General features: G+C 35.8%; 1 protein-coding gene across 1 annotated transcript; it reads left to right on the top strand.

The window, feature by feature from the left end:
- The first annotated feature begins 15,440 nt into the window (after positions 1-15,440).
- lcor (ligand dependent nuclear receptor corepressor) lies at positions 15,441-71,284 on the top strand. Its single transcript, XM_051909355.1, has 7 exons — positions 15,441-15,561; positions 34,237-34,302; positions 38,754-38,833; positions 40,063-40,189; positions 54,300-54,638; positions 55,681-55,777; positions 58,462-71,284. The coding sequence occupies exons 1-7, from the start codon at positions 15,465-15,467 to the stop codon at positions 59,516-59,518; spliced, it is 1,863 nt and encodes a 620-aa protein (XP_051765315.1). The 5' UTR covers positions 15,441-15,464; the 3' UTR covers positions 59,519-71,284.
- Positions 71,285-72,089: the final 805 nt, after the last annotated feature.

Below are 72,089 nucleotides of genomic sequence, written 5' to 3'. Positions count from 1 at the left end.
GCTTTATAAATGATGAACTATTTACTAATGCTTAACTAATGCTTCATAGCGTGAGTTATTCTAAAGTGTTACCAAAATATCTATATGACAGTATATACATTGTTTTTTTTTTTTCATTGTTCAGCCCGTGGTATCGAAAATGGTATCGAATATCGGTACTTTTCAAGGTATCGTATCGAAGTTAGAAGTTCCAGTATCGTGACAATGCCACAGCCTATATATTTACTCCACGAACTAACTCTACAAACATGGAAAAGAGTAATAGACAGACCTCTCAACCTTACGCTAAAGAGAAAATCCAGTGCGACTTTGAGCAGGCCAAGCAAAACATGATTATTGCTTCAAACAATGGTATAAAGCTATTCATAACATCATTCAATGTAAATTGTGATAATCGTAATTAATAATCGCAATTACAATTTCAAGGGAATAATCAACAATTATGATTTTTGTCATAATCGTGCAGCCCTACTTGAAATGTCTACTTTTAAATGAATACTTTTACTTCAAAGATGACGAGTCAGCATCGTTGACTTAATCTCTGCATCTGAAAACACAGAAAACATTATCAATAAATTATTAAAATGTTTAGACAGTCTCTTTGCTGTTTTTTCATGACACGCTCATAATCATTACATTTGCAGGTGCGCTGTGGCAAACTTTACATGTGCGCTTGAGCACTGATTAGACTGTGTATTATCTATAGGCAATTAAAGGCTTATTATTATGATTTATGGCTTATTAATATAAACACGCTATTAGTCAACTAATGGCTTAAATCAATGACTACTAGTCGTCTAGAAAAATCACATTTATCTAGGGCTAGGCTAACATTAGAGCGAGCGGACTTGTAAAGTTGCTACTACTTACATGTTTCAAGTGATAAGCCATATTTGAGGTCGATGAATGATAGGTGAATTGTTGGATTTCCTGCTGTTAACGATCTTTCCATCATAGGCTGCATGACTTCACCACTTCCTGTGGTGTGTTTTTTTCCACAACTAACCGACTAATAAAACCTTGGTCAACCAAGCCTTTTCTAGTCCACTATTAGGGGGCAGCCCTATTATTTTGAATAAGTAATTACTTCACGACCGCTAAAAAAGTATTTTCTATATAGTATGAACATAATCTGGACGTACAGCATTCGCCATGTTAACATTATCATGTGACCTACCAGCGGCGAGTTACTTTGCTTTACTTCCAAATCCTCTCCCGTGGCCTCATGGGATAGTAATGTGTCCATCGTTTGCACACTTCAGAATGTCGTCAGAAGTAATAGGTCATCCGGGTACTTTCTGTCTACTCTTTTATGAGTACTGTGAATTCGGACATACTTCTTTTGTCACATAGCTTACTGTTTTTCTCCTACAATATAAATATGTGATTTCGGATGCAGCCAAAGCAGTCACAGCACGCGTCTGCTATTGCTGCGTAAAAGTCTGTTGTCGGATATGACAGATGAGACACTCTACCCTACTCTACTCTAAAGGGGGCAATACCACTAAACTGTTCACCCACTTCAGCCTCCGTTATCTTGCAGATCTGGAAAATGTTACATTAACCTGTTAACTACTGATGCATTTCTGTGCTTTATTATATTTACATCCCTCTGTGCTAGTCCAAATTGTGCTCATTCGGATAAAAACTTATGGGTTATCGTATGTTTACTTCAAATTTCTTTAGAGAGCAGTATTTTTTGAGCAGTATTTTTTTTTTCTAATTTTACCCAAAATAGGACGATGTGAGCATTATGATGAAATCTTTAAATAGAGATCACAATATATTGTTATCGTAAATTTTTTTGGCCACGATAACTGTGTAGTGAAAAATCTGATATTGTGACAGACCTATTATCAATGGTAAAAACATGTTGTGCTGCTTAACATTTATGTGGAAATGGTGATATTTTATTTTCTGGATTCTTTGATGAACAGAAGGTTCACCAGGCTGATATACTGGTGGTTTTTAGTAGGCATTTCTACATAACTACTGTATATAACTGTATCACTGTCTGCTCAACATTTAACACGATAGCCACAACATTTACATAAGTTAAACTCTGCTCAACTGTCACATTGTTCATACATACTCAAATCACCCACTCTTATTTAAAATGAATTGCTACATGCCTTCAGAATTATACACATTCCTCAATCCATGTTACTGTTTATGGCATATTGGAGTGAAGACCTGTATTTAAATCTGTTTTTTATATTCACTTAAAATCACATTACACATAAAGAGTTTTCTGAACAGCCTGCCACTTCTGATTAGATCTGCGCCATTCTTACCAGTTTTTATGTCATAAAAACACTCTCTCCTTTTCATTGCCTTTAGTGTTCACTAAATGTTGTAATATATCGCCAGCATTTTATGTATGACTTTTGTCTTTCTTTTTTCTTTTATGTTATTTGATCAATGTTTTATGATGTATTGTAAAGCACAATGGTCAGCTGTTGCTGTATAAATGGTGCTATATAAATAAACTTTGTAAGTTTACAAATGGCATGCCAATCCTCAGGCTTCAGTGTGTGAGGATTTGAGTGAAGTGGAGGGAGGGAGCTATTGCTTTTTTGCCAGCTAATGGTTTACTAAATTAGGCTCCCCATCTGTCGGCTCTTACAGAGCTACCTATTCCCTAATCTACGAAGACATTCTTAGCCAAGAGATTTTGTAGGGGAGTGGGGAAAAGGGCATAAGCCTTGGTTGTAGAGAATGTTCTTGTTTGCTTTTTCGTTTGAATGCTTAAGGGTGTATAGAAATTTTTGTTTGGCAAAAAGAGAAATTTAGTGTGGATTAGTGTATATAATTAAAGCAATGACATGCTTGCATATATTTTGTTGGAGTTATTGTTGTGCACAGAATCTTTGACCAATCACGAAAAAAACAATTTATGTTTTAAATTAATATTAAAGTTATTTTTAATCAAAACCTCTATTTACCTATATTCATTTTCAATTGTCTTAACATAGAGACAACAATCTGTGCCGTGCTCAACATCAAGCCAATACCAAGTGACAGTTACCAGATAATTAGCTGAATTTTTGCGGATTTTGTGTCAATCAGTATAGCTTTGATGCTCATACGTGAAGAACAAGAATTTGCAAATTACCCAATTATTTTTAAGAACGCACTTTCAGGTGTACCTTTTACTCACAGGATCTGTCATTATTGTGCACATCAGTATGTACATTTGCTTAGCATTGACAAGTACTTTTCAAGCAGTTCTTTGAAAAATGGGGTTAGTTCTACAAACTAATATCTAAAGATGGCACAATAAATACAAAAATTATATCCAGAATTGCAACTTATCCCAAATGCATTCAAAAACTTTATTATTGTTTGGTTTGGTTCGTAATTAATTATTTGTTTGTTCCGTGTAGGTTCTGTGTAGCTTTTGTAATAAATGCAGAAGCAAGTACAATTATTTCATCAAGAAAATCCAAGAAGGTTTTATTGTAGCAATTAGCAGTACAGAGTCCAAGGTCTGTTTCTTTTATTGAATTTAAGTTAATAAGGATCCTACTGTTCAGATAATTACTGTTACCCACACTTTTCCTGGAATATATTAGTTCTGCAGGTGCTTACATTAATTGTTGAAAATGTATTTTTTCAAGTTTGGAAACTGAGATTTTGTGTATGAAAAGCACTGTTTAAAATAATGTATGCAGAGCAGGGGAAATGTGTCATTCTTTGTTAAATGATTTAATTAGAATGCATCTGCAATATCATTGCCATGACAATTGAGGTTTAAGGCTACCAAGCTATTTTTGTTGAATTTCAATGAATTAATCAATGACATCCCAGGTGAAAAAAAGTACACTTCTATAATGCACTTAAAGTGCTCTATTTTCGTGCACTAATTTTGTACTTAATATACTAAAAATTCTTCTTTAGTACTTCTTAAGATAATATTAAGAACATCTAAGTGTACTCAACTGTGAGACACCATGAAATATGAACTAAAACGTGCTTTTAATATACTATCTCTGTATTTAAAAAATGTATTTAGATATCTCTTATAGTACATTTGAACCCCTAGTGTACTACAAGTGGTAACTAAATACATTTTTTTTAATACAGAGATAATATGTTAAAAGCACATTTTAGTTCATATTTCATGGTGTCTCAAAATAGCATAGTTGAGTACACTTAGATGTTCTTAAGATTATCTTACATATCTTACGGAGAAGTACTAAAGAAGATTTTTTAGTATATTAAGTACAAAATTAGTGCACGAAAATAGAGCACTTTAAGTACATTATAGAAGTGTACTTTTTTTTCACCTGGGATACTTATATATATGGGATACTTATTATTTTTTTGTGGCAAAGAATTTGTTTTTTTAATTAAAGTTCCATTTATTAAAAAAAAAAAAAAAAAAAACTTTTGTCACTAAGTGTGAGATGTTGATGTATTCAGTGAGCAATTAATTTATTAAAATTTATTCAAACTGATAGTGTTTTTAACCAATTCATTAAAAGAACCAGTTCAAAAGTCATTATAAATCGGACTACACTGAAAACTACTAAACTACTAAACACGGACTACTAAAACTCTTGTTTTTGTGTGCAACAAGTGAAGACAACTCAATCACTGGGCCACATTCATTAAACTTTCTCGTACCAAATAACATTTCGAAAATGAACCTGAAAATGAAGAATGACCTTATGAATGTTTTACACACACACACAAAAAAATCATTCTGCTTGTGTTTTATGAATGAGGCCAATTGTCTTTATATTATTTTATGCTACTGAATTCAGACTGCAAGCTCACATCGGGTGAAATATAATTGGTTTTGGCATCGCACTGTAGATTCAGTGAGTAAATAGCAGTTCAGGAAACACTAAGCAGCTTAAACGAAGCTATCAACGTTTACTGAAAATGAACGTTGCACATTCTGAAGGCTTATATTACATCAATACGTAATCTTTTGTATTGGCCCCACATACTGTGCTCCCAATCTCCAAAGAAACACTGTCCGTGAAGCCCCTCCCCCACTACACTGGTATTTGAACATCAGATTATCCCTAAACGCTTTGAGCAGTATGCATGAGACAAAGCTAAGGAACGAATTAGGCAGTGGGAGAGTTAAGAAATGCAGGCCTTGTGTGCAAGTTGAGTGGGTGGTTACAACTAGTCATTTCATGGGGCCTTAAATGTTAAATGTTCAAAAATGTCTCACCAAAGGTCATACAGTCAATGATGTTCATTCAAAAAAAAAAAAAAAATTCAGAGAAGAGAAACCAACCCAATCAACAGGTCAGTTTGGTTTCCATGAGAACATGCCACAACATATCAATTTACTGCATTGTTTCATATACATACACACAACAAAACTGTTACAGTTTACCATACCATTACCCCAAAAGCGTATTCAGATCACTTGTGAGTGACTGCTTTGTCTTTCCCTGTGGGACTGCCTTTTGTTTATACCATACTGCAAAGAAGACCTTGAGGGTATATGGAGCCCTGGTACATATAGCGCCTCTGTTTGTGTGTTTAGCTGTCTCTAAAGATGCCTGTAGAAGACTCTTTGTGATCATCAGCAGACTTTGATTTAAAATGCAACTGAGATTTTTCGTTTACCGAAAAATAAAAAATATATTAAATATATATTCTTTCCAATTACTATTTTGACCCTGACTGAGAGAATGCACATTTTTTACATATCTGCAGTTAATTATAAAGTCTGAATTCACATCTTTCACTATACAATCTCTTTTTGTCCCATGACTTATTTCCATCAGAGACATTGAGTAAAATAAATGTAGGTGTAGCAGCACATCCAAATCAGTATTTTCAGTCAATACATTTCAATGTGTTGAACACAAAGCTTCTTGCTTCAATGTGTTGCATATGTGCATGCAACCCAAGTTCAAATTATGCCTGCAGAGATCATTTTTTGTTTGATTTATTTATTTTATTTTTTATTTTTTTGCTTTTAATTGACAGGATAGTGGAGAACTGCTGCTTGGAACAAAGGTAATAAGAGCCCAGCAATGTTTTGCATGTTCAGCATGTTGTATTGATTCTAATTACAGTTGAATTTGTAGATGAGGTGCTGATACACTGTAATGCAATAAACTGCTTTTTGAGTAGATTTGTTCAGTTGAGCTAAAAGCTAGTTTTTAAGCAAGTGCAATCATAAAAATTTCCATTTATGGCAATGGCAAAACATGCATTTCGAATATTTTTTACTTATACCTGTCTGTTATTGGTTGTTTAACTTAGTACACTTCCATAATGTACTTAAACTGCTCTATTTTCGTGCACTAATTTTGTACTTAATATACTTAAAATACTTTTTTAGTACTTCTAAATAATCTTAAGAACGTCTAAGTGTACTCAACTGTGCTATTTTGAGACACCATGAATATGAACTAAAAATAGGAAATACAGATTCAATTGCAAGAGGTGAGTAAAAAGTAGTAAACTGTTTATTGACAAATAATGATGGCAGATGAAGAAACAAACACAACCAGAGCGGGAGAGAAACAGTCCAATAAAGCACCAAGCACCACACACACCTTTCATGATCACTTTAGAAGAATGTATACAATATCTCTTGTCTCTGCAGGAGGATGACGGCGAGATACGAGTGACCAGAATCCAGGAAGTGTATCAGAGGAATCGTAGTACGGAGATACAGCAAAGGTAAGTAGCAGGAAGATATTCGGGTAAAAGGCTTAAATGCAGGAATGAGATGATTGAACGAAGATCAGGTGTTCATGATTAATATTCTGGAGAGGGTGCACGGCGTGATGAAGTGAGGGTGGAGCCTGCCGATTCCATGAAAATAAGGTGACGACGTCAAGGTGGTCGCCCTCTGCTGCGCGGTGTGGGTCGACCTGGGTGCTGTGCATGAAAGTCGGTGAGTAGAGTAGGATCAAGTATATCATCTCTGTGGACCCAAGAGCGCTCTTCTGGACCGAATCCATCCCAGTCTACCAGATATTCTATCCTACCACCTCGACGTCGGGAATCCAGAATTTCTTTCACAGAAAACACTCCTCCGTCCTCCTCTACTGGCGGTAGGGGGGGCTCGTCCACAGTGCCAGGCTCTGTGGGAACAGGAGAAACAGGTGAGTGAAATGGTTTGAGTTGTGAGACATGGAACACAGGGTTTTTTACAGGGCAGTCGGAGCCGGATGTCCCTAGTCGAAAGCCACACCATCTGTCCGGGCTGGTAGGATGGAGCCGAGGTCTGCCAAACATCAGCATGGCTCTTCTGACGCCGAATTGCCCTTTGCAGGCGGTGATGTACAGAGTCCCAGACCCTCTAGCTCTCCCGGAACCAGTGATCCACAGATGGTACATTGGATGGTTCCCCGGACCACGGGAACAATGGAGGTTGGTATCCAGGAGTTTTGTGCATACTCGGCCTATGCAATGAACTGGTTCCAGGAGTCCTGGTGGCTGTGACAGAAGGTTCGGAGGTAACGGCCAATCTCCTGTATCTTTCGTTCTGTCTGCCCATTGGTCTGTGGATGGTAACCAGATGACAAGTTTACGGTCACATCTAGGAGTTTAAAAAATGCCTTCCATACCTTTGAGATGAATTGTGGTCCCCTGTCTGAGATGATATCTTCAGGTATACCAAAATATCTGAACACATGGTTGAATAACAATTCAGCAGATTGCAAAGCAGTGGGTAGACCTCGTAGTGGAATTAATCGACAGGATTTGGAAAACTTTTTCCGGCGATCTTCATCTTTAGGGATCTTACATTTATCTACAAAACGATAAAAGGAAAATTATACATATATCTTTATCATTATGACATGAAAGATTCGTAAATATATTCGTAAAAATATAGTAAGTATTTTTACGTTTTAGTGCTATAAATACGTCAATGTTGTACGTTTCAGCACCTTTCTAAACATACAAAAATGTACGTTTTGTGTCTTTGAAACTTACGTATTAATACCTACGTATTAACAATGAAACCAGGCTGGTAATAAAGGTTCTGAAAATGTATTTGAAGAATGGCTTTCACTCATTTAAGGTTCAGTAAAATCAATAAGGTTCACAAATTACATTAATGAATGCTTTGTTAATGGTAAGTCATGTTAATAAAGGGTCCACAATTGTTAGTAACACATCAGTTAATGTTGAAATAGTGTACACTTTACAATAAGGTTCACAAATTCCATTAATAAATGATTTGTTAATGGTAAGTCATGATAATAAAGGGTCTACAAATGTTAGTAACACATCAGTTAATGTTGAAATACTGTACACTTTACAATAAGATTCACAAATTCCATTAATAAATGCTTTGTTAATGGTAAGTCATATTACTAAATGGTCTACAAATGTTAGTAACACATCAGTTAATGTTGAAATAGTGTACACTTTACAATAAGGTTCACAAATTCCATTAATGAATGCTTTGTTGAATTTAAATAATGATAGTAAAGTGCATATAAACGTGAACAACATATCTGTTAATGTTCAGATGGTTTCCACTTCAGAATTATGTTTACAGCCCAAATCTATGCCTTGTTAATAAATAATGATAAGGTACACAATGGCATTTTTACCTTTAGTGTGAGTGGTGAGTTAGAAATGTGTCAACTGCTACATAAATTAATGTAAGTACAGTAAGTTAACCTTAAAACATTAAAGCTATTTAGAGGCATAGTTCATGTTATCTAATGCATTAACTAATGTTAACTACTTGCGCTGTTAACGTGAATAGATGCATTAATATATGCGTGAGTTAACGTTAACAAAGAATAACTAATGCATTAACTAATGTTAACTAATTGCGCTGTTCACAGGAACAGATGCATTAATATATGCGTGAGTTAACGTTAACAAAGATTAACTAATGCTGAACAGAGGTGTTGTTCATGGTTAGTTAATGTTAACTAATGTTAACTAATACAACCTTATTGTAAAGTGTTACCAAGTATACTTACTATTAAATTGTACATTTTAATACACATTTAACCTGCATGTTTTATTTTTCATGAAAATCCATTAAAATAGAACTTAGTGACAGTATACAGGTTTATACTCATACTTTTCTTGTTCATACTTTTCGGTTGGCCAAGATTTCTAAAAATCCTTTCTTTGTATTGGTCTTAAGTAATATTCTAATTTTCTGAGATACTGAATTTGGGATTTTCCTTAGTTGTCAGTTATAATCATCAAAATTAAAAGAAATAAACATTTGAAATATATCAGTCTGTGTGTAATGAATGAGTATAATATACAAGTTTCACTTTTTGAATGGAATTAGTGAAATAAATCAACTTTTTGATGATATTCTAATTATATGACCAGCACCTGTATATGAAAATCTACTAAAATTTTATGTAAAGCATTCATAGCACACTTTTAAGTAATGCACTTATAAATCACTTCTATATATTTGGTTTACTTTATCTGACTACACTTTTAATTTAATTAAGTGTACTTAAGTACTACAGTTGGGAAAATGTACTTATAACTAGTACATTAGTAATATATTTTTAATAAAATCAATTTAATTTAAACTTAGGATTACTATATAAAAGTTTACTAAGATTGAACTAATTTTTAAAGCATTCAGAGCACACTTTTAAGAAATACACTAATAAAACTCCTCTGTATATTTTTGCGGTAGTATACTTTATTTCAATGCACTAAAAATCAATTTAAGTATTAGTGGTATTTAGTATACTTTTTTAAGTGCACTGAAGTACTACTGAAGTAGAAATATACTTTTAATTAGTGTATTTATTGTGTATAACTTTTACATTTTCATTTAGCACAAAAAATAAGAATGTACTACAAATGTACTTGCTTGTATTTAAGTTTTTTTTTTTGTTTGTTTGTTTGGGGGGTTTTTTTTGCATCAAGTATACTTTTTTTTCACCTGGGTGGATCTTATATGTGAATTCTACTGGATTAGATGTACAGTTGTGGTCAGAATTATTGGCATCCTTGATAAATATGATCAAAGATGACTATAAAAATAAATCTGCATTGTTTATCCTTTTGATCTTTAATTCATAAAATTAACCTTTCATTGAAGGAAAAGAACTGGAAGTGTGGGGAAAATCACATTATGAAATAAATGTTTTTCTCCAAAACACGTTGGCCACAATTATTGGCACCCTTTTATTCAATACTTTTTGCAACCTCCTTTTGCCAAGATAACAGCTCTGAGTCTTCACCTATAATGCCTGATGAGTTTGGAGAACACCTGACAAGAGATCAGAGACCATTCCTTCATGCAGAATCTCTACAGATCCTTCAGATTCCCTGCTCCATGTTGGTGCTTCTTCTCTTCAGTTCACTCCACTCATTTTCTTTAGGGTTTAGGGAACTGGGATGGCCATGGCAGAAGCTTCATTTTGTGCTCAGTGGTTTTTGTGTTGGTTTTGATGTTTGTTTTGGATCACTGTCCTGATGGAAGATCCAACCACGGCCCATTATTGGATTTCTAGCAGAAGCGGTCAGGTTTTGTTTTTTTATCTGTTGGCATTTGATAAAATCCATGATACCATGTATCTGAACAAGATGTCCAGGACCTCCAGCAGAAAAATAGGCCCACAACATTAAAGATTCAGCAGCATATTTAACCGTGGGCATGGGGTACTTTTTATCCCTGTGTGCACCAAACACATCTGGTGGGTTTGCTGCCAAAAAGCTCTTTTTTTTTTAGTTTCATCTGACCATAGAAGCCGGTCCCATTTGAAGTTCCAGTCTTGTCTGACAACTGAATATGCTGGAGATTGTTTCTGGATGAGAGCAGAGAATTTTACTTGAAACCCTCCCGGACAACTTGTGGGGATGTAGGTGCTGTTTGATAATTATTTTAGGCTTTCTGAGACTCAAGACTCAACTAATCTCTGCAATTCTCCAGCTGTGATCCTTGGAGAGTCTTTGGCCACTCAAACGTTCCTCCTCACCGCGCATTAGGACGATTTAGACACACGTCCTCTTCCAGGCAGATTTGTAACATCTTTAGTTTTAGAACTTCTTAATTATTGCCGTGATAGTAGAAATGGGGATTTTCAATGCTTTAGCTATTTTCTTACAGCCACTTTCTATTTTGTGAAGCTCAACAATCTTTTGCTGCACATCAGAACTATATTCTTTGGCTTTACTCATTGTGATGAATGATTAAGGGAATTTGGTCTTTGTGTTTCCTCATGTTTATACTCCTGTGGAACAGGAAGTCATGGCTGGACAATTTCATGTTCATGATCACCCTGGTGTGCTAAAAAAAAATGTAAATATGAATGGGAATATACTTCAGAGATATTTTACTCTATTATTATTCTCTAGATATTTAAAATTCTAGGGGTGCCAATAATTGTGGCCAATATGTTTTGGAGAAAAACATTTATTTCATAATGTGATTTTCCCCACATGTTCAATTCTTTTCCTTCAGTGAAAGGTTAGATTTTTGATAATTTTATGAATCAATAAAGATCAAAAGGATTTTATTTTTATAGTCATCTTTGATCATATTTACCAAGGGTGCTAATAATTCTGACCACCACTGTACACCTTTGGGTAAGGATCATCGTCCTCCCCATCGGCTTTGCTTTTTCCTCTCTATGGACATATCATGTATGAAATGAATCTGAACAGGTCTCAGGGAGCCTAATTATACTGTATAAAAAGCTTCCTTTGCATTTTAAAAATTTAGCTTAAGCATCCTTTTATGGCATTTTTCATAGTTTGATTACCATTCTTACTATCCACTTTTGTTGTATGGAAAAGAGCAAATTTAATCATCAAATTCTACACACACACACACACAAAAAAAAAATATATGAAGTTGATTAGATTAACTGTATACTGAGATACCATTTGGAGTGAAAATGCAGCACATTATTCTCAGTTAGCAAATAACTTATAATGCATTTATATTTTATTCATTTCAGTTACCTTTCTTTTACTATGTCATATAACAATTGCTTCAATTGTTACCACAGCAACTCAGTGAAATCACATAAGGAAATCTGCAGCTCCACTGCTAGCACAATAAAAGCTGTCAGTCACTCCATTTCACTTAACAAACAGCGTACCTTTATCTGCACTGTACCTGCTATACTGCCAGCACTAATTGTGAAGGAACAGAAATTCCTGGATAACTACATGACCAAAGAATCACTGCCTTAAAAAGTTAGCTAATCAATTATATTTAGGGATGGGCGTATCGATAACAAAGTATCGATATATTGATACTGACACTTTTTTTTTAACCAATGATTTTGTTTATTTAACAAGAAATTTAATGCGTACAATATGCATTGCATTGGACAAATAATATGTTAGCAAATAACTGTGTAGGATAGAACTATTCTCCTGCTCATCTGAACACACACAAATGCTGCAAGGCAGAACTGGCATTGTGTTGCGTTTCCCAAAAATATTATAAGATAAATTGTGACCCTGGACCACAAAACCAGTCGTAAGAAGCACGGGTATATTTGTAGCAATAGCCAACAATACATTGTATAGTTCAAAATTATAGATTTTTCTTTTATGCCAAAAATCATTAGGATATTAAGTAAAGATCATGTTCCATTAAGATATTTTGTAAATTTCCTACTGTAAATATATCAAACATTTATTTTTATAAATGGATTTGCATTGCTAAGGACTTCATTTGAACATCTTTAAAGGCAATTTTTCAAATAGCTGTATCTCGACCATATTGTTCTATCCTAATATTGATGTTTTCCACCATACATCAATGGAAAACTAATTTAGCTTTCAGATGATGTATAAATCCTTGTATAGACCCTTATGACTGGTTTTGTGGTCCAGGTTCACATTTAATTAACTCTTAATTAATTTAATCATTTAATAAATGTAATCATTTAAAAGTTCAGTTTAGGGGTATTGATATCTTTGATACTGGTCTTCAAAAGTATCCGTATTGTATCAAAAACAAAATAAATGGTATCGCCCATCCCTAATTTTACTCGATCCACTCACAGGATCTCCACTCGTGGCTTCTTCAAAGTGACACCCTGATTGGCTGAGCCGTTGTCCAAGTGACACCTGATTGACAGAGGAGATACAAGCAGCCGATGCTTGATGTGACAACTTTTCTTGAACAAAGTGTCCAATTAATTATGCATGGCAAGCCATGATACTTTTTATAATGCATTAAACATTCCTCAGAGAGACTTAGTACAAATTTATTAATTCAGTATTATTTCTGTAATGCAAATCTAAAGTGTAGGCCAGTGGTATTCAAATGGTGGACCTCTCTATGAGCATTGTTTCTCTCTCCCGCTAAAGATGTAAAGCGCCACATTAATAGCTGCAGATGACGTGGTTATTTTAACAACAGTAGCAGAAACATGGTGAGCAGCAATAGAAACTTTTGCTGAAACACTGCAGAAAACGAGAATACAGCAAAATGACTCCGACCATTTAACTAAACCAGGTTTGTGAGAAGTTAAAGGGTTAGTTCACCCAAAAATTAAATTTCTGCACTTGAAAAGTATTGGCCGACACTGAACACGTGAGCAGCACGACGAATGCGTGTGATGCTGATGCAGGAGCTGGCCAATAATGAGTCAGCGTTCTGACGTAAACATGGAAACCTGCACTGCATTCACTACATCAACTGCGTATGACAATAGTTCAAATTGTTAAATAAAGTCAATTTTTTTGCACACAAAAAGTCTTCTCATTGCTTCATAACCACTGTAGTCACGCTGACTATTTTAACGATGTCTTTACTGCCTTTCTGGACCTCAAAAGGTGCAATGACGTTGCTGTCTATGGCCACGTACACACTGTAAGTTTCAGGAGTGGTATATGACTTCATGGTATATGAATCCCCTAAATTATCGTTACATGTGTGTACGGAACATGACTCACTCTCAAAAATGCGATGATTGACAGCTTGGAAACCATAGCGACGTTCTGGCGTCTTTCGTGTTTGGTATCCGTTATCGTGACCAAAGTAATATTAAAGTGACAAAACATTTAATATTTTCAGCAATTTAACTAAACACACTAACACAGTCGACGGAGGCGTCGTGTTTTGTTTATGCTTGTATAGCTAGTTTTACACAGCGCGCAGCACTCATTCTGTGTTGCCATGGTCACTCATTATAAGCTTTTTGGGCTCGTCTCATAAAGCAAACGGGTTTATGGAGTTATTAAAGTGAGCAGACATGAATCGCAATTTTCAGCATAAAGCATTTGGATAGGCTTGTGCTATCCCTGTGATTCGCCGCGCATACACGAGAGACACACGTTACACCGGTGCATGTAAACGTCATTAACAACTAGTTGTTAAGTTCGGTTCCGTACACACTGCATGGAATTTCTGTAAATGCGGTTGTCACTACCTGTATTTTTCGGGAGTTAATATGGTTGTAGAATGCGGTTGTCACTCCCTTATTTTACTGAACTGTGTGTGTACAGAACGCGATTAAGCACTAAAAGGTGAACTGACAACCGAATTTAGCTGTGTGGTTCAGAAACCCTCAGATTTCATCAAAAATACATTTAGCATTATTAATCAGCATATTAAGAGCATTTCATAAAAAAAACAATGCTATAATTTGGAAAATTATTTAGAGATGGCAAGGGAAGACAAAAAACATTGAAATTACTGGTTAACTTTGTTTTGTGCTTAAGATGAGAGTTTTGATTAATTGATTATTTATGTTGTTTTAGTTTACTTTGAGCAAAATCTAAAAATAGTCCGTACTTTTCTTGAGAGGTAAACCCTGCCCCAGTATGTTTTCTCAGTCCCAAGACCCCATATGTGCCATACACTTAGCAGTCTAAATGTAAAATAATAATAATAATAATAATAATAGCCTGATTCATATCCAGTTGGGAGAAATATTTACTTTTTTTTGGTAAATATTGGTAGCCTAAAAATTCTTAGACATCACTGCTTTGGCTCTCGGGGACCAAGATTCTCATCTTTGATGACTATTTTGAGTGTTTAGGATTTTTTCTTTTATAAAGTAGACTACAATGGCTGCCCCGATGGAAATGTATAACTGTTCCAAAAAAGTATTGTCCAGACTGGGAAGGAAATATAGAGACCGGACTGGTATATGAATACCCCTGGTATATGCTATTATTAAAATAATTACAATATATTTTTATTGTTTTATATATTAGTTATCTTCATTTGAAATATACAATATAAATGACAATGGTCATATAAGTAACAATATTATTAATATGATAATAACAGACTGTCACGTGCTTAAATCAATTAAGGCGTCTTCTTTGAATTCCTCTCTGCGAAATACGCTATAGCAAAATGTAACGCTTTGGTATCAGGCTGAATAAGATTTGGATAAGGGAGGGACATGTCAGAAGAGTGCTGCAGCAGTGAAGACCCCTTCCAGCCCTTCCCACAAAGAGAGAGAGAGCAAATAAGAGAGAGAAGTGTTCTGATGACGTCGACGCTGGGAAGCTCCCAGTAGAAGGTGCGCGCCCGCGGGAGGGGCCGATAGAAAATGGCGAGTCTGTGCAGAAGGCAGCAATGTACGATCGAGAGGCGCGGCTTTCGGCAGGAACTTGACTCGTGGCGGCATAAACTCATTCACTGTGTAGGTAAGCTCGTATAACCTAACATGCAGAATTGTTTAGCACAGCTTCATGTGTTCACTGAATGTGTATATTTGCTGTAGGTGACTAGTGAAAATCCATTGCCTGTAGCGGCAAGCGAAGCGGCTTTTTTGTTTCGCAACGATTTTTTCTTATAGCCGCTCACCACCCGCTGGACCTTATCAAAAAATCGCAGAATGAGTTTAGTTTTATGCGGCCGTTATTTCAAAAATAATATGTATGAAGTGCACATTTGTGTTTTTATTTCACTGTATAATGGTTCGTGTTATGGCCCAACTTAATTCCTTTAAGTTGTTATTTTTTAAAGAAAATTTGGGCGATGTTTATTTATTGTAAGCAGGGCGTGTTACGTGTACAGAGGGAATTGTGCATTGACCAATCAAATGCGTTCCTTTTGCCAGTGTGCGCGCTCCCTGTTTTATTGTAGGCTACTGTATTATTTGGGGTTGGGGGAGGGCTGTGCGCGTCCCCGCCCCACTGTCATGCTGCTGCGCGCGTTACCTCCCTTCCCTCAAATCATCGGCGCTGGGGGAGCGCGCATTGCTGCAATGGGGAAATGTCAGAAAATAATTTTGTATTTTAGGGGAAGGTGGGGGGTTGACAAAGAAAATGACACTGCGCATATTGCTTAGTTGTTATCGCGGCCTTGTCAAGGCCAGATTCTTGCTATACTGAGCATTTTAATATAACGTCTTGATCTTAATCTGGAGATTTTTTGCGGAATATATATGCGCTGATATTTGAGTCTGTTTTGATGGGGTTTTTTTTTTTTTTTTTTTGCTCGCTTTTAAGCAATAGGGCAGTCCGTGAACGAGACTTGCCAGTGTAGCCAGAATGTCGTGCAAATAACAACATTATTTGGTTTTAGGAACCCACGAAACATTTCCATTTGTTATTTACTCATATTTGTTTCTCATTTCCAAAAATATGACGGAAAATGGTTGGTCTTCCCGCCCCTCCCCCGTTAAATCTAATGTTTCATTAGCTATGTTTAATCCCTTTAAATCAGCGTATCTGATGTTATTGGGAGATTATTGAGTCTTAACCTCGAGGTTTCCTAGTTTTCAACCCTAGATTTGTGTTAATCTCCCTTTTAATGTCAGACAGAAAACCCTTGGCTTTTGGCATCTGTTAACTGCAGCTTTTGAGTAAATGTTGGTCACTCTTTCTATCAACCAAAACAATGTAGATATTTCAGCGATAGAGAATCGCACCGTCTGTTTGATGCTGCATTAATGTTGCTTAAGATATTACACATGCCGCAAATACATTTTAAATATGAACATTTGTGGATCACTATGAATGGTAAAGCTTTTATTATGAACTTTGCTCTTCCGTTTGTTCAACATGCTCCACATCATATCAAATATGATACACTTCTGTGTTTAAAACGATCGAAGATGGCATGTGTCAGTGAAACCTGCTTAGTTATCCTCTCATGCTATGAGAAAAAAGAAAAAAAAGAAAAAAACTCCCAATCTGTTTCAGGAAGTGTCAAACCACAGAGGTGATGTTGGTTGGATTCATTGCTCTTGTGTTCTGAAATATGAAAGATATTTGACAGTGAGCCGTTAAGGAAGGTTCCCACGATTTTTCAGGCCTGCAAAAGTCATGGAAAATATTAAAGTTAATTATTACCTTACAAATCATGGGAATTTCTATAGTGAATATGTTTGTTTTTCTGTTATATTCAGCTGTAAAATATTACATTGGATAAGAATATTTCTTTGAGAGTACAGTCTCTATAAAATTATTTTAAAATCTTTCTAGTAGTCTCAAATGACTGGAAATGTCATGGAAAAATAACTCTATTTTAAATATAATTGCTGTGTTTAAGTCTTAAAGATTTGCTGCTTCTTGTATCTTGTGCTGTGCCGATATTCTCTGCAAGTGATTAATTCTAAGTACATTTTGAGGAAATATAGGCTAAATAATTTGGGCTTAGTTTATTGAAAATTTGCAGTGAGTTCATAATGGGAGCTTAGCTTTACCATGTGTTTTAGGCATAAAAGGAACCAAAGTCATTAATCTCCCACCTTATTTCTAAAATCTGGAAGTATGTAAAAGTTGATTCACACCTTCATGACAAGAATTTACTCTTGAGCTCTGCTGATAATGCTTTAGGGAGCATCATAAATCATTTCCTCAAACTTTTTTCCAGGGTCAAAGTTCCAAAATCTAAACTCTGTTGTTGTTAACATACTCTCCCATATGCCAGCATTGCTAGAAGTTGAAATGTTTAGAAACAAGTTTTTTTTCCCTCTGCAAACAGTTAGTTTGATAGTGTATTTTTGCTGTCAGTGGTATTATATCTGTCATAAATCTCTTTTTTGTTTTCTGTTTACTAAATCACCCTCTGTAATGTAACATGGCCTATTATATAGCAATTATATAGCTATACAGCTAGTAGAGCTGCATGATTCTGGATAAATTGAGAATCACAATTTGTTTTTGTTTAAAATAGAGATCACAATTCTGAACAGACAACTAAACAAAATAACATGTAATTTACTAGAGGTTCTGACAAAATGTTAATTTGCTGCAGTCTGTTTAAAATGTTTAATGAATCTGATTGAATAATTTAAAAAAATCGGTTTGAAGGAATGATTCAATGACAAATATATTTTTTTAACAGTCACTTGTCGCCACCCACTTGTGTAACGATGTAATGATACAATCGTTATTTGAAGTGCCAAGTTACTTTCTAAAGGTGATTTACTCTATTTTCATCACTTTCATAGACATCAGTGTTTATATCCGATCTATAAACTTTTATCCCAGTACTTCTGTGATAATATGAATATTTGTAACACAGAAATAACGATACTGTGTGGTTGAAAAGACTGTTTGTGAAACCGTTTCGTAGTATACATGACAACTACTCTTTCTCAGCAGCAGCGCTGACACAGATTTGAATGTTCCACTGTGATTTTGTCAAAGGTTTAATAGATACAGACAAATCATTGTCATTTATGAATAAGATCACATGGGTGTTTGAATCTAGCTCTAATAGGTACCTGTTTGTTGGTAACTTTTTGATAGCCTTGCATCATGGTTACAGCAGTGGTTCTCAAACTGTTGGGATCCTTGACGGACTGATTGTCTAAAATTGTTAATTAATTTATTAACATTCATATTATGATAAGCATTTCAGTTTTCATTTCAGACTAGAATAGCCTTGTCATTTATTTTCATTCACTTAAAGTAACAGAATATTTCAATGAAATAATTTCTGTTTATTGTTGGCTCAAGATTAGTGAAAAGGATGTTGAATGAGACCCCTGAATAAGATTTGGAGTCTGTAATGTTTCATTTGGTTAAATAATTAATTGTGGTGAGGTGCCTCTGTTTTAATCAGCCAAATATATTAATCTGCTGGTTATTTTTACCCCCTACAAACAGCTTATATACATGGCCTGACACTCCAGTGCCAAACCTAACCTTGGCTTTCCTGGCTTTTCAAACTCTTTCTGTGTGAATTTGTCACCACACATTTGGTGTCATGCACGAGAGCGTCACAAATTCAAACAAAACTGAAGGTCAAAGCTGCTTGCTGTGAGAACCATTACCATCAGGAAAAATGTCACTTTTTATTTTTATCTCTAGTCATCATCTACCTCCCCCTCTCTCTTCGAAAGCTTCCCTATGCATCCGCTTTTCCTCTCTTTTCATCAAAGATCAGCAACAACCTTATGGCCAATTATGTTTCCTGCAACCTTTCCCTCAAATTTAGAGCTTTTTTTGGATATTCCTTTGACATTTACTGCATTTTATCAATGCCTTTTTCTCCAGTTTGGTCTAAACTAGAAATCCTAGTGCTTTTTCCTGTAGTTCTTCTCAATTAGATATATTATTGGTTAATAATCATGCATTTTGGTTTTGGTGCTTTGAGAATCTTTTTGGCACATATTGAGCGACATTTGAGCGACTTTACCTTTATTTTTCTAACTTGACCGTAAAACGTTTCTAGCAGCTCTTGAACATCCACCCCCAACTGAAGAGGTTGTTAAAGAAGCGTCTGGAGCTATTTGACGACAGTTTCCAGCAGATTTAATTGGTATGTAGGCTGCAAGAAGGTGCATTGATTCAAGTTGCATTCGTTTTGACCACCTCTGAAAATCAACAGCATTTTAAATTGATAAAAAAAAAAAAATTGTCATCTGAATTATGTATGGATCATTTTCTCTGTGGAGATGTTGGGAAGCTGCATGTGTAGGGAAAATACTGCATGGATTATTTTATTACATTTTTTTTTAATAGATAAATAATTAAATAAATGCTGTTGCATTTATGCTCGATAAAGCCTACGTTAGTTACAGTGTCAGTTGCATTTAGTATTTTATTTAAAATATCGAACAATTTAATGAAATGTACAACTGTTAGGTTGCATTGCATTTTAATTAAACCAAATAAAAAATGTATAAATGACCAAAAGAAAGTTTTGTTTGCACTATTGGAGAAGCCGAAATGTTATTTGTGTTTATAATCATGATGGTAACTGTAATTATTAATTCTTAAATGTCGATTCTTCGTGATTTCAGCATGCAGCGTGTATTATCTAGAGTTTACAGCTTCGGTCTCCATCACATATATATTGAAGCTTTGAAGCTGTCAGGGTTTCACTAAGCCATGTAAACTACTTTTAGTAGTAGTAGCACTATATAGAGATAATACTTTTGGTTTTTCCGTTGGATTTTTCTCAACAGTTCAGATCTTAAATATGTCAGGCTTCTGTGCCTAAGTATTTTGACATCTGGGAAGTCTGTCTCCATTATTCTTTCCTTTAAAACCTCAGGGATTCTCATTCTGTCAAGGACATCTAGATTAAATCCGTACTTTATCCCAATTCTGACTTTTCTGACTCCTCATTTCATGCTAATCCTGTTCAGTTCAGTTTTTTTTTTTTTTTTTGGCCATGTACATAGTGATTTTTTTTTTTTTATTATTAAGTAGACAAGTTGGTAGTTTTGGATGTTAGATGCAAATGAATAATAATTGTAAAAAAAAAATCTTTCATGTTATATTTCATTTTGAACACATTTATTCTCTCAGGTTTTGCCCCTAAATTCCCAAAAGATTCTAGGTAAGCGAGACCTTTGATTTGATAAATTGAAACATTCTTTAACAGGCTCTTGCGCAAGAACTTTGGGAGTGTTTCTTTTTGATATCCAGTAACCGTAAAGACAAGATAAGCTAAATTTTTACTCTTCCTCTTTCTGTGCTGAAGTTCATTTTAGCCTTTAGCTAAACAAATCCCTGTAAATCCAAACGTGTCAAAATCTGCCATATGGTTTCCTTCTTTTTCTTTTTTTGTCTACTTCTCATGTGACACTTTGTGGTTGTTACCCATTAAACCCCCTGAACACGTGCTGTGTTTGGAATGAGTTTAGATTAGGGTACGGGTTTGAAGGAATTTTTATATTATTTTTGTTGCCTAATGCTGCAGGTATTTTCAGGGAACTGTTGGAATGCTGATGCAGTTTTTTTTTTGTGTGTGTAATGGTGGCAAATAAATTAAAACCATTCACCCTAGTTTTCAGGTTTTAAAGTTTATGGTGGTACAATTTCTAAATACTAAAATCATTTTAGTTTAACTTTTAGCAAAGTAGTTTTAATCATATTGAAACATACTTGTGAAATGTTGCACACAAAGACATGTTGAAGTTTTCCATAATGGGTTTTCTTATTGCAATTATTTGATGGATATTTCACATGCATCAATGTTATTTGAGTGAATTTTTTTCAGATTTTGTGGCCAGAAAACATTTTATTAAAATGTTGAATGCAGTTTCAGTAATATTCAATATAGATGTTACCCTGCAAATATATTGAATCGAATGTGAACAAAAGTCACTATCATGAAGTAAAAGCCACTGTTAATGTTTCTTGCGCAGTCATTGCTGTCATATTGAGTTTTACAGTTATTGTTAATGTATCTTATGTATGTAATCTTTTTGTGTTATGATTAGCTGTATTAGGGATTGGTTGCGATGGTTGACCAGTCAAACATTGTACTTGTCGATTAGTGTTTTAGCGCCAGTGCTTTAATTTGCATGCTATTAGAATGTTTTGCACAATAAAATCCTCTCAGAAAAGTTTATCTCTTTTAAAGCACATCTGAACAAATGGTCTAGTTAATCCAAAACATACAATTAATAATTTTTTCACACAACCAACTTTTTAGTAGAGTTTACAAGTATGTAGTTTTGCCCATCCCTGAGTTATATGTTGGTTTCATTGATTTTCTCCAACATCAGTCCTACATCCATGTGGATCCCACCATGTGAAGGATATCTTTTGTTTCTCAAAGAGCAAGAATCCATGTGAAAATCATATGATAAGAACAGGCCTTCAGTCTGCTGAAATCTCATATCAATTACATGGCCCCTTCCCGAATAGAGATGATTTTATACTCTGGTGATCTGATGACTATTGTCTTTAGGGTCTTTGTGCTATTAAATGAGAACTAATTATGAGACCCACTGTAAGACTCCATTGTTCAGTAGCTGCCACCAATTACAAAAGTAAAATTAAGTATTATTTGTAAAATGCTGAATTATTATTATTATTATTATTATTATTATAAAGCTATTTGTTTCTGGTAATTTGAATATTCTCATATGCTTTAGGATTTTTCCAGACAGCTCTGACTAAAAGTCATTTAGTGGAACGCATAACAATTGTTATCTCTTCAGCCAAGTTATTACTTTTTGTTTTTTTAACCTATTCCAAAACTAGATTAAATCTCATTAAAAACCATATAGCCTAGAATAATATTTGAGCAGATATAGGAAGCATGAAGTGATGTTATTTGCTTAAGTTTGAGCAGGCGCTGTTGTTTTGTGTTTAAACTTCTATTTATAAATGAGAAATGAGAAACACAAACAGTAGACCTGGATATATATTGCTGTTTGATTGACTTAGGATATTTTCATGGTAGTTTGACAGTTTCTTGGTAAATCTTTGCTGTTTAATATTTGGGCAATGCATTATAAAATATTATTTAAAAAAATTCCTTGGTGATAATCTCTTATCTTCAATAATTTGTTGAATGCTGCACTGACTAGGATGTAATGTTTTTGATTTGTCCAGGGAGGGACCTGGAGGATTCAAGAAAGATTGCTTTGTGGGAAAGAGTGTTTTTGAATGGAGTATCACATCACCTGCATTGTATGTTGACTGGAGAGATGACGGTTTCCTTTCACTCATGTGTTGTTGAATTATCACAATGGCATACAATGGATACATGTTCTCTGATGTCTTTTTGAAAGGTATAGTTCACCCCCCCCCCCCCCAAAAAAAATGTTATCATTCTCTCAGCTGTTTTGTGGAACTCAGAAGTAGTTATTTAACAGAATGTCCAGCTGCTCTTAATTATATGGAAAAGAGCAGCTTGGACACTGCTAAATTTCTTGTTTTATGTTTCACTGAAGAAAGAATGTTTAAACAATACTTTTTTTGGTGGTAAACGATGCCTTTAGAGGGATTAGATTTTTTTTATGGTGATTCTAATATTGCTTTTTTTTTTTTTTTTTTACTATATTTGGCACATATTCATGGAAATGGTTAAATATGGCTCTTTCAGTTAATTTCTGGAAAAACTCTGTGGGAAAACTTTTTAATTATGTATTTTATGCACTGAGTTAAACATTTTCAATATACTTCGCAACATTGACTGCATGGTTGAAATAATGGTCTATCTAAAAAATATAATATATAAAAAGGCTGCAAAATAGATACATTTTTTGTTATATCCCCCAACCCTATTAAATGAACAGACAGATAGAAGGATATTATTGATCCAAGGTTCAGGTGCAAAACAGTGGCACTGTAATACATGATGAAGGCCATGCCTTTTTTGTAAGTGCTTTCATTCTCAGATTGTCCCTGGGCTATAAAAGTACTATAGGTTTTTTTTTTTTTTTTTTTTTTTTTTTTTTTTTAATAAGTAATTATCTCAAAGAAGTATATATTTGTAAATGTGCTACAGATGTTCTGTGGGTTTATGTGGAGATCACTACATCAGTGACATGTGCCGGTCCTGAAAATAAATCATTTGTCATAACTCACTAACACAGAAGGCCTTGCAATCATGAAGTATTGTGGTATATTGATCTAAGAAGTATTCTTCAAGAAATAATGGACTTTATTCTATATCACATTAGGTTTTTTGGTGAACACTCAACCCTAAAAATAACCTGCTTTACAGCGGACCTAAATCCACATCTACTTTAACCCAATGCTGCACATTTGGTGCTTAATGGCCAAGTAAACATTGCTTTTGACACTAATCACCACCATCAAAAGCTTAAAATTGCCATTCGTAGCCAATAGTTCGTTTTTATGACAACTGGTGCATGTACGAGATGTACATTCCCTGCAATTGGGGCTTGGTGACCTAAAAGGTCCTGTCATAGAAGGTCGATGTCCTGATGGGTTAAATTTGATTGGCTGTTCCCTCATAGCAAGCTGCGGGTTTAGAGTTTTCCCGCACTCTAATTTAAACACTATCTAGGTCAAGAGGGGCCCGAATGACATTGTTTAACCTCCTCTCCAAATAACACTTCTGCACTTGCAATGTTCTTGCTGGAACAGAACAAGGGAAAATGAAATAACTGATGCAGGAAGCACTTAAGTGTGTTTTCTGTTTGTGTTTTCTGTTTGAATTTTGTGCACTAGCTTGCAGGAATGTTCTGGGTTTTTATGTTGCTGGAAAAGCGAAGTCTTTCAGGTAATAGGACTAAATTATCTGGAAGACGGCAAAGTCTGCTTTTATCCTCTCTTTAGAGATTAAAGACATTCATAGTCTTTATCTTTATGATCTTAATAGTGTTTTTTACTGGGTTAGACAAAAGACTTATTATTTAGACTTTGAACAATCCAAACAAGAATTAAATAATTTTTTAATAATATTTATGTAATTCCTTTTTACTTTATTTAGATTCTAGTCTCAAGAGTATTAAATTATATTTTGTTGTCTAAATTTGGCTATTGCTTTGATACTTAAAAATGTCGCATTCATTTGCATATTTTTGAACATGTTAACAAAAGTGACAGAAAGGAAAATGCTAAAGTTTTCACTGAAGTATAGGGTACGGCAATGGACATGATATTTTTGGATAGTCAATTATCATTATTATTATTATTATTATTATTATTAATTCATGTATTATTGACTGTTATTTGACCATCTTGAGATTCTTGCCTGATAACTGTGCCAATGCATCAATTCTGATGAATGGTACACATTTTCTGTTTTCAAAAATTTTGGGGTGAACTATTCATTTTGCTGATCTTGAATTAGGAATGGGATGTGTGAAATTTCAAAATCACCTCAGTGGGGGTTTCTGAGTGACTAGTTGACTAATCAGTCAAAAGCCCTGAATAACTAGTGCAGTTGCAGGTTCACTTAACCGCGATCAGACATGTTCTAGTTCTTCTTCGTCCTAGAGTTAATCCCGCTCCTCTGCAGTGTCCGCTTTTTTGCAGAGCTTTCTCCATTTGGCATGGTCGAAGGGGTCCTCCGGGGCAGCGTTGACGATATTCATGTCTTCCTTCAGTCGGTCGAGCCTCTGCAACTTTTGGGCCGTTCTGGCCACTGAATCCTTGTTGCTAAATCTCAAAATGCTAATTAAAGTACCAATTAAAACATCACAAATATAATTGTAGTTAAGTAAAAGTCTAAATGAACTAGTCAACCTCACTTAGTTCCAATAGATCTAATTTGCTATCATTTAATTATATTATACTGTATATAATCAGTATTATATCTACCATCTGCCACCCTGATCTCTGAGTATTGATATTAAAAACTAATCAGTCATTCTTTAATCTTCATACACTGTGGATACAGTATGCATCCATTTTAGTAATAATTGTACCTTCCCCTTTAACCTACCGGCTTCATCTAATGCCTCCATCTGCAGTAGATGTTCCTACAGCATTCTCTAAGAACTTGCTGTTACGGCCAGCATGTTATAAATACTATCCTAACTTCATCAGATGCTACGCCATCATTTGAGGATCATAATTAGTCATTCATCTGCAAACAAAGACCCTTATGAAATGGATGATGGGGGTCGCTTTCTTGATTGGATCCCCCCTCCCCCTTTATACTACGTGTGTCCTTTAGAAATCAAAAGCCAGACAAGCAGAGTTTTTTAAAACAACTTTGCAATCCAAACATGTTATATATAGTCCAAAAAATGACTGACAGGCAGCAGGAGACAAAGGGATGGAGGAAAGGCTAATTAAGAGTATAGCGATCTCACCCAGCGTCACTAAGCAACGTGTAAAAACCTTCTTTTACGCCCTGAGGTTAGGAAGCACACGTCTGAGAAAAACCAGTCTGCCTCTATAAACTTCCTTTTTTCTGTTCTTTCTTTAATAATAAAATATGTGCACCTTGCGACCTCATAATTAGCTTTTTCAGTAGTCCTTCAAATTAATTAGTTTGATGTCTGTGTATGAAATACGGGGATAGAGGGCATTAAATAGTGAATGCAGGCAAAATGGCAATAGCGTACGTACGCTTATTTATATCATTAATCTCACACAGGTGATGTGGCACTCTTTTATTTAAGCTTCTGCAGTGAAAGAAAACAGGTTTTTAGGAGTTATAGTTCCTGAACAAAATGAAACATTAAGCTATTACCTAAAGCCATGGCAAAGTGGTTAATTCCGCTGGGCTATGATGCTCATGCAGACACTGGAGGTTCAAATCCAGCTTTCAACATTTTGAATTCTCTTCCTCATTTTCTGTCGTCTTTCCACTCTCATGTGGTAAATACATGATATAAATGCCAAACGGTAGCACTTTATTTTAGGGTCTTTTAACTAGTTGCTTATTAGCATGCATATTGATAGAATATTGGCTATTTATTAGTATTTATAAAGCACATATTAATGCCTTATTCTGCATGACCTTATTCTATATTCTTAATCCTACCCAATACTTAAACTTAACAACTACCTTACTAACTATAAATAAGCAGTAAATTAGTTTATTGAGGGAAAAGTCGTAGTTAATAGTTTATATGTGTTCCCTATACTAAAGTGTTACCTGCCAAACATTTAGAAAAAAATGCTATTTGTACATTTGTTAAAAAAAAAAAAAATTCCATTCCAGCGTTCTTTCATTAAGGTGTATGTTTTGATCCAACTTTCTTCACTTTAGTTCTGCTACTATGTGTTTTTTTTTTTTTTTCTTTTTTTTTGGAAATGTTCAAAGCATTTGACAAGGTCAGCTGTGGGCAACACTTTTGTGTCAGTGTTTACAGTTTATTTGGAAGTGAAGTGAATTGAATCTGGCAGAACGTGTGAATTGAAGCGTAGGAAACCTATATAGCAAAGAATAGAGAACTTCAGTCTATTGATATCACATAATCACCAACAGCAGTCACATGCGATATCTGCGCTATTCATTCAGCATTGGTTTGTATTTGTTAGCCATACCTTGCAGGTGATTGAGACAAGAGCAGAAATCTACTTTCTCAAGGGTGAATCTATTCAACTGCAGTATAAGCAGCCAAAGGTAATCTTCATTACCTCAACATCTGTTCTACTTCACTAACAATAAGAGTGTCTTAAACACTGAATAAAACATATAAGCTTTTGAAAACAATGAGATCTGCTTTTTTTATGAGGCAAAGTGTCACTGCGTCTAGGATAATGATTTGTGAATTAAAATTCTTTTAGTAAAGAATGTGAAAATGGATGTCAAATTGATTACTTATAAAAGATTCAAGTTAAATCAATTTAAATTTACATATTAACTTGCTGAAGAAAAAAAAATAAAACATTGAATATTCCTATTATTTATAAATAAATTATATAATATACTTTCATTAGGGCTGGATATTGAAAATATTAAATTTCATGGTTCGATTTCGATTTACAAACTTGCGATTCAGTTTGATTCCGAATCAATTCAATTTGATATTGATTATTTTGGATATATATCAGGTACAGTACTTGGCAAATTTTCTCAAGGGAAATTCGTTTTTTGAAATATAAACATTTAAATGGTGGCTGTCATATATTCAAACATGCATTAAGTATTGAAGAACATTAAAACTTATAATAAATATGGTGCACATATTTAGCAAAATGCTCCTCTCCAAAGTTCATTTTTCTAGCTGAGTAACGTGTTTATGGTCACTGAATATGTTTTTCAGAGGTAAATGTAACGTTACATGACATATTGTAAGCTGTTTTTTTTTTTTTACGTCTTTCCGCCTTTGAAACACCGATTGAGCGATTACACGAGACAAGATACGGATTTTGGTAAGTTGTACTGTATCTTTTAACATACCTTCAGATGTTCATTTATGTTTATTTCACGTTGTAACTGGTATTAAAACTGGTATTAACTGGTAATAAAACGGAGGAGATGATCAGTTCACGTGTAACTTGGCTGCCACTTCTCTTGAACTGAGGTGACACAGCAATCTGTCACGCCACATTAAACAGCGCCAAAACGTTTTTGTTTATAATAAATGGACAGAATTTGAAATCTGAGACTTTGTTTTTATATCAATTAAAATAGAGAAAATTATATTTTTTACCTAGCCCTAATTTTTATTATATTCACATCATGGATACTGTATATTAATTTACTGAATTTATTCTCAGCTCAGAGTTTGCCTACCTACATTTTCTTGGGCTTGTTTGAACAAACCACCAACACTAAATACACACTAAATACATAGTGTATTTGTATTACAGGCATTAATAATGCCTAAAAGTTCTTTGAGCTTTTTTGAACTGATGAAACTTGTGTAGTACTTGTATTGATGTCTCAGGCTTGTATTTTATTATATTTTTATATTTTCTTTTTTAACTTTATTGTCTGGGACAGATTGGAGTGGATGTTATCATACATTGATACATATGTTCATATTTCTAATTGTTAGTGTTCCCAGCGTGCTTTGAACCTCACACTATTTAGATATGTGTTTTGTATAATGTATTGAAAAGGTATATTAAAGATAGTGAGACCTATCAAAATGAGTTTAGATTAGCTCTATAGTATTTTAGCTACATTTCTTGGTGTGTGAATACTGGAGCACATAATATGATTTTATTTATTTTTATGTTAAAGGAATAATAAAAGATGTCAAGCCTGAGTTTTACAATTGAATTCCTAATCATTTCAGTGGCCTTCAGTTGGATAATTAAATAATTGGATAATTAATTAGACGCTCTGCTTTTGGCACATGGCGCACTGAATAAATCATTGGCCCCAACAGGATCGTTGAACTGCGCAGCATGACTCCTGCGTGCCGCCACACTGAATTTCAGCCGACAGCTTCCTGTCAGACAATTATCAGGAAAATGTTGCTGCTTTTTTTTTTTTCTAAATTTATAGAATAGCCGTCAGGGTCACAATGGCAGGTTCTTCACAGTTTGGGATTGCTTTCTCAAACACTGCGGCTTTTTTGTGGGTTAACTCCTTAACCAAACAAAGAGAAATGACCCATTTTCCTCCACCCCTCCCCAATTTGAATATGCTTGGAGTGAAATTGGATAAATGCATTTGAAATGCGGAGAAACTACTCTTTAAACACAACAGTAGACTGAAGAATGAGGGTGGGGGTAGGGTTGGGATCATATTTTGGATTGTTGTTCTTTGTGTGTGTGTGTGTGTGTCTGCCTTTGGAACTGCTTGGGGCCGGATAAAGGGCGACATCCTCTTCCAAATGTCGGAATCTACTCTTACCATCAGAGATGTTTCTGCAGTGACTATCCATAAGATTTAACCAAGATTAATGTGTGTCTTTATGTAGGTGTGTGTTAGTCAATTATATTTGTCAATTTGTTCTTGAAAATTAATTTAGCTTCTACACAGTGATTTGATTTGTTTGCTTTTGGCCTGGCTGTCACGCTGACTTTTTTGTGAACCATCCGGGAATGGCTCTACCAGACAGAGATGGTTGTAGTTGACACAGATTTCCCCTGAAAGAACAACCCCAACCCCCTTTCTACCTTCTGTGTATGAAGGATGTTAAGGATTGGGGGTAGGGAGTTGGCTTAATTTAGGGTTAAGATAAACGACGGGGAGGCTAGTGTGCACCGTCTCCAATATGCTGATTTTAATGATTTAATGAAGGTATTGTCCTCCCCGGAGAGAAAGATCTTTTTTTCCCCCAGTCTTAATGTAAGATGATATTGATCTCTTGGGCGGTGCTTAGTTCCTTAAAATGTTACAGAAGAAGTCCGGAAAATATTGACAACATCTCAAGCCTTTGGGAAAGTCCATATTTTATGCCTGAATTAGCAATCAATTTGATTATATAAAATCAAATAAAAACAAAAAAACAAAACAAAACAAAACAAAAAAACTGTACAGTAAATTCTATTAAAGCCTACTAAATCTATTAAGCCAAAATATTAACAAATTATTGTAATATTCATTCAGAAGCAGTTAATATCCCAAGTTTGTTTCAAAGGGGCCAAATGTCAAGTGGTGTGCCTCAGGGTTCAGTACTCGGTTTAATGTGTAAAAATGCTAAATCTCAAACTTTTCTCAGAGACATTGTCACATCTGCTTTGCGGCATTTCTCAATCCTAAACTTTTTTTAAGGGGATAATTTTATAGGAGTTTTAGATTGCCCAATTGCACTAACATCTATTCTGTGCAAGTGCATGGTGCCTATATTATGTAAAAAACTGATGGCACAAATTAAAGGCTTTGTAGATCCATTACAATTTGCTTATATGCCCAATCGGGGCATAGTGGATGCCTCTCTGACCTTATTACATAAGGCCCAGCACCACATAGATAAAACAAATGCTCATGTCAGAATTATTTTCATGGATTTTACATCAGCCTTTAATACTGTACAACTGCAAATTTTAAAAGAAAGATTGCAAAATTTAGGTGTAATAAGTTGGTTGATTGTATGGATTGAGAATTTAAGAAATAGGCAATGAGTTTGTGTTAATGGAATCTCATCTGATTGTATAGTCTTGAATTCAGGGTTCCCACAGGGATGTGTATTATCACCTGTGCTTTTGTCTACATTAATGAACTTCAATGTAACAGGGATGATCTCATCCTGATCAAATATGCTGATGACTTGGTTTTAATCTGAAAGTCTTGTACAGTGGTTTGTGTGTGTTCCATGTGTTTTATTATGTAATGTATGTGGATGTATAGTATTGTCTGTTAAGATGTATTTTTTCTATGCCAGTGTCAAAGATGAATTTCTGTTCAGGAAATCTGAACAGACAAAGTTTTTTTTTTATTTATTTTTTTATAAACCTTATTTAAAAAAAACCTAATGTAGTTCATGGATTTAGAAACATAATCAAAGCACCCCATGTTAATTGTGTTTATACCAATTTCAGCATTATAGGTAAAAGCATGATTATGTATTTACAATAACTGAGCCCTCTAAAGAATCTGTCCTTAATAGAGATTAAAATGTGCAGGGCTCGCAAAATCGCTAGCCCGACGTCCCGGGGCTAATGTGTTTTCCCATCGGACTACCAAAATGTATCACCGCCCTGCTCGACGGGCTATCTTAAAGGGTTAGTTTTTAAATGTTTTTAGTACATTAATGGACCTTGAGAGAGGAAATGTCATTGCTGGCTATGCAGGCCTCACTGAGCCATAGGATTTCAACAAAAATATCTTAATTTGAGTTCCGAAGATTAACGAAGGTCTTACGGGTGTGGAACGGTATGAGGGTAAGTAATAAATGACATTATTTTCATTTTTTGGGTGAACTAACCCTTTAAAGCTGCTGTCCGTAACTTTTTTTGTGTTCAAAATTTACAAAAATAATATAATGAAAATGTACAACATGAATCCATTTTCCAAACCGTGTTTTTGTAGTACCCTAAATCATTATGGTACACTTATAATAAGTGTTTATATTCGGACTATTTTATACTGGCCTGGAAGGAACTGCTGCGGAATAGCACAGTACCTTCGTGAACCGCCATAGACATAAACGGAGAGAAGTAGTAGTTCTTCCGCAAGACGCATGCAGTTCTGTTTATTAACCGCTAGAGCGCCAAAAAGACGTTTTTTTTTGGTGTGCGTTGTTCACTCTCTTGACTTGCTATTTGAAGGAAAAATACGATCGCGGAAGTTTTGATCATGCTGATTTGGCCATGTGTGTGTACTAAAAAATAAATAACATTCAAATTAATTGCGGGTGGATCAGAGATAAATCATTATTGTGTTTGTTTGATAAAGACACAACTCTCATTTCATGGTAAAATGCAACAAACATACATTACTTTTGTACTTTTTATTTGCAATTCTTCAGAGAAAAATCAATCAAGGAAAACATACGCTTAAAACACCTCCTAGTGGTCATTAAATAAAACACAAAGGAACCCAAATGAAATATTGTTAAATAACTTATGCAACTCTGTGAAACACGTTGTGTATATGACAGTAAACTAATAAAGCCTATCTCCATTCGTAGCTTGGGTTGAACATATATAGTGTTGTAAGCTGCAATAATGGAAACAGTGTCAATTTAAGATTGTTTAGACTACAAAGGAAGTGTAATTTTGCCAAAGAACTTTTACCTTACGTTTAATCTTTTGTTGCTGAATGAAATAGATTGCATGCGCAGTGGAGAAAATGTATTTCAGTTCTGCTTATCCAAAAAAAGACAGGAAATTTCAGATTTTCAAAATTTTCAAATTTGTAATTTCAGTTCAGTTAGAACCAAATACATATGTGTTTTTGTTTGTGTTTTTGTTTTTGATATTTCAACTCCAGTCCAAATTCCTACATAAAAGTCTTTTTTATACTGGCTAAATTCTTTTCGGGTTACCAAAATCTCAAAAATGCCCGCCCGAAGGGCTGCCAGGGATTTTGAAATTTTGTGAGCCCTGATGTGCAGTTTGTTATGTTAGATTTAATTAAATTTAATATTGAACAGTTAGCTTGTGTGGGATGCTTGCATAAGATGTACATCTTGGAAAGAGTGTCCTTCAAGCATCTGCAGTACTCAGACTCTGTACGATATATCGATCTTATCTACTGGTTAGATACATGGGTGCTTGTTGCCCAGTGAAAGTAAATTATTCATACATCCACTACACTATATATAGACTATTAATGGTCACCAGGAAGTTCAAACAAAAAGCTGCTGACGTGACCCTCCCTGGTGTCAGATTGATTGGTTTGTTTCTGTACGTTCACGCACCCCTCCATGGGACATTTCCCCACCCTGGTTTTACTGTTGTTCAATTTTGTGTATGTGTGTAATGCATTCTTTATTTGTTCTTGGTGATTTAGGGCCGTGAAGTGAATGAATGTTAGTTTTGTTGGGTTGAATGAGTCGCTCTGTGTCGATATCCCACACAGTTGTCCTCCAACAGGCCTTTTGCATTAGTCCTTTTTGTATGAAGTATTATACCAAGACTTATGATAAAACAAAATACTTAATACCCAATCCCCCCCCCCCCCCCCCGCATTGCACATTATTTGGCAACACAGTTCATTCATTAATTTTGATAAAATTCTCTTGATTACCCTATAACTCATAATGTTCATCTTTAACTACACATCATATGAACAACTACACTGACTTTCACAAGCATTTAATACAATATAACTCAGTATCAGTTATAAAATCAAGTCAAGAGTTTTTAATTGATTTTGGGAAGAGTATGGTAAAATGTGTAAATGTTTGTGAAATGTAATTACAAAACAAATCTAATAAAATGAACTTTATCACAAATATCTTTGCATTCTATATACAGTGCTCGATCATTGTGTACCAATGCAATTATCCACTAGAGCTCAAAAACCGCTGCAGTTTTAGCATTAATGTGGTGCATTTAATGGACTAGAATGTTAGAAGTCTTTGAAGTGCTCATTTTTGTTTTCAAAGCCTCCTTTGTAGCCAGCAACAATTTGGAATGCATGCTTTATAAGCAAACTGCAGTGGGAACAGCTGATGAATAGTGAATCACACTAACTAAGCCTGGCTGTTTCTGTTTCTGTCGGAAAGACAGCAGTCTCCTGAAGGACAAAAACTTGTGATCATGTTCTTCTTAATCATTGTGACAGCATAAGGATGTCATTGAACAAACTGTTTGGATTTGCCTTATCTCAAGAAAATACCACTATGATACTTTCTTGTTTAAGTGTATGGTACGGTTTAGACTAGAGAATGCACAGAAATGTTATTTTGCTAATTATTTTTATTATGTTGGCTGCTATTGTAAAACTTTAAATTTGTTTGTTTTGTCTTTTTTTAGTTTTGATATTTTTGGTGGCAGTTTTTTAATTAGGAGTTGATAGTGTGTTGTGCATTAGCTGGTAGCAGAGTAAAACTACAGCCATACACGTGCAGACATTCAGATGTCTGCATCGCATTTGGTTCCTTTCTAAGATTTCCGGGGCTTGTACAAAATCACTATTATAAAACATTTACACAGAATAATACTGATCTTTTTTGTTTCGTATTTTAGCAGATTCATCAGGGCGTATTCAAGCGACTATGCCGTTGATCCAGAATTTGCAGTTAATTAAATTGAGTGGCAGTATTAAATTGGCAAAGCATTGATTTAGTTCATAAAATTGAAAGCAGTTTGTGCATGTGTGGGGGTGGACGTGGGTGGACATGTGATTTGTACATGTAGACCTTACATATAGCTAATAAGAATGTACCTTTGTCTTCACAGGGTTTGAAAGCATTTTGGAGGGGCTGTTTGGACCAGGACTCGTAAAAGATCTTACCCTCTTTCAAGGTCAGTGTTACAGTTTATATGATGAAGATTACAGTGATGATTTAGTTTAGAATTCTATGTTGGAAATTTCTACAGTCTAAATAAAGAAGATCATATTTGAATCTTTTTTTTTTTTGTCTGTCTTGTTCAGATCTTATTATTTTAGCCATGTTCTTGACCTTATATCATAAATTATGAAAATACATTAAAATATATGAATTATTACATATTTCAAAGTATATTTAAAAAAAAAAACATTTGGCCACAACAAACAATTTTGCCTCTAAAGTTTTTTCAACAATTATTGGCTGTTCTACGATAGGTTACCAAAGAAACAACAGTGTCAGTGAAGAGCATGTTCAAAATGAAAAAAAAAAAAAAAAAAAAATATCGGAAACAAATTGGAGTTAATATCACTTTTAAAAAGATTATTTTTTATTGTGCATATTTTCCAATAATTTTCAACCTGTAATTTGTCAATCTATGAAAAAGTTAAAATATATATATATATATATATATATATATATATATGTATATGTTCAAAGTACATACAGTGCAAGCTAGGGATGTGAATCGTCACTGGTCTCACGATTCAATTCGATTACGATTTTCATGTCAATGATTCATTCGATTCCACAATGCAACATGATGCATTGCATCCTCAATTTCAATATTACTGCACATGGCTACATTTTCAATCAATAAATACAAGCAGTCAGATATATGAACTCCCTTTTTATTTTATCTGCTCCAAGAAAGTACACTTCCTGTATGTAGCAAACAAAACTTAAGTTTGAACACAGCATACGACATGAGCATTTAGAACTAATAAACCCTAGTAAATACTAAAAGCGCATGAAACTGTCAAGTGTACTTAAGTTACAATAACGCTCACACACACGCTCGCATGCACACGCTCTCTCTCTCACACACACTCGCATGCACACGCTCACACACTGTAAATGTTAAAACTGTGGGTGCATTTTTTTTATTACTCGCTTTTGTGTTTCGCTTCCCTCAGACATTTTACGCTAGCACTAGAGGCATGTATGCGACGAATGACGTCAGAGAAACGTCAGTAGGCTATAATCGATTATGGTCTATTGCATCGATGCAGAATCATCCACGTCCTCATCGCAATGCATTGTAGAAATGATTAATTTCAACACCCCTAATTCTAGCTATAAAATTAGCCTTAGCAAGACAAAAAAATGTTAAATGTTGTGTCATTTCAGTCTCAGAACACTTTAAACATAATACATAATCTGAGATTTAGTGAAGTTATGGTGGGCATCTGGAATAAAATTTTGCCAAATAAATGTACAGATGATCCATTGTGCTGACCCCTAATGGGAGCAGCTAAAAGTGAGAGAGAGATTTGAGGAGTTAAGTTAAGTTAAGTTATTGGGGTTTTGACGTCATTAGTGACATTTGCTCTGATAAAATGAGTGCTTGTAACCACAGATACACCAGTAGGCCTCAAACCATCATATTCATTCAGGCTGAAAGTGGGGATGCACCGATACCAGTATCGGTATCGGGCCCGATACCAAGCTCATGTACTTGTACTCGTACTCGTAAAAATACCCCCGATACTAAAGACCGATACCTCACGTGACGTAACTGACAGAATTTTTCCGTGCACAGAGACACCGACGGCAGCAGCAGCAGAAACAATGTCAGCCTCAGGGGTATGGAAATACTTCAGAATTAATGATGACAACCCACACATTGCGAACTGCATGCTTTCAATCACAATTCGTTATCGATTAGTGAAGGCGGGATAGGCGGAATCACGCTGAATGACACAGACCAGAAGCGCTTTCTGTCTCGCGTGGCTCTCTCTGTTTCTTGCGCGCGATCCCAGTTCTCTCAGACAGCGCGCGATCAGTTCTCCTTGCGCCTGAATGGTCAAATGCACACATAGTTGTCAAAATATCCATGGTGTGGAGTATCTCACGTAAATACAGTCGGTTATGGCTTAATTGGACGTAAACATTTGGGTGAAAACAGGATATGTGTCAGTATCCATGGATTCGGTCTTAAAGGGACCGTAGCCTATATTTGTCATTAATGTTAATAAAACAACAAAAGATATTAAATAAATGTATACATGGTAAATAAACCTACTGTATCTGAAAAACAAGTTTATTTAATTTGCATCTTTTATAGTATTTGTTGTATTGTTTGTAATTAGTTTGTAAATTTCTTTTTATATAACAACAATTATATATATTGGTAATTATGCCCTTTGAAGGTTATTAGACACTGTGAAATTTTTGTTCTTTTAGTTTGTGACAAGCACATAAAAATTATTACTTTTTTCATTGGAGTAATAATAAAGAAGCTGTCCTACATTCATTAGTCTCACTGTGTTGTGCTTGGAAAACTGCAACATCACCAAAAAAAAAAAGAGAGAGAGAGAGAGAGAGAGAGAAATTAACAAATGTATAGGCATCAGTAATGGTATCGGCGAGTACTAGAAAAAAGTATCGGTACTCGTACTCAGTCCTTAAAAAATGGTATCGGTGCATCCCTAGCTGAAAGGCTAAGCCGAAGCCCAACTCACATAATTCCAAATTACTCGCGGAGGAACATAGTTTTGGTAGTTTTATGCCTCCACTGCTCGATGGACAAATCTTTTGTACCGCACTTTTAAATAAACTAGTTATAGAATGAAACTGTTTATTTTTTTATTTTATTTTTTTTTTCACTAAAACAAAATTGCTCAGTTGAAAAACACCCAGTTTCCTCTTTTGTTCTGGAGTACCTCAGAGTTCTATTTTAAGCCCTTTAGTCATTTTGTAAATTAACAAAATAAAAAACATTAGTCTAATTGCACAGCACCAGGTCAACCATAAAACCAGAAAATGTTCAAATTATCTGTTTCTAAAGGTATAAATACTTAATTGTTCACTCAAAAGAACAATTCATGAGCTTAAATCATCAAATCACATAAAGTTAGCTTTTTTTTGCACAAATGAGCATGGAATATAAACGTGGCCTTTATGTTTTGTTGCATATTACTAGGATATTGGCTGTTTATTAGTACTTATAAAGCACATATTAATGCCTTATTCTGCATGACCATATTCTACATCCCTAATCCTACCCAATTCCTACCCAATATCTAAACTTAACAACTACCTTACTAACTATTAATAAGCAGTAAATAGGAGTTTATTGATGCAAAAGTCATAATTCATAGTAAGTTAATAGTGAGAATTGGACCCCTATCTAAAGTGTGACCATTCTTTTTGACTGCACTTGAAGTGCAAATTAAACCTTCACACAGTGAATAGAATTCTGTATGGCAACAAACAACCTTTTTCTCCACGTTTTGACATATGTTGGCAATTATTCATAAAGAGAAATACTTATTTTTGCAAGAACAGTTCATATTAATAAATGTCCATTGATAAATATATTTTGTGTTTGATAATTTTAAGGACATTTCTCTGTTCTTCTTCATTATCAAATATATATACTTCATTTGTTTAATTTACCTGTCACATACATGGAGTAGTCTAGAATAGAAAGATTGTCTCCTCTTGGGTTATTTTGCAGTCAGTGGGTCAAGAGACGGCAACTCCTAAAAATAAGCAGAATGACCTTGTCATGTGATTGTTAGCCAGCGGCTACAATCAGACATAGCGTTGAAATTATAATCTGCCAAGGATCATAACAAAGAAATTTTTTTAAAGGGGTCAAGTTTTATCACTTAACCCCCCCCCCCCCCCCCCCCCCCCCCATCATTTTCCAGCCCCTCTTTCGAACCATTCGAAATAAATGGGCCATTGTTTACAGCACAGTCTTCAATGTGATTTAATTTAATTAATATTTTTAAATCAATTGGCAGTACTAGTAAAAATATATGTAGTTAAATACTACTCATATTACGATTATTATTTATTTTACATTGTTTTGCTTATTCAGAATGATGGTTTCTCTTTAAAAAAAAAAACTTTACCATTTTAGAGCAAATACATCAATATTTAGATAATTTACTGAGAATATGTATAACAAAAATATCAAGATATCAAAAAATATAAATATCAACAAACTCAACACACTGAAATTAGAAAAGGAAAGTTCACTTGTGTTGCACATTTCATTAAGAGCAGTAATTGAATTATGCTAACTCTTCACACTAAATATCTTCGGACTTCTGACCTCAAGCCTCTAGTGTCAGTTGCATGGGAAAAAATGGTGGAAGATGTACCAGTATTTCTGAACTTCTGAGATTTTCTCAAAAAGAAGGCTTGTTTCTTTTTTCTTCTTTTTTTTAATACTTTAACATAAGAAACATAGCACATGGACAAAATATTGTTTGGGTTGCTACTGAAAAATTGTCAGTGCAAGAAAAACACAGAATATTTTTTTTTTTTAAATGTTGTCATTTGTTGCAGTGTTTTCACTGTTTGTTTGTAAAAGGATAACACTTCAGTAATACCATTTCTATTTTCTTACAGATTGTGAGCCAGAGGGTGTGTCAGATTGGTCATTTAATGAAAATTGTCTCTTTTGCTGCTTAAGACGTGAAAAAGTGAAGGTAATTAATCTCACTTTTATTTTCTTATCTATGTATTTCCACAAACAATGCATTAGCAATTTCACATTTCAACTTGAGTCATGCAATGTTTTCAACCATGCAGCACTTTAAATATATCTGTAGTAGATAGATCACTGGCTTTGAATAAAAAGAAAAACATAGGAGATACTCATTAACACTTCCAGGAATGTTTATCGTTCAGATGACAGGTAATTAAGTTGGCTTGAAAAAGCCAACTTACTGATCTTCTATATAAACTTATTAAGTTGGCTTGAAAAAGATATATAAACAACTTCTTCTTCTAAAACAAATTTTAGACTGCATCTCCTCCTAGAGCTTTAAAGCTACAACCACCAAACTCTGCTCAGACCTTCAGACTGTTGAGAAGTTAGTTGCTATATCTTCTGATCCAACTTACAGATTTCCTAAAAATGCTGATCAAAACTTGGAAAAACTCCCATAGACTTACATTGAAAATCTGAACATTCCATCAACCTTCAGCTGTCACAAATTCAAATCTAAACACACTGAAGCCCATTAGACTCAATGAAGCTGCCATTCTATGTACTATTTATAAGCCATTTAAACTCAAACTCATAAACTAACTATCTAACTAACTAACTAATTAACTATCTACCTATCTACACACTCACATACTCACATACTCTCACACACACACACACACACACACACACACTCACACTCACACTCACACACTCCCTCACACACAAAACTTAAACTATTTCAAACTTCAAGCTTCAAACTTTTAAAACTACTCCAAACTTTATGGCTAGGCTTTTTCAAGCCAACTTAAAATTTTCTACGAACTTTACTCATCTAGTTATTATTAAAGCTCTTGTAGTGTTTAAGGTATTAGTTGACAACACCTCTTCAGATGTGACTGTAAAGGAAAAAAACTGTAAAGGAAGTTTTTCTCTACAACAAACCTCAAACAATAAATCATCTTTTTCTTTCTTTGAAAGTAAATGGCAGTACAGTTTTTGTATTCACAAATTTGCTAACAATTTAAGCAGCTAACAATCTGAGTGGTACATTGGTACAACATGGTCATATAGCACACATCCATTTTTCAGGTAAAAAGACTAAGTACATTTTTTTTTTTCTGAATTCAGTTCTTTTATTAATGAAGTTTCAAATATGATTGCTTTTGTCTTTAATTCTCTTTTTTAATTTAATTAATTTAGTCTCTCATTTTATTTTCTCTCTAGGAAAATTTGGTTGGTTTGAACAACCAAGTGTTATCAGAAGCGGACAGCTTCAAGCAAGAGCAGTCCAATATTAACAAACTTGAGAAGCAAGCAGAGGATTTCCTCAATGTTGTCTTCTATAGAAAGGGTAAGACGCACATTCGCACACATTATAGTGACCATTACAAGAACTGAAACCAAATTGGTTGAAGAATGTGTAAACACACTTTTTCCAGTTGACTATGATCAATTTTAGTTGAATTGTCTGTTTTCTTTTCTTTTTTAAAGTTATTTGTTATAAACAAAGGCAATTACGGTGGTGAATTAAAATAATGTCATTTAAAAATAAGACCAAATAGTTGTGATATTGCAAAAATCCATTTTGAAAGAATTGACAATTATTAAAAAACACTTCACCGCAATTGAAAGAAAACCTATTATGCTTTTCTACATGATCAACTTTCTGTCTTTTTGAGCATGAAATACACCTGCAAAATTACAAAGTCACTCCAAAAGGAGTTATTCTCTATATCAGTGTGTATCAGTTTCTGAACTCCCTGAATTGCCTCCGTTGAAGTCTTGAGTTTGATTGAAATGCATTGATTGTAGTCTTGAGTTTTCTTCTGGGAGCGAACACATCACAATATTCATCATTTAAAACATTCCCACCCAAGGAATATGCAAAATAAAGGGGCGGGGCCTGGTTGAGTTAGTTAGTTAGTAGTGTGTTGATGGTAAAGGGCGTGACATTTCTCAAACATGCTTGAAGCAGTTGACCAATCACAACACACTGGTCCAGCTGACCAATCAGAGCACATTGTGCTTTTCAGAAGATGGGGCTTCATAGAGACAAGAACTAAACAGAGCGTTACTGACAGACTGGAAAGAGAGATGCTGCAACAATGTCAAATATGGGGGGAAAAAATAATGTTTTTTTTTTTTTTTTTTTTTTAATCAGTCAAGCATTAAACCTATTCTAGTAGACCCCAAAAACAAAATCGTGAGTCTTGAAAAAAGGGCATAATAGGTCTTCTTTAAATAAATGACTTATATTGCATGTTACATAAATGTATGTTTATTACATAAATTATATATACAAACCCGATTCCAAAAAAGTTGGGACACTGTACAAATTGTGAATAAAAAAGGAATGCAATGATGTGGAAGTTTCAAATTTCAATATTTTATTCAGAATACAACATAGATGACATATCAAATGTTTAAACTGAGAAAATGTATAATTTTAAGGGAAAAATAAGTTGATTTTAAATTTCATGGCATCAACACATCTCAAAAAAGTTGGGACAAGGCCATGTTTACCACTGTGTGGCATCCCCTCTTCTTTTTATAACAGTCTGCAAACGTCTGGGGACTGAGGAGACAAGTTGCTCAAGTTTAGGAATTGGAATGTTGTCCCATTCTTGTCTAATACAGGCTTCTAGTTGCTCTGTCTTAGGTCTTCTTTGTCGCATCTTCCTCTTTATGATGCGCCAAATGTTTTCTATGGGTGAAAGATCTGGACTGCAGGCTGGCCATTTCAGTACCCGGATCCTTCTTCTACGCAGCCATGATGTTGTAATTGATGCAGTATGTGGTCTGGCATCGTCATGTTGGAAAATGCAAGGTCTTCCCTGAAAGAGACGACGTCTGGATGGGAGCATATGTTGTTCTAGAACTTGGATATACCTTTCAGCATTGATGGTGTTTTTCCAGATGTGTAAGCTGCCCATGCCACACGCACTCATGCAACCCCATACCATCAGAGATGCAGGCTTCTGAACTGAGCGCTGATAACAACTTGGGTTGTCCTTGTCCTCTTTAGTCCGGATGACATGGCGTCCCAGTTTTCCAAAAAGAACTTCAAATTTTGATTCGTCTGACCACAGAACAGTTTTCCACTTTGCCACAGTCCATTTTAAATGAGCCTTGGCCCAGAAAAAACGCCTGTGCTTCTGGATCATGTTTAGATATGGCTTATTTTTTGACCTATAGAGTTTTAGCCGGCAACGGCGAATGGCACGGTATATTGTGTTCACCGACAATGTTTTCTGGAAGTATTCCTGAGCCCATGTTGTGATTTCCATTACAGTAGCATTCCTGTATGTGATGCAGAGCCGTCTAAGGGCCCGAAGATCACGGGCATCCAGTATGGTTTTCCGGCCTTGACCCTTACGCACAGAGATTGTTCCAGATTCTCTGAATCTTTGGATGATATTATGCACTGTAGATGATGATAACTTCAAACTCTTTGCAATTTTTCTCTGAGAAACTCCTTTCTGATATTGCTCCACTATTTTTCGCCGCAGCATTGGGGGAATTGGTGATCCTCTGCCCATCTTGACTTCTGAGATACACTGCCACTCTGAGAGGCTATTTTTATACCCAATCATGTTGCCAATTGACCTAATAAGTTGCAAATTGGTCCTCCAGCTGTTCCTTATATGTACATTTAACTTTTCCGGCCTCTTATTGCTACCTGTCCCAACTTTTTTGGAATGTGTAGCTCTCATGAAATCCAAAATGAGCCAATATTTGGCATGACATTTCAGAATGTCTCACTTTCAACATTTGATATGTTATCTATATTCTATTGTGAATAAAATATAAGTTTAAGAGATTTGTAAATTATTGCATTCCTTTTTTATTCACAATTTGTACAGTGTCCCAACTTTTTTTGAATCGGGTTTGTATATATATAATTTATATATAATATATATATAAAATGTGTGTGTGCATAGGGGTTGGACAATGAAACTGAAACTGAAACACTGGCCAATATAGTGTTGGAGGTTTCACGCCTATATATTTAGAAATCAGGGCAGCCGATGGCCGATATATTTTGCCCCCCCCCCCCCCCCCCCCCCTTCATCTCATAAAATCTAAGAGTAATAAGTAATAAGAAGTGATCCAGAAAATTGAAAGAAAAACACAACCCTCTCCAATCAGTGCACTTGTAACAGAGCCCTAAGGGACATGGTGGTGGAAAAAATTTGGGATGGGAGGAAATTTTTTAAAAAAAAGCTTTTGCATTGTCTCGCAAAACTTTTGCTTTCCCTCGCATAGATATTTGCTTTCCTTCGCAAAAAATTGCATTCCCTCGCTAAGCTATTTGCGTTCCCTCGCCAAATTTGTGCATTCTCTTGCAAAGCTATTTGTGTTCTCTCGCAAAACCTGTTATGACATCTGACAAACACTTCCTGTTTAATTCCCCGCTGGCAGTCGTTCAGACAGCTCACGTTTAAAATGGAGCGGTTTGTTTTATTTTGAACTTGGACTCAAATATAAAAAAATGCTTTTTAATAGAGATCACTTTTCTCCACAATTCTGAAAACAAAACATTTGACAACAACACAAAATAACATGTAATTTACTTGAGGTTCTGTCAAAATGTTCTATTTAATGTTATAAATGTGTCTTTTTATAAATATCTAAAATGTTATAAATGAGTCTATATTTTAAAAAAAAGAATATTCATTTAAATTCTCCTTTTCCACTTGCTCAAAATTACTCTGGCCACTGTGAAGGACTTGTATCTGTCATTCCCAAGACAAACTGATGTTGTATTAGTCATAAGAGGAGGCCCTACGCTATACCAATAAATTATTGTGGTCTAAAACAAGATGTTTCCGTTTCATTGTCCATCCCCTGTATATCACATATGCACACATATTCTACAGTAAACAACATCCTCATATATATGTCCAAAATAAGTGTTTTGGGGTTCAAATGTTTTCAGGTTGTTTTCCTTCCTTGAGGTGTATATTTGATGTTTTATACTCTAAAGGAAATGGTCTTCCTTTTTTTCAAGTCTGCAGAACTTTACTGCCCTATAGGAAATGTTTTCACAGCCTTGTCTGCCAAAATGCAGTGGCTTTGATCTTAACAATGGCAGTGACCAAGTGTATTGTGAAATAGTCTGATGATACAGTGTTATAAGATATAAAATTCATAAAAGAGAAAACTTAATGAGAGAGGTACTTTTAGGTATACCTTATCGTATTCATGTTCACCTGGCTGTTTAATAACAATATTGCAAAATACCTAAGAGACTTGTTCAAATGTGTGTGAAGAAGGGTTATTATAGTTAACTAAAACTAAAACAATAAAGAACATTTTTCAGGGTTCCTACTCTTTTTCAGAGATCACAGATTCACGGCCTAAAGTAATATATTTCAGAAGTCTTTAAAAACTTTTAATTTTGTTTTAATTTACTATAACTGATGGATTTCAGTCATTGTACTTCATTTTTTTTTCTTTTTTTTTTGGAAAGCACACTTTCTACAGTATATTCATCTTAAATTGTTATAGCGTATTCATATTACATTTTTAAACTATTTAATAAAATGATCCAAACAATCATAAGTAATAATGTAATGAATTACAGTGGGTACGGAAAGTATTCAGACCCCCTTAAATTTTTCACTCTTTGTTATATTGCAGCCATTTGCTAAAATCATTTAAGTTCATTTTTTTTCCTCATTAATGTACACACAGCACCCCATATTGACAGAAAAACACAGAATTGTTGACATTTTTGCAGATTTATTAAAAAAGAAAAACTGAAATATCACATGGTCCTAAGTATTCGGACCCTTTGCTGTGACACTCATATATTTAACTCAGGTGCTGTCCATTTCTTCTGATCATCCTTGAGATGGTTCTACACCTTCATTTGAGTCCGGCTGTGTTTGATTATACTGATTGGACTTGATTAGGAAAGCCACACACCTGTCTATATAAGACCTTACAGCTCACAGTGCATGTCAGAGCAAATGAGAATCATGAGGTCAAAGGAACTGCCTGAAGAGCTCAGAGACAGAATTGTGGCAAGGCACAGATCTGGCCAAGGTTACAAAAAAATTCTGCTGCACTTAAGGTTCCTAAGAGCACAGTGGCCTCCATAATCCTTAAATGGAAGATGTTTGGGACGACCAGAACCCTTCCTAGAGCTGGCCGTCCGGCCAAACTGAGCTATCGGTGGAGAAGAGCCTTGGTGAGAGAGGTAAAGAAGAACCCAAAGATCACTGTGGCTGAGCTCCAGAGATGCAGTCGGGAGATGGGAGAAAGTTGTAGAAAGTCAACCATCAATGCAGCCCTCCACCAGTCGGGGCTTTATGGCAGAGTGGCCCAACGGAAGCCTCTCCTCAGTGCAAGACACATGAAAAAACACCTGAAGGACTCCAAGATGGTGAGAAATAAGATTCTCTGGTCTGATGAGACCAAGATAGAACTTTTTGGCCTTAATTCTAAGCGGTATGTGTGGAGAAAACCAGGCACTGCTCATCACCTGTCCAATACAGTCCCAACAGTGAAGCATGGTGGTGGCAGCATCATACTGTGGGGGTGTTTTACAGCTGCAGGGACAGGACGACTGGTTGCAATCGAGGGAAAGATGAATGCGGCCAAGTACAGGGATATCCTGGACCAAAACCTTCTCCAGAGTGCTCAGGACCTCAGACTGGGCCGAAGGTTTACCTTCCAACAAGACAATGACCCTAAGCACACAGCTAAAATAACGAAGGAGTGGTTTCACAACAACTCTGTGACTGTTCTTGAATGGCCCAGCCAGAGCCCTGACTTAAACCCAATTGAGCATCTCTGGAGAGACCTAAAAATGGCTGTCCACCAATGTTTACCATCCAACCTGACAGAACTGGAGAGGATCTGCAAGGAGGAATGGCAGAGGATCCCCAAATCCAGGTGTGAAAAACTTGTTGCATCTTTCCCAAAAAGACTCATGGCTGTATTAGATCAAAAGGGTGCTTCTACTAAATACTGAGCAAAGGGTCTGAATACTTAGGACCATGTGATATTTCAGTTTTTCTTTTTTAATAAATCTGCAAAAATGTCAACAATTCTGTGTTTTTCTGTCAATATGGGGTGCTGTGTGTACATTAATGAGGAAAAAAAAATGAACTTAAATGGTTTTAGCAAATGACTGCAATATAACAAAGAGTGAGAAATTTAAGGGGGTCTGAATACTTTCCATACCCACTGTATTATAACATAAACAAACAAGATATCACAATTGCATAAATAATGCTGTGAGATTATTGTTTTAAAATAATTACAATATTGAACAGTAAAAAATGACTGATACTTTTAAAATTACCGCCAGTAGGTGGCAGCAAATAATGGTCTTAACGAGTGAGTCATTGGAGTACTTCTGGAGTAATCTTAATGCTTGTATTACTCCAATCTTAATCTTAATAAGCTTAATATATATAAAATCATCATTTATTGGGTACATTTGGGTACTTTCAATTGGGAGGTGGCTGTCCTGAACCCTAACCCCTAAATTTCAACTTGTGAAAATGATATTGAAATAATTTTTTGCAATTTTACTAATATATATATATATATATATATTTATTTATTTTTTATTTTTTATTTAAGTGAAGTTAAAAAAATATTTATTTTATCATTTATTTTTAAATCATGAAACTTTATGTAAAAGAAAATGTGTCCCGTATTTTCATGTCACTGCCGAAACAGTGAATGTTTTAGTCCATTGGCTGAGACTGATTTTAACCACACTTCTACATTTTTGATCAGGAAATATTCCAGTGTCCCTCCCTCTCATAGCCTTTTTTTCATAGTAGATAGGTATCATCATTTTAAGTTAAATGTGTTCAAAAGTCTGAAAATCTGTGTGTAATTTTAAGGAACGTCACTATTAAACACCTTTTTTTTATGCAATTAAGCAAACTTTTTTGGGTGTTATTCCATAAGATTTAGTTTTTATGTGTGTAATTGTTCAGAACTGTGTTAGGTAACCATGTGCTGATTAGCATCTTTGAAGCTAGGCTCGAAAGTATCTAAAATTGTCACTACCGAAACAGTCACTACCGAAACAACATAATTGGTTTTTGGGGGTTATTCTATAAAATTTAGTTTGTGTGTGTGTACAATTGTTCAGAGCTCAAAAGTATCTAAAATTGTCACTACTGAAACTTTTTGGTAGTGAGAAAAGGGAACACAATCGTTTATTTGGGGGAAATAAGCAAAACTTTAGTACAGTTATGTGAATCTTATTATGCAAATCATTAGTGTATTAGTATGCGAGTTAAAATTCTGTAATGTGATGTGGTGGCTACTGTCACTACCGAAAATATGCAGTCACGACCGAAACATGGGATGTTTGTCAAAAATAAAGTATATTGAAGTATCAGCTAAGGTGTTATTATAGTGTTTGGTTCAATGTATATTCAAACTAATGAATCCTTAACTTTAAAATCAGTATGATAAACTTTATGCCTTTTACAAAGAAAGATTGGATTAAAGATGCAACAAATAAACAAAATTAATTAATAAATTAAACTTGAAATATTGTTAAAATTGTAATTGTTATTGATTTACCTGTGAACTTTTTTTTTTTTTTTTTTTTTAAATAACTAAAATATATTTACAAGGTAGATGTAAACAAAATCTTAAAAGGGCAATGTAACATTTCTTATTAAATTACTGTTTGTGTTTCAGTAGTGACAAATTTAGTGACAAATTTAGGGAGAGGAAAAATATTCCAAAACTTTCTGAAAATACAATATGAGAATTAACTGTACAATTACTAAAAATGTGTACCTTGGATATTATACAATTTGCATACATACAAAATTTGTGGAAAAAGACATTTTTTTTCAGACCGTGTGTTCATCCCTGCCCTCGTTTTATTATGGGTAGTGTTACACTTTATCTTTGTGTAGTGTGTTTGGGTGCGGAGCATGCACAGTCAGCGCTTGAGGGTGCTGGCTGTGTACATTGTGAGCAGCTCCCGCTGTGTACGCTCCGCTCCTGCTTGGCACTCTTCGAGGAGGGCGCTCAAGTTTGCTTTCCCCTTGGTTCAGGCACAGCGACGTTCTAGATTGTGGGGTTCAGAGGGGCTTGAAACAGGCCATGCCTTATCTCAGGCCTCACCTGGCAGATCTAGTGCTCACACGCGCTGCGGTTCCTTCCGTAGTGAGTAAGGTACCGGTGATGAACATATCCAGCTCTGAGGAGTTGGATGTGGAAAGCATCGATGCAGGGGAAGTTGAGGATTCGCCACCTCATTTCCCTGCATATGAGAAACTGGTAGAGGTTGTGTCTTGCGCTGTTGCCAGATTGATTGGCCAGCTGAGAAGCAGGACGTCCATCCAAAAAGTAAACTTGATGAACGCTTCCTGCCCTCACAAGCACATCCTCCTCATCGGTGTCTTCCGTTTTTTCCTGATCTCCACACCGAGGTGTGGAGATCATGGAAGAAACCAGCCTCCTATAGAGTTTATAGTTCACAGACATCAAACTATTCCTCTATAGTGGGATATAAAGAACATGGTTATGGGGCAATGCCTAAGATGGAAGAGACGCTTGCGAGCTATCTCTCCCCTCAGTCTGCATCGTCCCTAAAGGCCCAGACGCTGCCCACTAAGCCAGTAAGAATAACATCGTCTTTAGTGGGCAAAGCATATTCTGTAGCTGGTCAGGCTGCAGCATGCCTTCACACTGTGCTTGGTGACCTGAATGAGGATGGGGGAATTGGCCCTGACGCAGTTGCTGAGTTGCATTGGGCCACAGATCTATCTCTCCGGGCCACCAAGGAAACGGCCAGATCTATCGGTCATGCTTTGGCAGCCTTGCGTGGTGATGGAAAGACACCCTTGGCTAAACTTCAGTGCAATTAAAGAGAAAGATAAGAGCTTCCTCATGAACGCACCGCAAGCGCCCCCTGGCCTCTTCAGCGACGCTGTCAATACAGTCGTCGAGAGATTCCAGGAGGCCAACAAGCAAGCGGCGGCATTCCAGAAGCTCCTTCCCCATTGCTCTCAGGTCCCCGGGGCTGCTGAGCGGGAGCAGCTCCAAACAACAAAGGCCAGTTCCTCGTACCACACGGTACAAAAGCAGAGCGTTGCTTCCTGAGCTCCCCACAGAGAGAAAGGGGGTCGGGGAGGCGCTCTCAACCACAGTCTTTGAGGAGTAGGACAGATCTGAGGACTGTCCTTTCGCTAAGAAGGCTGCGAAAAAGTGGTCCTGACGTTTATGGTGTCAGGGCTCTGAGCATAGTCCCCTGCAGAGGGAAGTAGTCAACACCTCATTATACGTTCTGCCAACCCTGCCACCTCGCGTGCTTCAGGGCGCAGCGGTCTCCAGCACATATCTCAGTGTCCGCCCAGAAATGTAGTGGCACTGGGATGCTTGCCCCCTCCGAGGAGGGTCTCAGAGCTACCAGTTCGGTTGTTCCCCGTCGGCGTGCCGCTTCAGGGCACCAAAGCAGTTGCTCGAAAAACACTAGAGGCCAGCTTCGAGAGGCGTGTTCCCTTAGTAGATTTTCTGCCAGCGTGGAAACTACTGTCAGTTATATCTCAATGTGTCCTGCGTACAGTCGAAAAGGGTTACACCTTTAGGTTTGGGTCTCGTCCGCCCAGATTTATGGGGGTCCTACCCACAGTGGTGGGCCCCGAGCAGGCTCTGGTTATGGAACCGGAAGTACTCTACTTTTGCAAGGCATCCGCATTCTGAACTACATCGACAATTGGTTGATTTTAGCTCAGTCGCATCAGCTAGCAGTTGTACATGAGACCCCTGCAGTGGTGGCTGAGGACCAAGGGATTTTGCCCCGAGGGGCAATCTTTTTCGCATGATCAAGGTCACATGGTGATGCTTAGGTGCCCTGGTTATATGAAAGAAACCTTGGTTCCTATACCAAGGCCCCGTTCTGGGAGCTCTTTGTCATCGCAAGATGCTAACAACGGATGCTTCCCTCACAGGGTGGGGAGTGGTCCTGGAAGGTCGATCGACTCAAGGTCTGTGGTGGGGACATCATCTTTCCTGGCACATCAACTGCCTGGAAATGATGGCTGTCTTCCTTGCACTCAAGAGTTTCCTCCCAGACCTCAGGGGCCACCATGAGCTTGTCCACTCAGACAACACATCGGTGGTTGCCTACATAAATCATCAGGGGGGTTTGCGCTCGTGGCCACTCTGAAGACTGGTGCACCAAATTCTCCTATGGTCCCAGGGGAAACTGCTCTCACTCAGAGCAGCTTACATCCCTGGGTGCCAAAATCAGGGAGTAGACATCCTGTCGAGACAGGGGCTGAGGCCCGGGGAATGGAGGCTCCACCTTGAAGTGGTGGAGCAGATATGAAGGATCTGGTTCTCCCTCATGCATCCAGCACCTCTCGGACTGGATGCCATGGTTCAGATGTGGCCGAGGCTACGTCTATACGCTTTTCCCCCAATCGCTCTGCTCCCGGGAGTTCTGGAAAGAGTTCACAAGACACGATTCATCTCACTTTTTTCATCATGGGTTGCCTCATGATGGCCGGGCAGAGTGTGGTTCTCGGATCTAGTATCTCCTCGACAGCTCTCCCTGGGAGATTCCGAGGGACCCTCTGTCTCAGGCAGGGGGCTCAATATTTCACCCCCGTCCAGAACTGTGGAAGCTGTGGGCTTGGCCTCTGAGGGGGCCCAGCTCATAGGCTCTGGCCTTTCAACTGAGGTTGTTGAGACCATTATTTGCTCCAGAGCTCCCTCCATGAGTAAATCTGTAAATCTGAACAGTTGTTTGTTTGTTTTGGACCCCCTAACAAAGGTTTCCCAGCATCTAAGCAGAGAATGAGCAAGTGGATAGTCGAGGCTATCTCTCTTGCTTATAAATCAGCTGGATTGCCTTTCCCTTTGGCAGTCTGAGCCCATTCTACTAGGAGTATGGCTGCCTCTAAAGCTCTAGTGTCAGGAGTTTCACTTCAGGATGTTTGTGATACAGCAGGCTGGTCCTCACCGCACACATTCGTGAGGTTTTATGACTTGGACCTGAGCTCCACACCTAGGGCCCAGGTTGTATTGTCTGTCGTTATGGTGGCGTGGGTATAAGCATTCCCACAGCATCATTTTGACACAGTGTGAGTTCCCTTGAAAGGGAACATCTTGGTTACGACTGTAACCATGGTTCCCTGAAGAGGGAACGAGATGCTGCATCGCCTTGCCATATCTCCTGCGTGCTATTCAGCGACTTGCTTCAGTTTTTCAGAAGCTGTCGCTTCACTGTTTTCAGCATGCTTTATAGATAAAACAAAACCGTGTGTCTGCCCTATTCATTCACACAGAGACACAGAACATGCAGGATTCATATTTAAACTGTCTTTTTGCAGTTTAATATTCACAGACACTAGTCTATATCGCGATTAGAATAAAGAACTTAGGAACAAAAAACTTACCATTCACAATCACCGGCTTCATCAAGTTGATTCTCGAAATGAAATTGAAACCAGTCACACTCTTCCTCTGAGGTAAATCCTTTTAAAATTATTCCTCACCACATCTCAAAATGATGAAAAGTACATGAATCTGACTAAGCTTGATGTGTTTTTTCGAGTTGATGTGGGACTCTGTTGCATGGATCGCCTCAAATTTGTGTTTGAATGCTGCGTGCTGTCCGTGGGCTTGGCCGCATTAGTGGATAATGAGGTGACTCAAGAATGACTGACATCTCTCTCTTTTCAAACAGATTACATAAACAGAATATTTGTTTTCAATTTGATTTACATTATTTAAAACCTGACATTTCAACGTTTCTTTAGACATATCTCATGTTTGTGTGATAAGTATTCTCTAAGTTACAGTTCATTTTCTGAGTATCAGAATGGACTTCATTCAGAGAGAGACGACAGATCACGTATCATGTTAGTTTTCTTTATTTTGCAAAAAGCACAACATTTTTTTTTACTGTGAGTGCACACAAATAAAAGTAGACATTCTGTAGTTTCAATTAATGTATTACTTTTATCTGTATGACAAAAAATGAAAATAAGTATTTAAGTCAATTTTGCTGCTATGTGAAGAAAGTCCAGGAAAACTAGCCGGCGTTTTAGCCGACCCCAGAGTGTTAATGAGTGAGTTATTGGTATAATTTCAAACAATTAATTCAAAATACTTATTCATTAACGAACGAAGTAAATGACTGTCTGTGTGAACGGGTCATCAAATCACTTTCTCAAATGATTCATTCAAAATTGCAGATTCATTCAGAAACAAAACCTCACTGTGTGTTGCTAAGAAACATTCTGCTTCGGCTTTGTTTTTGTTGGTGGAACAGACAATATTTTGTCTAAAATGTAAGTAACTTCTTGTTTGGTGAACTGTTGCAGAAAATCAATATCACATTTGCAATCATGCTTTTATTAAGTTTATATAAGTAGCCTACTATTATATTACTATATACAATATATATAGCACACCCTTAATTTCAAACAGGACTGAGCTAAAGTCTTTGCCTAGCCTTAACTAGTCAGTGCTGCATGAGGAGTGAATGAATCGCTGAATGTGTTTCACTCTGCATCGTGTCAGCGACTTATTTTGACTTCCCATATTGTTCAGAACTAAATAAAACTAGGGGGACTGTGTGAAAGGATTACTAATAAAAACAGTTTGTCATGGGGATGCAAGAAGTTTCAGCATTTCTGAAACTAAATAATAAGCTTTACGTATCGATTTGCTACCCTTTCTCGGGCTAATGCTGTCATGCATGCTTTAGTTTGCTGTGCCGAGAACTTGCATATACCATATCAAAATTATTAGTTTGCAAGAATACAAATTAACAAGTTTAGGTACCTACATTCACTGCAAGCATTTAAGCACTTAATTCCTCCTGCAAGTGCAACCACCGATACAAGACAGCGTCATTACGTCAAAGCTTTATTAAACAGCGTAATTCAAAATACTTCTCTTACGTGTCAAAACTCAGCAGTTCAAAGCATAGCACTTTCTGTTAGTAGCATTAATTGTTTTGGACCCAATAGTAAACTATTTGTTCTTTAATGAACAAGAGCATTTTTTTATAAAGAGAGAATTTTCCAGGACAATTGATGTTTTCTCTCATTTTCCTTGTGTTTTCCAGGACTGAAAAATTGTTCATTATTTTTCAGGTTTTCAGGTTTTTCAGATTTTCCAGGATATGTGGGAACCCTTGTTACTATAAAATAAACGTTAACTGAAATAAAGTAAACTTAGTGCGCTAACTTATTTTATTTCAGCTAGTTGCCAAGAAAACATTTCTAATTCATGTACTTTAAATTGATATGCTAAAATATCAAAAACTATGTGTGAAATAAAAATTTATATTAAAAAATATATATAGACATTAAAAAACCTAATAAAAATGTTACTAAACAACAAAATGGCTAACTAAAATTTAACAAAACTTTAACTAAACTTTAACTAAAATTAAAATATAATAAACTGAAAATATAAAAATAAATATAATTAAAACCTATAGCATCTCAGTGATACCAAAATATCACTGGTGTAAAGTGTGAACAGTAAATACCGTTCGAGTGCACTGTAAACCCGAATAAGTTGGGCTAACTCAAAAAATTTGAGGTGATCAGTTACATCAATTTTTTTGAGTTATGATGTTCCCAATTTTAAGTAAGCAGAACTATCAAGTTTTGAGTTTGTAGTACTCATGCATGATAATTGCTCCTAACTTGAAGTACTAAGTTATCTAACTCATACACTTTGATAGCAATTAACATAAAATATTTAACTTTTTTATTTTGAGGTCTTCCAAATCAAATGAGTTATTTACTTCACTGTAAAAGAAAATTCAGAAAATGCCAACTTGTTAATTTGCTAACATGTTAACAATATCAAGGTATAACACTTACAGAATGAGTATAGCAACTTAAAACATGTAACTTACCTGCTCTCAAACCAAGCCGCATGCGCCACTTGTCACCATGATAGTAACTCTCCAAAAACCCACATTAACAGAAACTCTTCTAAATTAGCATAACAAAACATTAATCACTACTAAATCTCCCTTATCCATTCATTTTGCACAAAAAACATTATATAACACTTAATTTTAGCATTTACTCTCCCTTTTGAGCGCCATGGGCAAAGCATGCTGGGAAATAAAAATACCAGCCTAGTTTAAACTTAAGTTAGTCTAAATTAAAAGAAATGAGTTCATACAACTCAAAACAATAAAACAGTTCAGTTTACTTGAAATATGTCAGTGCTGTGAACTCGAAAGAAAAAGAAAGTTCTAAATACTCATAACAGTTAATTTAACTGAACTAATTTGTTAAATTTAAGTTTGTCCTACTCAAACCAATTAAGTATTTTGAGCATTAGGGTTTACAGTGTGACCGAAATATTTGGAGGATAGACTTTTATATTTTATAGCTAAAATGAATTTCTCTATATCTTAAAGTAATATATATACGCTAAATGCATTCATTGGTTCATTGCATCCCTTCTAATATTTCTCTCACCAGACCTCCCAAGATTCACAGACCCCCACATTCCTCTAGTGGCTCGTGAGATCATGCAGCGAATGATCCGACAGTTTGCTGCCGAATATACCTCAAAAACCAGCTCAACTCAGGACGTACCCCAACCCCAGTCCCAGCCCAACGGCACCAAGGACCAAAGCCTGCCGAAAGCGCCCTCGCTGGACCCGGACGCCTCCACACCTGCTCCCGTCTGTGGCGGCACCGGTACCGGCACCGCTGCCTCCGCACAGAATCCCGTCCTCAGCAAGCTTCTCATGGCAGACCAGGACTCCCCACTGGACCTTACCGTCAAGAAACCAGAGACAGAACCCAGTGAACAAGGTGAGACCAGTTTCGTTCATATTTATTATTATATTATTATTACTGCTGTATCGCAATGTGCTGCAAAAAATATATATTTTCCCATATTTGTATATTTTTAAAAATGTTGAAACATCCTTAAAGGGTTAGTTCACCCAAAAATGAAAATTATATAATTTACCCATAATTTACTCACCCTCAGCTTTATAATGGGAGAGAATATTAACCAATATTTTGAAGCCCAAAAAAGCACATCCAACCATCATAAAAGTAATCTTCAGGCTCCAGGGGGTTAATAAAATCCTTCTGAAGCAAAGCGATGCGTTTTTGTAAGAAAAATATCCATATTTATAAACTAGAATCACTGACTTCCTTATACGAGCCGATTCCAGCGGAAGAGTGAACTTTGACCTGACGCATGATGTATTGACGAACGCGGAAGCGCAGAGGATAGATAATTTTAAAGAGAAATGTCAGAGGAGCTTAAGTTTGTTGCCCAGCCCTATTTGTTTGAACTGCGAGAGGTGTCTACTCTCACCTAAGCTTACGAGAGAAAGAGAGTACCTAAGCATCCTACGTCATACTCCGGAACTCAACTCTTTCATGAACAAGCGGACAGACGTTACCGTTATAAATATAAGTTTATAATATAAGTTATAAATATGGATATTTTTCTTACAAAAATGCTTTAAAATCATAACAGTATTCACTTTACTGGTCAATTTTATATTGCAAACAAAATAATATCAAATATATTGACTCAGCTTGCAAAGTTTTAAGACAGAATGTTGTTTTGGTTGAGAATTAGCTCACTGCATAATGGTGTTTTTACATCTTGTGTGAATATTACAGTGTTTCTGACAACTGTGGTGATTAAAGAAATTATTTCAAGTAGAACCAGAACCTCATAAAAAGCATGTAAAGATCTTTCAAGACTATCTGAAATAAAATATCAAAACGTTGGATCTATATATGGTTAAAGCAAGATTAAATGGTTTGATTCAGTTTGGTCAGCTGATTTTGTTTTAGTTTGATCTTAGAATATGATGACTTTTATTTGCAGATGGAGTCCTTGACCTCTCAACTAAGAAGAACCATAGTCATGGTAGTGTCTCAATGAAAAGCTCTCATGGTTTCTCAATCATGCCCACAGTTAAGGGGTAAGAAGTATTTTTTTTTCATTGTTAAAAAAAAATACAGCTTTCCGTTTAGAGGTCTCATTCTGCATTAAACACAATGGCATGTTTACAAAGTCCTTTGTGGCATTGTAACCATTACAGGCATGTCTGTTGTACACATGACTGTAACAGTGAATCAGAGGCCTTAAAATTAGTTTTTAGTCTGAATACTAGATGCTTATTTTATGTTTCGCTTTTGTTCAAGGTAGTTTAAAAAATGTGCACTGCAGAATCATCACCTGACACAAAAATATGCTTCAGTAAGTGAAAAGCATCATCTGTAATTTTAAATTTACTATTTAGTATTTAAAGCCAAACCATGTAATGCAAAGATTGTAGAAAGACTGTTGCTGCGCCAGTGTTTAACACAATAAACATTTATACTCTAGGTACAGGTGTCCTTAAAATTGTACTGTTTTTAGGTTAAGAAATTGTTACTTGAATATGCAAAAAAACACCTATCAAGTGCCTCTGTGTAGTGAAATTTGTATAAACCTGATACAGAATGATGTGTTTCTGCAGTTTCTACTGTAAAGGACTTTATTTGTACAGTGTGCAAGAATTTAATTTCTTAATTTAGCTGATACTTGAAAGAACAGAGCACTAGAGTAATCTGAGTGAAGTATCATCGGAGCACAATGGTGATAGTTTATGGATAATTTGTTGTGGGACCTTCAATTTCCTGCTTAGACAATCAGCATTCTATTTCCTTTTCTGTACTAATACACTTTTGTAAACTAAGGTACAGAGACTGTGATGTGGTACATTTCCTCAGGAAAGGTACATTTACTTTTAATTTCTTTTTTATTTACTATTATTTTTGTTTTCTAAAAGATACAGAATGGTACTCTACTGTGAATGATTGTCTATGAAACTTTACACAAATAGGGTGCAAAATAAGATACAAAACAAAACATTTTTAACAAATGGTAGGTGATTAACTTTGGATCAAACTATATATTACATGAGCTGTTTTATTTTCATTTCATTTTATATGTGGTTTGCAATATTTGCAACCCCATTAAAATCCTGATTTGTTTGATTTTTTTTTTTTTTTTTTTTTTTTTAGTAATAACACTTAACATAGATGGAAAAAAAGGTAGTGCTGTCAAGTGATTAATCGCGATTGATCGCATCCAAAATAAACGTTTGTGCTTACATAATATATGTGGGTGTACTGTGTATATTTGTTATGTGTATATAAATACACACACAGTGCCCTATTTTAACGATCTAAGTGCATGGTCTGAAGCGCATGGCGCAGGGCATGTCCAAATCCACTTTTGCTAGTTTAACGATGGAAAAAATGGTCCAAAAGGGGTTGTACCTAGCCTCTTAATGAGTCATGGGTGTGATTTGGGCGTAATGTGCAATAAACCTGTCAGAGTGTCATCTCCCATTCCCTTTAAAAGCCATGTGCACTTGCACCATGGCGGATTGCTATTTACATGGCGGAATATAGACACCCTCAACCTGACGAGTTTAAATACATGTGTGTATTGCCACAATTGGTCAAATAATTAGCCAATTTCATTCGTCATTACTGCTAATAGGTAATTCTGATACATGCAATGACTATCCATTATGACATGTAGGCATTTTTATCTTTATGTACACAGTAATAATCTTTTACATTGTAATCCTTTTATTTTTAATATTTGGCATTTTTGTGTGCTGCTGCGCATCCCTGTGTGTGTAACAAGCAGAATGTACGTGCATTGTGCACCCGCCTATAGGCGCATATTACTAACGCACCCTTTAAATAACAAAAAAAATACTGCGTCATTGACTTTAGACCAGGTTTTTGTTGGTCAATGGCGCCATCGTTTTCAGTTGCCTCAAAATAGCAACACGCCAACAATGCACCTGAACACACCTCGTTTTCAGACCAGGACACCCATGGGCGATCAGATGGGCATGAGTGCATTTGCTATTTAAACAACATGGGCGCTGGATGTGAAAATGATAACTGTGTCAAGCTGAAGCTAGCAAAAAACACTTGCGCTGTGCCTGGCGTTGCATTGCACCGGGTGTATGATAGGGCCCATACATGTATAAATTTAAGAAATATTTACATGTATACATATATACATGCATGTGTGTGTATTTATATATACATAATAAATATACACAGTACACCCACATACATTGTGTAAACACAAACTTTTATTTTGGATGCGATTAATAGTGATTAATCATTTGACAGCACTAAAAAAATGTAATTTTTTCCAACATCTTTGGTAACTGGGCTGAACGATTGAGCTTGACAAATGCAGTCAACATTGCAATTTGTGTAAAAAATCGAGATGCTGTTACAGGGGGAGGGGGGGCATCATGTGTTACTACAGGAATTATGTGGTAACAAGGTTGAGTGCAAAATGTTGGAAACAAATAAATTAAAATAAATAGTTTTTACTATAATTGTTTCAGTTCATCAGATTATGTGTAAATGATAGCATTTGACTAATTGTTGGAAATCTAAAACAAAGTTGTATTTGTTACTCTTTACAAAAAATATTGGAACACCAAAGTGTCCTTTATTCATGGAAAGTGCCGTATTCACTTTCAGGAGACAAAAGTATTGCCCCTTTCCATTAAGGACAATACTTCATTCCAGTAACATACCACATTCTCACATATGAACATTTTATCTTTCCATTAATTAGGCGTTCCCAGAGAGCTGATCACAACTATCGAGATGTGGACGATGAGGATGGCTTGCCACCGAGAAGCTTGCATGATGGGATAAGGGAGAATTGTATTGGTTCTGGAACCCTCAAGCCACCGTTGGCCCGCTCGCTCCTCATAAAAGAGGAACTCCTGAACCAGAAACATCGCCTTCTTAGCCAACCCACACCTCTTTCTTTGGCTAGCCTAGAGTCTGTGGGTCTCCTCAACAGCCAAGCCCAGTCCCTTCTTTCACGTGATGGAACATGGGGAAAATCCCATCTAGACGGCCTCCTGAAGCTCAAACAAATTGGTGGCAATCTTAGTGACCTAAATGACCTGCCTCTTTTCCAGGAGAACCAAGGCCTGTTCACCAAGGGTACAAAGTCCCATGACACTGGTTCCATCACAGTAAAGAAAGAACCAGGACATTCCCCTCCAGTGGACTTGAAGATTCCACAAGTCAGAGGCATGGACCTGTCTTGGGACTCCCATGGAAACGCCTCGGATCTCTATAGTTACAGCTCTATAGCTATGGGCAACGTGCACTCTGAGAATGCGCTCAGTAGGAAGCTGAGGGCCATTTTGCCAAAGCAGAGTCGCAGGGCCGCTCTCGGAGGCCTTCTCGATGGAGGAGCAGTGGGCGAGTACTGGGGGGCAGACCTCGAACAGCCAACATTGGGACCCCAGTACCCAACATCAGATCCAGAGGCAGACCCAACAGGCTCCAAACAACCCCGAAAGAAAAGGGGACGATATCGCCAGTACAACAGCGAGATTCTAGAAGAAGCCATTGCTGTGGTGATGAGTGGGAAGATGAGCGTTTCAAAGGCGCAAAACATATATGGTATTCCCCACAGTACCTTGGAGTACAAGGTAAAAGAGAGGATGGGCACACTGAAGAACCCACCAAAGAAAAAGCTTAAACTGATGATGAGGGCAGAAGGGCAAGACTCTGGGATCGCTGCCGAAACCGAATCCACGTCAACGCCCGCCACCACACCCATCGCAACGCAAGTGGATGTCTTGCAGGGGACAGGAGACAAAGTCGAGTAGATTACACAGAACACCTCATAAAATGGAAAAAAGTTTTAGATTCTGACAAACAAAAAAATGAAGATTTGGAGTTGAGGATGGGGCTTTAATTGTGCCAATTTACTTGCAGTATCTGGGTGAGCACAACTGCAGGGATTGATGGGAGGATATAAGCCTGATAACTGGGGATAAGAAAAAAATTGGCAGTTATCAGTGGTCACATTGACACTGCAAGCATTTGCTGAAATTTTTTACAACAAAGCAACAAATGCGTTATAAAGCCATAAGAGAGTATCGACAGAGAGACATTTTATTAAAAACAAAAAGCAAGCAGATTAACTCTTTGTTCGCCCCCTTCATCTGAACTTTGCGAGCTGCTCCATTAATGTTCATGCGTTTTGGACGGCATGCCATTTTGAGAAATGAGAAGTGGGGTTTGAAGGGTTACATTCAAAGCTGAAAAATGAATTTATCTCCTCTGATTGGTAGGTTTATGAAGTAATTCATGATCTTTAAAACTAATTTATTTCAAATGGAGTTGACAAGGATTCTCACCAGGAATCAATCCTAGGCCCGTTTTTCTATTGACAGGTAAAAACAATTGCTTTCAACTCTTTGTAGTTTCCTCCTTTTATATTCTGCACCATTGAAACAGACTAAGAATTAGACACGTCCATTTTAAAAAATGAAGTTTAAGATTAGTCATTCAGGGATGCATGTTTGTGATGTTGAAAAGATTTTTTTTTTACTTTACTGTAACTAAACTTTTCTTTAACTCTAGCGCTTTCTTTTGCACTACACTTTCAGTCTGGCGCTCGCCAGAGCCTAAATCTGGCAATTAGACCTGATTACCTCGACACTGCTTGCATTACGCACTTACTGTTCTACATAATAATACTACATAATACTCATTTTACAGTACTCTACTCTTGGTGAGAGCCTCTCTCTTAAAAGGTTTCCAAAACCCATGAAGGGACAATGCCGACTTAAACCACACAGGACAGAAACGTGTTTCCGATTCACATCTTTCTACTAAAATTAATCGAGGGAGGGTGCACGCAGTCAATTTTTGGCTGTTTCTGTCTGCTCCCTCGTCGCTGCTTATAGTCAGTCGCTGACGTGTATATTTATAAAAAGAAAAGAATTTTTCGCAGAGGGTTTTTTTGGGGAGGGTGGAACATAGGTGGGGGGAAAATGTAGGTCGGGTTATGACCATATAACCCTGTTATATTATAAATTTGCGTTCTTTCAGAGAGCCAATTATTGTCTCTGAATAGATTCTTTTCCTCATGTAAAACTCAGGGCAACTGAGACAAATATAGCGATCATGTTTTTAGAGAAACAATGCATCTTACCTACTTGAACTGGAACCTGTGACACACTCTCAGTAAATGAGTTGGGTCAGGGGCAGGGCTTTATATCGGGCGTAGGTTGTGTCGAGCTGAGCCATGGATTGCAGATATCGGTGGGATGTTATCATTTGAAACACCTGGCCAGATGGAAATTTTCTGAGATCTCTCTGAAAATAGCACTTTGTTTAAAAATAAAATCGAATATGTTTGGGTGTGTTTTAAAGTAGCTTTTGCAGTAGCAGATAGCATAAAGGAGACTTGCAAGATCAAAGGGGGAGCTTTTCAACGACCCCCGCCGTCCTGCAGCTTAGACCCAAACATGCTCATTTTGTTTTGAAAAAATTACCTCTTCAATATACAGTGGTCGACAGCTTGAATTCTCAGATTTGTCTAGTGTTGCCTCACTGTTTATTGTCACATTGCCCCTTTTCAAATCTAAACTGTATCATCTGATGTATATAAAACCGAAAAAGCGCATAGATCTGTGAAGATTTCAAAGAGAAGGCTTTTGGAATGGCATGCTCCACTTTGATGTTGTTTGAAGGGCATTCTGGTATATCACTGCCTGGTGCTCACCCAGTCTGTGACAAAAATTATACTTCAGACTTCAGGGTTTCTGATGATGAAACTGACTCTTTGAAATGTACCTTTTATTTATTTTATTATTTAATTTGAATCATTTAAGTAAATGGCATGCACCAGTTCAGTGGAGGCTGATTAATTATTTGTAATCTGACACTTTGGCTGGCCAGGTTTTCATCAAGGTGGACAAAACCAGGAACACTGTCCTGGGCTCACCCTTACAATTTTGTACCGGGCCCAGTGAATTCAAGTAATTTCCCACCTTATATTAGGCTTGAATATATTGGACAATTTCCTACAACACTATAGTTGTAAGTATGGTGGTCATTTTATTTCAATTATCTTATCAAAAATTATTTTAGTTTTGTTAGCTTTGTTTAATGAATTTGCATTGCCATTATAGCCATGTGTGGAGACACTACTGAAATTAGTAGGAATCTTGATAATTTTTATCAATACTACATACAATAGTAAACTATTGACGTCTTTATATATATATAGTTCAGTTTATAAATTATGATCTGTACTTCTACAATTATGAAGCAAGTCTAAGGGAAGTTAACTAAGTTAGAATTCATACTTATAGCTTTACAGTGTAAATCCCTTTAGGTCATGTGGCATCAAATGCACCAACACTTTACCAATGCTGAGCGTTTAAAGTGTCTAATTAGAATTTAGTTTGGTCCTTAATCAATTAGGTTATTTATTAATCAATGTGATGTAAAATAATACTCATTTTTGCTTGACCCTTGCCATTTAAACATTTTCTTAACAAGAAAATATCTAAAAATCTGTAAATCAAGACATGTTTTCTTGGTTCAGGAGAATATTTAAAACCCTTGAATTAAATTTTTCTTACCCTACTGGCAAATTTATTTTTCTTGTTTTAAGTATACATTTTGATGGATTCTCCAATAAAATCGCTTCAAAGTTTTACTGGAAAACAAAATAAAATATTACTTTGCAGTGCAACTAGTAAATTATAATTAGTAGACCAGTAGCTACAACTAGATTGTTAGTACTACTAGTACGAACAGATTCTATTATAATTGAATATTTGCCCTTATAATTGGCACTTATGAATTATTGCACTGATGGCCATGAATGGAAGTTGTTTTGCAGCACTTAAATATTTGGCTCCTTTGAAGGGAAACCTCCCTATTGTTAATCTAGAAAGTTTTGAACTTTCACATTGCTACTGTACATTCTGCAACATAATTTATCATCAGCTGTCTGATTCACAATGGTGCATGCCATTTCAACATATTTATTTAATTTGACTTCAATGATTAATGTATTACAGGGTTAACTGCTCCCCCTGTCCAAAAACATCCTCCTCTTAAAGAAATTAAACCGTCTTTACAGAAATGAATGTAGAACCATTTCGGAATAATTTCTGAAACTAGTTGTTTAGAAAATATGGCACTTTCACATTTCATACTTTGAACAGACTGTTTTAGTTTTTCTCTTGCTGCTCGTTTCAATATTTTTTTTATTATTTTTGTTTGTTTTGTTTGCGTTTCTCTGAAACGTACACCTGTAGCCTTCAGTACTTTCGTATCTCAGGATAGATTCAGCAGAAGGGTTCGCAATATTTGTCAGTCGGATAACGATGCAGACATAACTACCTGTACAAGAAGTGCATAGACATGTTATATTAACTACAATCTTTGCACAATATACCTCATCCTTGGGAATAAATGCACCTTTCTGTGCCACATCCTTAAATACCATTCAGGGGCACATGGAAAAGGAGCAGTTGAAACTCTGGGAAATTAATTTTATTTTCCTGTTGCACCCTCTTTTTTGTCTTCTATTAGAGGGACGGCAAGCGAGGCATTTCATGTCTGACTGACCAATATTTACACCCTTTTCATTCAGGTACAGAAAAACGAATTTTTTGAATACAATCAAAAATTTCGCTTAACATTTCACATCTTGCCAATAACGGGTCCCATCCTTTAAGTTAACTAATGTTGATCGCCAAGGCAAACATCAATGGATAATGTAAGACACAATCCCTTTTTCCTGTACTCTGAATAGCGGTTTAACCATCAGGTTTAATCGGCATGGGTGTTTTTGTGAAAAACACAAATGGAGGTTCGAAGGGGAGAATATGGGACAGGTGGAAATGTTAACCTTCTGTTGTTTTTGTGCTCTTTGTAAACTTGTTTTTAAACTGCATTCCAAAAATTTCAAGAGATACCTTTATATGGAAGAAAAATCTATACATATACAAATGAATATATTATATTTATTTTACTGTTAATCTTTTTATTTGTCTTTTTTTCTGCTACACAAAGAAATGGAAATCGACGCTGACAGCTACAACCTCAGTTTCTGTACCATATGAAGTGCCATTTGTTTTGTCTCAAGTGGCTCATAATGATTTATTTTCTGAAAAGATGCTCAGATAGCCTTTTTTTTTTTCTTTGACAAGTTTTTAACCTCCACTGCATATCCACATAACAGCATTACCTCAGGTGAGATCTCTACAGAGCAGCTGATTCTACATTTAGTTGTAGAAATCAGGACCTGTACTTGACTTTTACACGTTTCCAAAAACGCAACTATTACTTTTCAAGGAAGCAGTTTATAAATAACGCTAGTCGCATTTTTGTTTTCCTCCGGTGTATTTTAAAATTGAATGCTTTGCTTAACTGAACCATGGGTCTTTTGAACCATGGGAACTTTATTGATGTTAGCACACATTCAAATCAATAGGGCACACATTTGTACTCCACAAGTAATACACACTCCAGACTCTCACATGCACACAAAACACCATCAGGTCTACATCACATGGGTGGTTATACAGTTTTAAGCTATTGGTTTGATAACTCTTCAAGTTAAACTAGTCGGTTGTGACATTAGAAAGAATCTGAAAAGGCAAATATGGACACATAGGCACTCCAAATTTGATGTCTTATTATGTCTGATTAAATGTGTCTTTACAACTGCAATTTAAATACATATTAGACATTTTTTGTTGTTGTTGTTGTTTTGTGTTTTTTTTCTTATATGCATTTTATAATTTTTGTTCAAACCATTAGTTAAGCCCAGAATTGTTGTCATGTTGCGATTCCTTCAAGTTTAACTTTTGTTTTCTATTGATTTTGGCAAAATTAAAATGAATAGGCACACCTTTATTCAACATAACACATCTTTTTTTGAAATTGAAAGAAACAAATTGTTGGCAAAAATTTTAGTCCAATTTAATTATGAATATCCATTGTACTGTCAATCTATGCACTTGAGAGTTACTTGCACCATGTGATTTATATCAAGTAGTTTTAGGGGCCATTTCGTTCTTCATTGACAATTTATTAGTATTATATTAAGTAAATAATTGAATATTTAATTAGATTTGGATTAGCAATATAGCTTAAAATAGCTGTTGTCATGGTACAGCTTGCAGCACACGCCATGGTAAAAGACATGTTTTGAATGTAACCTCCTAAAGAAACATGTTACAGAGAAAAATGATGAATATGCACAAACAGTTCAGCTCAGAATAGTGAAACTCAGATATTTGCGCTTACCATGATACTGTATACATTATGCATTTCATTGGAATATTCATTTTGGTGTCATCCGGAGTGCCTGTCTTGCAGTGTTCAATCGTCACTGATAACTTGATAATTGCATTCAATCATCATTACACGATTAAATGTTGTTTACTAATTAATATAAATGATAATGAGCCGATAATACCTATTGATAATTGGTAACAACAATCAAAAATCATTAACCAAGGCGACTTACAATCTATATATTCATTTTCTTATACCGAATTGAATCAATGTCGTCTTAATTACTTTAATGCAATTAAAAATAAATGCATGACCTTTTATTTATAGGTGACGTGTGTCATTTCTGGGCCACTAGCGCAATTGCAAAAATAAATAAATGGTTGGTTTTAAACATGTTCAGAACACTCCTTTGGTTCGTCATTAGTCCAAAAAAACGGATAACCCCACCCTCAACTCACTCTATTGGTTAAGCCAATGTTGCTATGCTAGGCTGGTCAAATGCTCATACAAACAGATCAATGTTTTGAAAATGCACCACAGTGCTTTTTAGGGGAATCCACTCTAGTCGACATGAAACAGGGACAGAAGAAATTATTTTAACATAAAAAAAATATACACTTCATCTTTAAAATGAGATGTTCCTGCATAGGTTTAAGTGAAACTGTGAATTATATGGAACAGAGCCATGAAAATTCAACACCAGACCACTACCTCTACTGTCTCCACAATGAAACATTAGTATGGATGACAATGAAGTCGTTGTTCTTAAGACGCTCAATGCTAGCTCAGTGAGAGGTCAAGTAGAGCTGTGAAAACGCAAATGAGAGCAAAAATGGGCTTGATCAAATAGTCAGCGTTCTTCTAGACGAGAACTTGAGAGAATTTGGCTGTGAAAGGGCTGCCCTTGTGTTGCCATGACAATCTTGCAAGATCATTCACAAGTAAAGGTGTGCCTATTCTAATTCCTATTTTCCTTTAGGCAGAATCCACATTCTTTTCTATTCTTTTATTTTATTTAAAATCTGGATTGTGCATTCTCAGTATTTTATGTGATTTTTACCATAGTGTCTACATTAAAATATAGGCCAGATTTTTCTTTCTTTTGTAATTTTTCTATATAATTTGGCAGGACACAAATGAAGAGAATATTAGATTGAAACGTGTTGGGAGTTATGATATTTCCAAAAAAGAGTCTTTCTTTGTGTAATTTGTGTTGATCTTGTTGGCATTGCATGGAATTTCATGCCTGAATCTGCTCTTGACCATTAATTTCATCCATGACTGTTTCAACCCTGCAGTCCATTGAGTTCTGCGGGATTAGGATTATTAGTTTTGCTACCTCAACTTGCAGATGATTTTGACATAGGAGTCCTTTGGTAGTAAAGCAAAAATGACTTGTATCTTGAGGGACAGACTGTCCCTAAAGGCTTTTTTTCGATCAGGTTGTGGAAAACGTGTTGGCAGTTTGATCGGCTTACCTGCCGTACTGTATGTAGCATTTCAGATGCACGGATAACACTGGCTCGTCATTCCAAAAGTCACGGTCCTGTTCTGTCGGAAAGCAGTTATACATTCCGCATGCACATGTGTACCTAATAAACCACATTTTTGATAGAGGTAATGGTTCTTTTTGGACCAAAAGGTCCTACGTTATGCATCTTAACTGCTTCTAAGATCAGTGTTTGGGAAGAATATCAGGTTGACCGATCACCTCTGAAGTTGGGAATGCGTTGTTATGTGTATTTCCTTAAGAATCTAGTATAGTCATTCCATACCATATGAATTTGTGCCCTTGAAATTCAAGCCAAATGCAGTCTATGGGCAGTATCTTTGTTTGCAATCGCATTTGCATTCATGCGTTGATGGCTCGCATCTTATCTGTAGACGGGGTGCTGTGCTGCACTTTTTTGGGGTTTTTCCATGTATGGAGTCGAAGCTTTATGGAGCAAAAATGCCTTTTGCTATCTGTTCAGCTGTGTTCATATTTCCAAGTACTTTTTAAAGTTTCGTAAAAATTTTCAGAGTCTTAATGTTGTAAAGGTTTGGCGTTCAGTGTAGTATGATGATTGGATCCCTTCTCCCGTACCCCCTCAGGTTAATGCAAGAGAGTTGAATGATTAGGCTCAGCTAAAGATTGATACATTTTCTATATTTCTTAATACTATTGATATTGTCATTACTTTAAAACTTTTATCAAAAACGCTTGCCTTTATGTTATATTTCTTTCACCAGTATCGAAAAGTTACCCCCCTTAATACAGACTCCCACTAGTATAGTGGTCCAAAATATGTTTTTGGTTTGATTTTTATTTTGCAATACGAAACTATTTGATTGGGAAGGCAATACTCGTGATTTAAGTCCCCTTGAAAGTGAGTTTGTTGTCGCAGGCCCAAGCAAGCAACTCAACGTCCTTATCAGACCGCCTTTTGCATTTGAAAAGATTCAGCCAAATATCCTTAGTTCAGTGCTTTATAAACAGAGAGGATTGTAAAGTACGAATTACCTGGGGAAACAAAAAAATGGATGCTCTAACTTTCGTTCGGTCCCTCAAGAACCACAAGGCCACAAAGACTATTTTGTTTCTGATGTCTGTACAATGTGTGATGATGTTTCAACTAAAAGAAAAAAACCTTACAACGCAGAATACCTCAGATAATAAATCCATGTAAATCTTGACAGCCTCCACATGTAGATAGAAACCTGTTCACTGCCTCCCCACCTCTCGTCTGTTGGACGTTTCTTCTTCTATCGTTTCACTGCCTGTTATATGTTGTGGAGGTTTCATTACTTTCTATTCATGTCTGTTTTTTTATGTCCCAGGAACAAATTATCCGTTACTTCATTTATCTGTGTGCTTGAGAACGTTAGGTGGCATTCACACTGACAGCACTTTGCAAGTTCCTTGTTTTCCACTGTTGATGATGCAACAAAGTTGAGCTATTCAGCTTTATGCAAATGCGTAGTGATGTGGTGACAACCAATGGGAGTCTAGACTGTGATTTGTCACCTGATTCAGTTGGATACTGTGGTTGAGTAGGATCGTCTTCTAGCAACCAACAGTACAGCGACCGTGTGACCTACAGCGTTTTCATCAATGACAGTGTGAATGCCATTTTAGGAAGGGAAGACATTGCTTCAGTAGTAGATACTCCATTTCAAAGTAACAGTAATAATCAGACATTTTTGGTAAAGTACCATGTTTCTTGCAGATTTTGGTCTAGTTCGTGTAACGTAAATTAGGTTTTGGCTCCAAGTGTGGCCAGCCAAAATCGATCAGACTTTTAAGTGATAAAGTGGGCTTTGTCTTCTTTTAGGGGTATTTTGTTAAGCATAAGCCATAGTTTACGCATTTGTCGAACGTAATTTCATCATTCATTTTCGTTATCAGCTAAACTGAATGTAGGGGGAAAAATAATAAAAAACTGAATCTCTTAACTAACTTTTTATGTACCTATACATACTTTAGGACAAGCTATAGATTATTATATTAATGTGTTCTTAAATATATATATATATATATATATATATATATACACTCAACAGTCACAGTGCATTGTATATAATGTTCTGTATAGTTATATACTTATCTTCTGGAAAGAGATGTATATCTCTTCCTCATTTGATTCAGGGAACAAACATTTCAGTGCAGTATATTTAGACTCCAGTATACGGCATTTGTATAGTTCGTTTTCATTTGCTCAAATGTTTCTTTTTTTCATTCACATACTGGAATGGTAGTTAGTCTTGAAGTGAGCTAAACAAAAAAAAAAGTTACTGTAAAAGTTATTGTAAGGCATCTAACGCTGCAGTCGTGCAGACAGTTGTTTTTCCACAATACTGTACAAACAGAATATATATTAAGAGGAAACGCAAACTTTTTAAGGTGGATGTGTATATAATCTCGTACCCATTTCGCGATTAAAAAATTTTTTTTTTCCATTTTGTTTGAAAAACAAGAGTGATTTTAAAGTATTTATTGCGACATCATTTGGTGATGTAAATTAATTTTCCCCGTGAAAAAAAAAAAAAATGATCACAAGCCAGGTTTTACGATATTGCTTGTTATTTTTGCTTGCTAATTGTACATGGAATTTAAGTTTAGAAGTCGGATGGTTAAAATCATTTGTGAACACTGGATCTCTATCGGACGATGTCCTAAAATCATCCTTATTCGTTACGATGAGGAAATGCGCCCTGGGTGTGCTTTGCTGCAATTGCTTTTTCTTAATGATATGGATGTTTATTACTATTATAATTTCTTGTGCGAAGTGAAACGTCTCCGTGGCTGTGAGCTGGTTCTGTATGAGTGTGTGGAATTGCTTGAGATTTTTATTTTTTGCTTTTTTGCTCATGCATTTTGTGGATAAACCATTTCTTATACACTTAAATCATGCGATTTCTGAAAAGACAAGCCTGAAAAGACAAGAAGTTGTTTTCTTGATCATATGTGAAAAGATAGAAAAAACGTTCCTTAAACCATTTCTCTATTTATCTTAAATCCTATTATTAAGCCACAACTACGAATCCCTCAGGGACAAACGACACTGATTCAATCTATTCAGGTACTTTCTCTAGATTCTGCGGCCTAGCTGTTAAAATATTACAAAAAAAAAAAAAAAAAGTACATATTTTTGAAAAAATTGAGCAAAAGAAGATGGTCGATCATGACGAGAGTCATTTTTAACCCGTTGTCGCTTAATTTATTTTCCTTTGTCCTTTTTAGTTTTTGTATTCTTTGTATCCAGACTTAAGTACAATATACTAAATGAATGTCAAGCTGAAACTTCAGGTGAAGAGCAACACTCAGCCAGACAGTGCTTTTCATTACAATTTCCTCTGCACACACTGTGCCTCAAAAGCCTGAAGACAATAGAACACTATAGCGACAAACACTACATCAGGCCCCTCAATGATAGTGGTTGACCGGTCTCAGCACTCCTATACAGATGTACCTCTACAGCGCCAGGCCTAATCTTTCACATTTGCAGTCAGTAATTGATAGTTTCTGTCTCTGCTTTTAGCATGTAAGTATTTCAGCAAAGAAACTGCCTAAAGAAACTGCCTCTCAATATGTGAATGGTTATATGTTGTGATCTAATTTTCATTTGTGCTATTTTTGAGCTTTTAGGTGCCTACTATTATTGTTAAGAAAAGCTCAGATACTTCACAAAGGATGTATGTATGAACTGGCTGTTTTACTGATTTTAGTCTATAAAGATTATTAGAAAGACGAGCACAGGAATGATGTAAATTAAACCTACGTAATTTTTGCGCAGAGTTAGTGTGAAAAATAAGGGCAGCATTTACTCCCTAGTCTTGGTGTTGAGTTTGTTGTAATTTCCTTCAGATTTGCAGCTCTTGAAACATTCCTGTTGTTCATGTCATCATGGGTTTTAGTTTGTGATGCCTGATAATGGGCAGTGGGTTTGTTGTTTTCCACACATGGGCTTGGATTCAAAAGTTCAGGCTTGATTTAAGGCAAAAAAAATGAAATACTTACATGTTAACTCTTTTAATACGAGACGAAATGGGTTTTTAAAACGTGCAGGTTTGCTGGTGTGGGATAAGGTGCTGCTTTTTCTGAATCTTCTCTGTTTTCGATATACCTCAGACCATCTAGATCGAAACGAATGCTTTTTACGAAATGGCATCTTGCCCTGTAACACACTGGTTCCTCCGAGTCAGTCCAAGACAGGAAGACAGGCGCTCCAAAACTGGAATAGACCTCATTTCAATATATACTGTTTACTCTTTGACAAAAACATTGTATAGTTTAATATTTTCTTGTACTGTAGATTTATTTATGTATATTAATTTGTTCTTTTTTTGTACTGTGTGTTTGACTTTTATTCTAGACTATTATCGATGTCCGTGTTAGAGCACTTACGAGGATCACAATTATTTTTGTTTGATTGCACTATTTGTTTTGGGTTTGTTTGTTTTGTTTTCTGTTTGAATGCAAATTCTTATTTTTAAGCTGGGCTAATGAATAATAAGCTGTCTCCTAATGTATGTGATTTTTAAAAAAAAAAAAAAAAAATTAAAAGGAAAAAAACTGATTAGATTTTCTGTGATCTAATTTAAAAACAAACAAAAAAAGTTTTCTCTTTCTTTTTATTTGCATTGACCGTGAAGCAAAATGCTGATTAGATCCGTCTTTGTGCATGTGTGGAGTTTTACTGGTTATATTTTACCCATTAGGAAAAAAATGCCATTTTTCAACACATTTTAATTGTAACATTGTGCAAGTTAGTATTCACTGGATGCTAGAACCTTCTTATGAAAACCACTATTCTTCTAATAAATTTTTGTTGTGAAAACGATGTGTGGAGATTTTTTTTTTTTGTCAGTTGCATGTTTTTACTGTTGATTTTTGATATAATGTACATTTTTAATCACGTCATTTATAGTTTTATAATTTTCAATAAATCTTTTTCCTTGGATGACCAGCCCAACCCTCAAAATTTTAGTTACTTGTCAAAAAATAAGGGGTTTTCAGTGAATGATTCATGAACAATACATTATTTCAACCCTGTAACAGTAAATGTGTTTAATTTTAATATATTATGTGCCTTGTAATCAATCGCAAATTATATCATTGCATTAATAAATTAAATTGCATGACACTTCTCTTTTTGTACCAAACCTATAGCATTTAAACAATTTCAGGTTTAAGGTCACAGAGTTGAAGATTAGCAACACAACTAATAAGAGCTTTAACTAGAAAATATAAATAAACCACAGCATTTAATTAGTCAATATTTGTATATTATGATCACAGCATTTTTTCATAACAGAGCCTGATGAGGCAAATATAAGCAGAAATGTTACCAGTATACTGCCTTTATCAATATTTCATTATGTTTGCAATTATACTGCCCATATAGGTCAACTCTGTTATGGAAAAAAAATGTTAATTTTAATTTGGTTAATTTTAACTGTTAGTTTTTTCCCCCATAATGGAGTTGAACTACTGAAATATCATTGAATGATGCCATATTATTTGCAGTCATTGCTTTCATACTTTGAGCCAAAAAAATCCTGATCACTGTAATTTTTCCTTGATAACAGGGTTGGCATAGTAGACTGACAGTATGAACGTTATCATTATACTGTCTTTATCAT

This window comes from Ctenopharyngodon idella, chromosome 10 (genome assembly GCF_019924925.1).
Source record: "Ctenopharyngodon idella isolate HZGC_01 chromosome 10, HZGC01, whole genome shotgun sequence".
Classification (NCBI taxonomy): domain Eukaryota; kingdom Metazoa; phylum Chordata; class Actinopteri; order Cypriniformes; family Xenocyprididae; genus Ctenopharyngodon; species Ctenopharyngodon idella.
This window is presented reverse-complemented; position numbering and strand designations above follow the sequence as displayed.

Excerpts from the sequence above, each read along its gene's own strand:
- lcor (XM_051909355.1), top strand. The coding sequence starts at position 15,465 with ATGGCGAGTCTGTGCAGAAGGCAGCAATGTACGATCGAGAGGCGCGGC. Across the intron at positions 38,834-40,062 it reads TAAGACGTGAAAAAGTGAAG|GAAAATTTGGTTGGTTTGAA; the intron begins GTAATTAATCTC and ends TTTTCTCTCTAG. Across the intron at positions 40,190-54,299 it reads TGTTGTCTTCTATAGAAAGG|ACCTCCCAAGATTCACAGAC; the intron begins GTAAGACGCACA and ends TTCTCTCACCAG.